Source organism: Pleuronectes platessa, chromosome 21, assembly GCF_947347685.1.
Source record: "Pleuronectes platessa chromosome 21, fPlePla1.1, whole genome shotgun sequence".
Lineage (NCBI taxonomy): Eukaryota > Metazoa > Chordata > Actinopteri > Pleuronectiformes > Pleuronectidae > Pleuronectes > Pleuronectes platessa.
This window is the reverse complement of record NC_070646.1, coordinates 13,352,339-13,423,396: the sequence shown is the minus strand read 5'-3', so window position 1 is coordinate 13,423,396 and position 71,058 is coordinate 13,352,339. Positions and strand designations below refer to the sequence as shown.

At 41.6% G+C, this 71,058-nt stretch overlaps 5 protein-coding genes and 1 non-coding gene across 6 annotated transcripts; all 6 read left to right on the top strand.

The window, feature by feature from the left end:
* Window positions 1–9,315: 9,315 nt before the first annotated feature.
* Window positions 9,316–14,774, top strand: gdf10b (growth differentiation factor 10b). The gene is made up of 3 exons (XM_053414010.1): window positions 9,316–9,769; window positions 11,293–12,200; window positions 13,307–14,774. Exons 1-3 carry the CDS (start codon window positions 9,505–9,507, stop codon window positions 13,496–13,498), a joined length of 1,365 nt encoding a protein of 454 aa, XP_053269985.1. The 5' UTR covers window positions 9,316–9,504; the 3' UTR covers window positions 13,499–14,774.
* Window positions 14,775–17,636: 2,862 nt separating this feature from the next.
* gdf2 (growth differentiation factor 2) lies at window positions 17,637–22,740 on the top strand. Its single transcript, XM_053413696.1, is given in 4 exon segments — window positions 17,637–17,702; window positions 17,704–17,730; window positions 17,808–18,129; window positions 19,566–22,740. Coding segments are annotated over 4 exon segments (1,335 nt in total). The 3' UTR covers window positions 20,486–22,740.
* A 2,346-nt stretch (window positions 22,741–25,086) lies between these two features.
* On the top strand, window positions 25,087–27,822 carry LOC128427297 (retinol-binding protein 3-like). Its single transcript, XM_053414384.1, has 4 exons — window positions 25,087–26,957; window positions 27,084–27,148; window positions 27,338–27,625; window positions 27,812–27,822. Exons 1-4 carry the CDS (start codon window positions 25,087–25,089, stop codon window positions 27,820–27,822), a joined length of 2,235 nt encoding a protein of 744 aa, XP_053270359.1.
* Window positions 27,823–29,307: 1,485 nt separating this feature from the next.
* On the top strand, window positions 29,308–32,730 carry rbp3 (retinol binding protein 3). The gene is made up of 4 exons (XM_053414087.1): window positions 29,308–30,560; window positions 30,799–30,989; window positions 31,220–31,362; window positions 31,907–32,730. The coding sequence occupies exons 1-4, from the start codon at window positions 29,367–29,369 to the stop codon at window positions 32,230–32,232; spliced, it is 1,854 nt and encodes a 617-aa protein (XP_053270062.1). The 5' UTR covers window positions 29,308–29,366; the 3' UTR covers window positions 32,233–32,730.
* A 1,462-nt stretch (window positions 32,731–34,192) lies between these two features.
* On the top strand, window positions 34,193–70,542 carry antxr1c (ANTXR cell adhesion molecule 1c). The gene is made up of 18 exons (XM_053413857.1): window positions 34,193–34,825; window positions 45,593–45,664; window positions 47,248–47,319; window positions 47,571–47,652; window positions 47,776–47,806; window positions 47,901–47,974; window positions 48,249–48,317; window positions 49,071–49,151; window positions 50,044–50,104; window positions 51,301–51,399; window positions 51,695–51,764; window positions 57,234–57,312; window positions 59,534–59,629; window positions 59,805–59,843; window positions 60,322–60,420; window positions 60,560–60,727; window positions 62,258–62,338; window positions 67,189–70,542. Exons 1-18 carry the CDS (start codon window positions 34,665–34,667, stop codon window positions 67,450–67,452), a joined length of 1,698 nt encoding a protein of 565 aa, XP_053269832.1. The 5' UTR covers window positions 34,193–34,664; the 3' UTR covers window positions 67,453–70,542.
* Window positions 38,456–38,528, top strand: trnar-ccu (transfer RNA arginine (anticodon CCU)). Its single transcript has one exon. It is a non-coding gene; the product is annotated as a tRNA-Arg (tRNA).
* Window positions 70,543–71,058: the final 516 nt, after the last annotated feature.

The following is a 71,058-nucleotide window of genomic DNA, read 5'->3' as shown; positions in this document are numbered from 1 at the left end:
GGAGAGTGATCACCATTTACTAATGAAAGCTCTTCTCATGGGAGACGTTCAGACTCATCCGTCACACAGTCACACACTGACACTCGCTTTTGAGGGTTTGTAAGGTTTGGCCCTCAGCTCATGTGCGGGCTCCTAAAGACCTGTTTTCTTACGAATTAGTGGGCCGCAGTGAGTGAGTGAGTCCCTCACGCCCCTCTGTGGAAACCTGCTGTTGGATGGCACTCGTTCAAACTCATTTCTCAAAAAGTGTGTGTTGGTGTTTTCAGTCTGTTTTTGGTTTCTGACTTCAGCACCTATGGCCTCAGTCTTCTCAAATCTGGTTTCTCGCTTTTCTTTTTGTGCAAAGGGATTTCCACAACCCCTCATTCCAACCGTAATGAAACAAAATTTCCTCCTCTTAGTCAATCCATCTTCTGGCCTACAGTACGCTGGACACTAAGACACAACGAGAACCTAGGTTTCTTATGAAAAAGGGAAAAAAACAACCCACAAAAAGTATTTCCTAATTGGGCCGCTTGGGAAAAAGCGTGTCAGTGCTGAAATCCATCACGCTGATTGCCGCCCGTGTCTGTGCGGAGCCGCATGGGGGTAGAGCCGCATGGGGGTGGAGCTGTGAGGGGTTCGCTGGGGTTCTTGTGGTTTTGGATCCTGCACATGCTGGTTGGATCTCAGGAGGGAAGCCCCTCGTATCAGAGAGCAGCTCGTTACCTCGGTCCGTCATCGGCCCCCACTCTCTGCAGAGGGATGATAAATGAGCAGGTCTTCACGTGCGCCCCCTGACGGCCCCCGTGGCACGGGGTCAAGTCGACACCTAGCGAGGCCACATGCAGACGGCAGGGAGCAAGAGGCTACCACACCGGGAGCATCTGGGAGCTCTGTGAGGATTCAAGCACAACTTCTCTGGCATGTATTTTTTTATTCCTGAAGGGTTTTTTTTACGTAAAAACTGAACACTCTGTGACTCATAAGCCGTGTCTCTATTGAGGGGCCGCATCCTTTGAAGGACGCCGTCAAACCGAAATGAGACGGTCTGGTCTTTTTACTGCATCCCCAGCTTGACCTGCCCTTGCAGCTGTCACGTAGCAACAGAGCTATGGATGAGAAAGTTCTTAGATTCAAAAAAACTGAAAAAATCTTGTGATAATTTCTCCTCGTTTGCTGCCTCTTTTAAAAAATGGATCGCAATGAATTCTAGGATATGTTGGGCTGGGAAGGATGTAAGTGTCATAGCCTCATATTCTCGGGGGGACACATCCGTAGACCGCATTTGAAGAAGCTGTGACGCAATCACAGTCTATGTCTGAGGTGAGTGGAGGTTGTGAACTAAGAGTCACGCAGATAACCGCATTATCCCAGTAATTCTCCCCCTGGTTTAACTTCACCGATTTATAAGTGTCCCTAAGAGATCGTCAGGGACATCCCACGTGGTATTACCTCCAGATAAAGTGCTCCCAACATCATCTAAAACCTGCAGTCATACCTCTTTGTAGCAATTTTGTATGTATGTATATTATGTATTAGATATTTTTTATAACCAGTTCACCTATCTGCGTTTACAGTAATCCAATCAGATTTCACCATAATCTCAACCGATCATGTCGTTCCTGTAAAACCCTAAATCTCCTCTCGCTGTCAGATTTCTTTTCAATGATTCTCCTCGGCCCTCCTCCACCACGTTCACCTCCAGCTGAGTCCAGTCATCTTCACATTCAGATCTTCAGCATCACATCCACCACCAGCGTCTGGACCCCACAGCCTCACCCCCCTTCAGTCGTGATGACATCATGCACAAAAAGACTCATTTATATCACTTTCTCTCTCCAGTGTTCCCGACAATAACATTTTGTTAAAGATGTGTCAACGCAGCCGAAACTGCAACTTCCAGTGACCATGTGAACTCGTCTGGATGTGAAAACTGAACCTGGACGATTGGCAACATCAGTGGAATGTGAAATTATCCTCAGATTACTGGTGGTTTATGTCTAAAGGAAAAATTATTTGGTTTCTCCCCTCTTTTCACTCTCAACTCACAATGTGCTCCACCCTAAGTGAATCTGTGTTTGGTTCTGGGCTCCGAAGCCTTCTCATTATCTGAACACACAGTAGCTGGGGAGCGTTGGGGCTGCACATGCTTGTGTGTGTGACATTCAGACACACATACACAAACTTAAGTACAAAAGTATGAATCAATATGTTGTGGGCCCACAGTCATCACCAGACCGATGCATGTGCAAGCTCCCGGTCTGTCCGTCACACTGCACTGGTGACTCACAAACTGAAAGTGGTCTCGTCCTCCTCGTATGTCAGCGGCTGGTTTTTCACCATAAACTCTGGCAAATTGCAGCGATTTGCAGTCATAAATATGTCATGCACAAGTTTCCCCTCTGACTCCAGCAGACATTCGTCTCTCAGCTGGCACTGCAGCGGCCACTCGCAGCGCTAACGCATGAGACAAGCGGATATCTCCCGGAGAGAGCTGGAGGTGTGTGTGTCTGCAAGTGTGTGTGTGTCTGTGTGTGTGTGTGTGTGTGTGTGTGTGTGTGCGTGTGTGTGGACCTGTCACTCTTGTTTGGGTGATGCCGATGTGAACTGAAGTGGCATGACTTTGGCGGTCTATGAGGGAGGTATGGCACAGAAATCAGAATGGAGTGGTGTGTGTGTGTGTGTGTGTGTGTGTGTGTGTGTGTGTGCGTGTGTGTGTGTAGTTTGGCACACATCAGACGAGGGGATGTCATGGCCTTCAGACCTTCTCACACGCACACAAACATCCACATCCAACAGCAGTGAGCATGAATGGTCATTCAGCTGCAGCCAGCAGTATGAAAACAAGTCAAAAGGAGGAAGAGGAGGAGGGGGGGGGGGGGGGTTCTGAGTGGAGATCTGGAGCCAAAAGAAACATGGTGGGCTCGTCTGTCCTCCTCCATGTCCTGACGAGCACCTCAGGCAAATATTCTGTGAATGAGAGCATATTTCGGGGGGCTACGCTTCCATCTCACTTCACGAAAGGGAGGAGGAGGAGGAGGTGCTGGGGAGGTGAGTCACCCATGATGTCATACAAGATGAAAAATTTTAAATGAGAGTCTCAATTTGCGGAGAGAGGACTTGAGTGTTGGGCTGCCCCTCGCTCTGCTACTTCTCTCACTGACTTCCTGTTCCCCTTTAAGCAAAGTGATCACTTGTTGGTTTGTATGTTAAAAAGAAAGAAAAATCCTCCGTAAGCTTTTTTAACAACGTTCAAAACAGCTGCAGTGAGTGAGAGGAGGATTTGTAACAAGATCTTCATTAAACTAAAAAGCTTTTTTGTCCCCTAGTAGCAATTCAGTGTATTTACATTGTGTAATTACCTCTCACTACATGTAGTTTTTTAATGTTGAGTGTATTTTTTACCATCGCAGAGGAGGTTGTGTTTTCGTCTATATGTTTGTAATTATTCTTATTGGTTTGTGAGCATGTTAATGCAACGATCACATCAAATATTGGTGCAGATCTTAACCATTATAACAGCGTTTTTTAAGCCATGTAGTTGATTTCACTGGGAATAGATAGGTATAGATGAAAAAATCCAGTGAACCTAAATGTAGCCTGTTGGACTTTGGCAGATGAATAGTTTAGACTGTGGTTTCCCCTGTTAGTTCATGCACATGATTCAAATTGCCTATCTCCACACAATTCATTGACATCTGCCTCACTGTTTACTTGAGGCAAATGTGTTCATTGGTGAGTTTTAAACATGATACAGCTTCTTTTTTTTATTTGGATGGAGCCAGATGTTTATGCTAAGTTAAAGCACATCAAAGACAACAGGAGTAAACAGCACACAGTTCCAATAATTCCATTCAAAGGGAAACTATGAGGCGAGTTTACATGAAGCGATTTAGTGAATTGTACCGATTTTTCAAAAATCAGGCGATGATAAACTGGTCTTTTTACGTCAGAAAAAAGAAAAAAGAAAAACTACTTAAGGTTATATTTCAGGATTTCAGACAGGCAGTTTGAAAAACTCATGCAATGGCTACCACCATCTTTGAAGAAGCACAGGAGAAAGCTGACTGATGTCTAAGGTAAGATAATGGTTTTCTCCTGGGTATTTATTTTGAGGAAGGTTCCACTTGTTTGTAAACAATCCAAGCTGTGTGCATACTGATTGGTTAGATGTGCACATGGAAAATCGTCCTTGTTCCGAACATTAAAAAGCCGCAATATTCTGCTGCTAATGTGAAAGCTTGCATTGACAATAATAATTTAATAATTTAATGTCGCATTAATGCATCTATAGTGCGAAAGATTATAAATTAACCGACTGATGCTGAAGCTGAACATGATGATCGGAGAACAGGATTAGAGAACATGATGAGCTGGGATGTTTGTATCATACATGTAAGAGGACATTTAATTTCACTGGTTTAGAGTAAGTTAAAAACTGCTCATGTAACACAAAGCCTCTTGTTTTAATTCATGTGCTATTCTGGTTAGGCATCAAACTCATTTAGTGGCTTTACAATCAATTAATGCTCATTGGATAGACCTGATTTCAAACTAACAAATACTGAACTGTGTCCTACTGACGCTCTGACATTTCCACATCTTCTCATATGGCAGGCAAGCCGTTAAGTGAGGTGGGGTCTTGATGATGTTTGCTGTGGGCGGGACACATACTCCTAAAGGTTTAAATTACCTTTGAAGCTGCGGTTAATCACCATGCTGAAGTGGTTTTGGCTCAGTGGCTACAGCCGGTCACCCGGAGGAGTCGCAGCTGGGGCCATTTTCGGGTGACAGATTTCCATGTGTTGAAATGTGGACGCTAAATGTTCCTGTGAGGAGACGAGCAGGGGGCTTCGCTCTGGAACCAGAACACAGTGAATATCTCAATATTTTACGCTCGGCAGAGTTGGGATATTTGTTGCATTGACATAAGTAAAGTGTGACGCAAACCGAAGCGTACGCTCCACTGGAGAGACTGTAAATGGAAGCAGACAAAAACATGGATATGATTGGAGCAACGAGGAGTTTATGCCTCCAGGTTCTGTCCGAAGCTCCTGCTACCAACTGTCTGCATTTCTTCTTATTTGTGTAAAACCTGTGTTACAAACCCACCTTGTGATTACAGGTGAGGACTGAACTTGTTTCATTAAAGCTGCTCTCAGACATGAACTGAAGTCCCGACGTTTTCCAAGATTTCCCACCGGCCCCCTGGTCAAATGTTCAACTGGGAGAATACGCCATGAAAATGTCCAGAAGCCACTGGAGCGAACTGGAGTTTAGACGATGTTTCAATCATGTGACAGACATGAAACTGGTAGAATACAAATATAATACAAACATGTATATCAGGAGAGCACAGACACAAGCCAGGTCTCAATTCAGGCGCTGCATCCTTCAAAGGACAAGGTCTACACGGCCAACGAAGACCATTTCCTTCCTAGACTGTGAAGGCAGAACCAAACTAAGGCAGTCTGGTCTACAGGGAATTTCTGTGATCGGCATCAGAAGCTCGTCCAAACCCTAACAGAGCTGAAGATGTGTGTAACTAGAAAGTGTTATTGCCCCTCTGTTTGTTAACATGTCTACTAGGGATGGGCGTTAAATTAAATTGTCTTCGTCGATCGTCGGGAGAGTTAATGACGAATTTTCGATTAATCATTAATATTTTGAAGTTCAAAAATTCACTATTTATAAGCTACATTAAAATGCAGTGAAAAACAAAGCGTGTTTCCTCATTGAGATCTTTATTACAAGATGAACAAAATATGCGCTGCCGTAATCTTAAGCAGCGGAGTCGACAGCTAGAAGCCGGTGCTACTAAACACAACTGACCCTCGTTTTTTTTTTCCTCCAAAATAAAATAATAATATTATAAAAAAACATAATGTTAAACAACCACTACAAATATATAATACTTAGGTCTGACAGGTTTTGCCAAATGTAACTCAAAACTATCAAACAAGGTACCGAGTCGAGAAAGCTTCATAAAAATAACCAGTAACTCACATACAACTTCAGCACCAGCCTACGGATTTGTGTTGAGACAGATGAGCATGTTCAACTGCTCTGGGGTCAGACGCGAACGCAGCCTGGTGACCGTCAGTCCAGCCGCCGAAAAACTCGCTCTGAGGGGACTGACGTCGCCGTGATACACAGGTAGCTCCTTGCTAACTTGGCTAGCCTGGCCGCGGCTCCGGTGTTTGCGCTCCCCTCGTCCGTGTCAGACAACGCAGGCTCCTCGTCTCCCCCAGTCTCTGGGATAGCTTCGCAGTGTTGGCAGTGAACCAAGTCATTTTTTAACTCAAAATGGTCCCATGCAACACTTCGCCGTGACCTCTTCATGTTTACTTTGGAAATGGAACTACAAGGTAACTCGCAGCCAGTCGCAGGTAACTGAGTAGGACTGTGGCGTTTTTTTTCAAACACTGCCCCCCGTGGTCAACGTCAGGCTAGGTGTAATTAGCGAATTTCTCGATGAAAAAATGATTTCATCGACGAAATTCTAATGATCAATTAATCGATCGTCGATTAATTATGCCCATCCCTAATGTCTACCATTAGCAATTTGCTTGAGTTGAAGCCTGATAATCAAGCATTAGATGTCTCATCGCCGCTTGTTAGCACCATTGCCTAGCCTGACGTTGTCAGACTCACAATTCTAGTCAGAATGTGAGTCTGAGACCGCTCCATTGGGCTGTGATTATGGGGCGTGTTTCAACTGACCAGGAAGTAAAATTCTTCTTCGCTCAATTGGATAGACCTACAACCAATCAGAGCAACGTAGTATGTGACGTATGCTAAGCAACGCATTGTGAGTTATTTACTAACGCCGGGTTCACACCGGATGCTTCAGCGCAGCGCCAAGCCTTAAATAACAGCTGGCTCCCATCCACTCCCATGTTAAAACTTTGTGCCGGTCACACCGGAGGCTGAAGCACCGCGAGGCAGCCTTGGCGCAGCGTGGTGCTTCAGCCTCCGGTGTGACCGGCACAAAGCCGTGCAGCGATCTACTGGATCAACGGGTGATATTATTAGCGCTGCCCGGCGGTTCAGCGTCGCTTCAGTGTACGTTGTGAACAGCCAAGCGCCGGGGCGATAGGGATTAGCGCGGTGCTTTGGCGTCGCCTCCACGTTCTGTGTTCCTCTTTCAAAATGAATGCGCTGTCGATGTCTTCTAAAACAGACTCAATGGCAGCATCTACACATCTCAGCTCGCCAGCGGCAGGCATGTTTGTTGAAAACGAATTCAACCCAAGGGCACTTTGATGACGTGGTTGATTACGTTACCGTTGATCATCTGTCAATCATCGTATAAAGCCCGCCCTGACAATCTGATTGGCCCGGTCGGGCATAATTTTTTCCCAACGGAGCGACTCCAGACCGAACTGCCCGACCAAAAATGTTGTGGGCGGGGCTAAGTTCGTCTGGCATCCAGGCTAACCATTACCTCTTGGAAAACGGGTTTGGCCATGGAGCCCAATGAATCCTTGGATGGGTTAGACTGAGAAGGATCCACACATTGGAGCCTCTGTTTCTCTAGGATGGAAGGACTCATTTGTCTGTCATATTTGAAGGAGCCTTTAAAATGGGACTTAGTCGCACTGTTGTGAGTCAATCGTTTTTTAAGGATATTTTCCTGAGTTTATGTCTGAAAACAACTCAACTGAATTTTGTTGCCAGTATAATATTAATTTCAGTCTGACTCACTCTTATAAATGGAATTTATCTGCAATTGCAAAACGTTACATAGACGAGCCCTTTGGCACACTATGCTCTCCTTCAGAAAAAGAAGAATCTTTATTAGCATGACAAGAAAAGTGGGCACAAAAACAAGACAGCGTCAAAAGGAAGTGCACAGGGGCAGCATTCGTTTCTCTAACTCCCCTCGAAAACCAAACAGACAGCCCCCCCGCTGATAACAGCGTTAGATTGCACCCTGCGAAGAGACAGATCCTATCTTCTTTAAAGCAGCATGACCTTAAAACACACCGGTGACTAACTGATGGGGATCCCTGGTGTAGGACATGGCGGTGTCAAAGAGCCCCTTGTGATCAACCTGAGGACCAGTATAGGAGATATTTTAATAGCTGTCTGACCCAGGGGGGCTCTGGTCTGCTGCCATCTCTCCCACAGAGACACTATTATGCTGCATCAGAAACTCAGAGAGCAAAGGAGACCCTTCAAAAGACGTCAGGCGTTTCTTTTCCTTCTGGTGGTTGTTTAGTTCGATGAATGACGCTGTAATGACGCTGTAATGACACAGTTTCACCTAGAGACTCCCTGACAGCTCCCTGACCACACCAGCCGGGAGATACATGCGTCTTAAAGTAACATAGACGGCATTGTTGTTACGTTGTCGGTATTGTGCAGTCACCTTATCCCACATCCTGCCCACATACCTTTTGGAATGGTGGCACTAGGGCAGTTTGTTTCTGTTTACCAGATCTGAGCCACAAGAAAGCCATAGCAATACCGCAGGTCAAACAACAGTGGCCCGAATTGTTTAGGGCAATTAGGGCCCAGGTCACCATTTACCAGATGGGCCACTTCAGGTTCACATCCAGATTGCACCTTGCCTACAGCACCGTATGTTTGCTATATTTGTTTTGGGATATTTGGGCCACATTTGCTATTTTACAAATGTAAAATATAACATTCCATTTTGTTCGGGCCACTAGAAAACCAGAAGTGCTGCATCCGTTTGCTATCTGGGTTCGAGCTATCATGTTGGTATAGAAATAACTTACACAATGAAAGAAATATTTTCCTTTAGACTACTGATCGAGTGCCATTTTAGTTTCAATTGTAAAGTGTAGTGTAGTGAAACTAGCATAGCATGTATTAAGCAGTTAATCCTTTACACATAATTGCTCTACAACCGCACATTTTCTCCAACCACAGTTGATCTGTTTCTAAATCATTGTGTTTCAGGGGACAGTTTCAAGATGATTTGTGTATAAACACAACATGTTAAAGCAGGATATCGATCATGATGATAATATCACGTGTTTATTGTATTTTCTTTACAGATTTGCAGTTTTCCAGCTGTGGAAGTGGAAGTGCACCATGAACCCCCTCACATGTCTCCCTCTCAATGATGCGGTTGATCGATGCTGCACAGGCCTGTAGTACTTTTACTGCAAATATATTCACAGTGCAGATAATCAGTCTCATGGGAGGATCCCCTGCTTCCAGACTTCGCGTCTAATCAATGAAACAGTTAATCTGAGAAGCTGCGCGGCTCTCGTTGGCTGCGCGCTCCTCGGCGTCATCCAGCAGCAGCGCTTCATGCGTCCGTCCCTCCGCCATCTCCTCCCACTGTGGGAACAGCTGTTGACCGTGAACCGTGGAGTGCGGCTCTGACACGAATTACCTGGACACAGACTGGTGAGACTGGGTGGGCATCAACCAAGGAGACGTAGAAAGGAATCGCTTTTTGATTTCTTTTATTTTTTAAACAAAACGCACGTTAAAGTTTCACCACGTTTCTTTTGAATGGGACAGTTTCCTTGAACATCAGCCATGGCGAGCCTGCTTTTCCACTTGCTGCATTTGCTCCTGGTTCTGGAGTCCGGCTGGGGCAAACTCGTGTCCGAGGATCTTGGAGTAGACGCGCGTCAAGGTGAAGAGGTGGAGGCACCGGCTGCGGACCGGCGCGTCTTTGCGCACGAGAGCACGAACCGGGACATGGTCTCCATCAACATGTTCAAAGTGTACGAGAGGTACAGCGAAGAGCCGCAGAGCCACAGGGACGCAAACACCGTGAGAAGTTTGAAAGCTGTCCCGAGTGAGTGACCTGCACCACGTGTTATGACACTGAGCAAATACTATGTGATGCATGCACTGTAATGTTTCAAAACTTGCTTTTATATAAAATAAGTTTGTAATATATAAAATAACTAATTTTGTATTGACTAACGGATAGTGAGTAGGTATTTTGTAAAAGTTTAAAAGACCATCATTTATCACTTCTTCAAACGCATATTTGTTTTTGTAAGCAGAAAACTTTCGTTGCTTTTCCTTTTTAAAACATCAAAAGAAATAAAAAATAAATTTCGTTGAATACTGGTATCTGGAAAATAATTCGAAACGAATCTGATTAATAAACCTATTTTAAATAGTACAATTGTGACTTTTTAAAACAATATGAATATATATATATGTGTATATATATATATATATATATATATATATATATATATAGATAGATATATGTTTTTGAAGCCTGAGGTCAACTGATATATTGTTTTATTCTTTTTAAAACTTCCTAAGAAATATAAAATGTATTTAAGTCAATTTCTTATGTCGAGAAGCAAATAACAAACAACGTAAAAATAACTATAACTTTTTGAGGTCGATTCATGACACCGACACTTAGATACATTTCTATATTCATGTAATCTTTGTGTGCATTCTCTGCAATGTCCCATTTTGTTGCATAGTTCATGAAATTTACAAACGAAAGTTAATTCTGGCAGATAAATATTTCAACTTTAGGAGTCAGTTTGTGTGTCAGTATAACATCTGTGGGACCCCCTGAATGCAGGTGTTTTGTCAGTCACACAGCAACGCTCTCTATCACCTTTGGGCAAAAACATCTTCCCCCACCATGCTCTGTCGGTGCTGTGATTTACTGATTCTCAGGGACTTTAATTGTCGAGCACTGTTAGTTCCCCGGTAGCAGTAACAGCCTAGGTGTTAGACAAGAGCCTATTATCACACCCAGACACCGGCTGCACAGCGAAAAGCCTCAGAGGAGCTCCCTCTCCTATAAGCATTTCCATATGCCGGCTCCAGACCTACTGGACCGATCCAATGTTTGTCTTTCAGGCTGCGGTGGAAGTGTGGGAGACGAGGTTCAACTTCAAAAGTAGCGCCAGGATGAGGTTTTTGGTCATGCGTGAGGCCGGCACTTTGCCGTGCTGCGCTTTTAATATTTCCCATGCTGCCGCTCGTGTCAGTCAGATGTGTTGAGAAACGTTTTGCAGACGACCCATTGGAGGCTGGTTTTCATGTCAGCCGAACGCACCAGAGTGAAACGACAAAGGGGGGGGAAAGAATAAAGGGGAGAAGGTTCAAGGTTCAGTCGTCTTTAGTCTTAATTTCAGAGCGATGTTCCTCCATAGCTTCAACATCTGTTTAGCAAAACATCTGTGTGTCATATCATGTTGCTGAATCTTTTTCAAAGCCATTAGACACGAGCGAAGCCATAGAAGACAGGATGAAAATAAGCTTATTTTATTTTATTGACGAACTTGTTTTACTCGTCATCCTTTTCATTCTTCTCATCTTGTTTTTTTAATCCCTCAGGAGTCTCGCACGGCAAAGAAGTGTTCGAGTTCAACCTGTCCTCCATCCAAGACTCCGAACTCATCCTCTTTGCATCCTTCCACTTCCTCTACAAGCGGCAGCGCCACCACCAGCAACAGTGGCGTTTCCGAAGGCCTCGCCACCAGTCCGGCGGCCTCCAGCGTTCCCATCCTTCCTCCCCCCTGCTCCTCTTCAGTGGATCATCCCCAAACTCGGGTTTTGCAACGCCACTGGGAAACATAACTCTGGCTCCTTTCAAGAAAGGCTCTTGGCAATCGAGGGATGTTACGGCGGTGCTGAAACACGCCAGGGACGTCAAAGAGCTTGTGTTGACGGTGGAGTTTGATATGGAGTTTGGGGCGGCTCGCACGCAGCAGAGGAACCCTCACGGCAAGGAGCGCCTCACTCCAGCCAATCTGCCGTATATTCTGGTATACGCTGACGATCGAGCTATAGACGAGCCAAACAGTGTGGCTATGTCGCTGCAGCGGTACGGGCCCTTCCCAGTAGGAGACGACTTGTCCTCCACAGCCTCAGCCTCGAGAATCCGGAGGGAGCTCCATCTCCAGATGCAGACAAACGACATCCCAGAGGTCCAGTTCAATCCCTTGAAGAATCACGAACTTTGGCAGAACACGTACTTTCCAGCTAAAGCCAAAGCAGCGGTCAAGCCGGGGAGGAAACCGGGTCAGGAGAATAACGAGGGCCTAAGTAAGCCACAGGTGCTGAGCTTCGACGAGAGGACGATGAAAAAGGCAAGGAGGCGGCAGTGGAGCGAGCCCAGGGTTTGCTCCCGGAGGTACCTCAGGGTCGACTTCGCTGACATCGGCTGGAGCGAGTGGGTTTTGGCGCCAAAGTCCTTTGACGCCTACTTCTGCGCCGGGACCTGCGGGTTCCCCATCCCTAAAGTGAGCCAGATAACGTGTTGGCCATTAACCTATGCTGCTGTAAACTTTAGAGATCAGGGTTGAATTTAGATGAAAAACCTGCAGCTAATTGTTTTCAGACTCCGTGTCTCACATCAGGATTTGAATTGACTGGGACTGCTGCAGATACAGCTGCGTAATGAAATGTGAGGCCACAGTAGTAGATACTTTCTGGCTCGAGTTGCCCTTTTCTGAGCTGATGTAAACAATTTTTGCAGTATTTTATTGTGTCTTTAGGAGAAACCTTTACTTTTAAGGCTTTTGCACATTGTGTCTGTATTTTTCGGAATGCATCTGATGCATTTTATTATTCTATTCGTAGAAAATTCGCAATAGGAGACATTGAGTCTGTCCAATCCGTCCGGAACAAGGAGAGTTTCCACCTCTATTTCAGGATGTCAGTGGTCCAGTTCGATACGCTGCTAGCAGCACCGGGACCGCAGTCACCGCACGTTTAATACTTCTTTGTGCTCTGAAATGAGATGTATCCGCTTCTCAGGCATTTGCAAGTACAGTTCCTCCCAGTACTCTGGGAGGAGTACAACTCTCTGGAACGCCTTTAGCAGATGCCAAAAAAGGCAGCAAATAGAAACTGATCCGAAAACTTTAATGACGGATGAAAGTTTTGTCGTCGGTGTGTAAATGTGACTGACACCACCAACACAATTGCGACCATTTAAGAGCAAAGAGTGCAAAGACCTTTAGATTGTGAGTTTTAAGAGGGAACTGCAATTCACTCATACGCACAGACAGATGACCAAGATGCTGGCCTTAGCATCAGGAGCTATAGCGGGAATTCACAGGAAATGCTCGGAAGCAAACTCACAAAGAGAAAATGTAGAGAAACAAAAAGTCTTGTGAATTTCATCTGTGAATAAAAAACTCTTGAACCAAAAGAAGCAGTGACCACCACAGAAAATGCGGCATGATAGACCAGGTTCAAGGTTTTTACTCTTCCAGCTCATAATGACATTTATCATGTATTTATTCCTGTTTTAAGATTTCCTGCTTGTATTTTAAGTGTCCTCTCAGAGAGTGTTTTGTTGCTCTAATAAAAGCGAACCTTTTGCTGTATCCTATCTCCTCAGGTGGTGCGGCCTTCCAATCACGCCACCATCCAGAGCATCGTCAGGGCTGTGGGCATCATCCCCGGCATCCCCGAGCCGTGCTGCGTGCCGGAGAAGATGAGTCCCCTCAGCGTGCTCTTCCTCGACCCGAGCCGGAATCTGGTTCTCAAGGTTTACCCCGGCATGTCTGTGGACACCTGCGCCTGTCGGTAGGGCCGGAAGCGAAGGAAGATACTGTATATGTGGGACACGACAGGCAGGGAGACGCTTTCCAGATCGGTGGACAGTTGTGGTGAGACACGCGGAGGACAAACTGAGGGAGACTGGAACTGAAGTGACAGGACTGGAGCAGCTGTCGTTCCAGAGTCGCTGTCTGTTTTTCTGAGCTCTCCGGACATATTTGGTGTCCACCCTGGTTTGAGTTTTGCCTCCTTATGCACCGAATTCTCTTGTTTCCATTTGGCCCATTTATTTGTCTCCCTCTTTGAAAGACGAGCACTTAGAAACCTGTTTATAAATCTTTGTATTGAGTTTCATACGGAGCTCCTGCACGTACATTTCTATTGATTCTTAACAAGCTTTTCCAGCCCGTTTTTGCTCCTGTTTTACATTTGGAAAAGATTTATTAAGGCATATTTGATCTTGGAGTGGATTCAATTTGCTCTCATCTCAGTCTGGACTCCTCTGGACCTGCTTTTGGAATTACTTCACCTGACTCCAGGCTTGCGTGAGAAACACACACCGCTCGTTTTTGAGCCCAGTGGAAGATGATCTGGGTCTCAAACACTGAAGCCTTCAGACATGTCCTTCCGATTCAGGACAGACGTTTGGACAAATCAACGAACTGCACAATGACTTAGGAGGTTGAAACACATTAACCAGCTGTTGACGTGTAAATACTGCAGCTACTAACACAAACTAAATGGTACCTGTTTCCGTGACACTGAGATGTTGTTGAACGCCCCTAAATATAAGCAAGAGTTGTTATTCATGCATGAGAGGTAATATCATCTTTGTAATATACTTACATGTATCTTGTATATAATGAGTTTTTTTTGTCACTGAGACTTTTAATAATGCAACCGTTGTGTTGCATGTTTCTGATACAGTGAAGATAAGGGAAGAAAATGGTGCATTGCTTCCCCCTGCTGTGCATTTTGGGAAAAGGAAGGTTACGCAGTTTCAATTCCAACGTTGAAATTCTTCCTGTGACTATGCAATATTTCCACTTATCTGTTGTTCTAATATTATAATAAATGTACAGTTTGTATTATGTACAGTAATTATCAATGATTTCCATAGAAACTAAAAAGGGATAAATGTAAAAACCCTAACTGTATTAAAAGCGTATTGGGGTAGTTTGAAACCACAGATGTAAGGTGTGTTTGATATGGAAATAAACTGAATTATACATAGAGCCAAGTGGCATTATTATGTTTTATTGGAAAAAATGTTTATAAAGCATAGACATATATGTGTACAGTTGTTTACATTACAGCATACATCTTACCTGCTGTATATCAATATAAGATACATTAATATCATAATATCAACCATACACAAAAGGCTAAGATCCTGGTTTATCAATATCTTGTGCTACTATTTTTTTCTATTAAATAATAACAGGTTTTGGACAGCTACACGTGTTGAGTGCCATGATGTTGATATTTATAAATTGCTGTTTCAAAGCCTTGTTTCAAAATGATATGAGAGATATTCTTGGGCACGTCTGAATTCCTGACCTTAAAACTGAATGATAATGAAGAAAGAGACAAAGGTATGTTGGCTACTGCTGTGCTCCAAAAAAAACTGTACCAGAATACATCCATTCTACTATGTTTTTCGTCTGAAAAGAAATCAACGCTGCTACAGACACGCCTGCCATCCACAATACTACAGAGTTTTAGAGTCTCTCAAACAAAGACTGGAAACACTGGGGCTGTGTTTCGTCTGAACAATGACATAAACACTTACAACTGCTTGCTGATTGGGTCCTTTCGGTCCCGACATAGCCTTCGCTGATTCGTCCAGGTCCTATCATATGACCCCCTTCCGTAATAAAACAATAGGCATGTAATCTTCCTGTTTACATTGGCACGTGCATGCCCAGTGAACAGTATTTTACAGGTTTTCAGGCATGTTAGATGTTAGGGCACGGTCACACATACACGTATGTTTCAGTGGCCTGCCATTCACTTGCAATCTGTGCGAAAAGAGGCGAATAAAACATTCGGTTCCTGTGGCGAATTTTCGCTTCACATTTGTGCATGTGCTAGTGTGAGCGGGCCCTTTGTATGGACTGAGATTCAAACTCATTCGGAGCCAAAACACTTCTGTGGAAGGCGATTGCTTTAGTCACCAAACATCCCAGGGTCAAACCATAATGAATTAAATAGGTTTTTACTACATTTTTCCTTATCCAGTAATGAGCGCACCAGTTTCACAACAGAACTTCCCTCATCCACTTTCAATCTGCTTGTTCTCACACGGCATTGCTACATTAAAGGCTGAATCCATGCCAATAAATATTTGTCATCGCCTCTCGTCACTGACTGACTCCATGAAAGCATTATTATGAAATGTTGTATGAACCAAGGACTGACGGACTGCATTGTTGAATAACAGCAATTCCAAGAAAGGCCGGGTTCAAGCCAACGTCCCCAGACACGTTGGCTTGTTGTTCGGACTTATGACCCCTGACAGAACCCAAGGGTTGAGTCCCGCTACCCTGTCATCCTTGTAGTGGTGAAGGTCACCACCTTTGGATAGAACTTAGTCAGCCCTAGCAGATTTGATAGACTTCCTCAATCAGCAAGAGCACAATAGACCCCAACTATCTCCATCTCTTGAGGCACAGAAATAAACTTTGCATTTCGGCACCCATTTTTCCTTTCCTTAAATTATTCTTATTTCCATGAATAACTGACATAATGTAGATGACATCTCATCACAGCTGAACTTTACACCACACTTACACTTCACAGCTCCCAAATCTCTTTTATGCACAGCAGTGCTTCATAGGGATTTCTTCCCTGGACAGCGGCATAGTTGTGCAAGCGGGTTATTTGTTAGCATTTCTCTGAGCTCATTCCTCAGCTTATCTGCTGGGTTAAGGTCTCGACAGTGAACACCCAGACCAGAATAGTCTGTGAGCAACACATCATCAAAGTCTGATTATCTCACTAACACTAGTTATCAAAACTCAAAGCTACATCGCTAATCATTGTTTATTTTGAGTCATAACTGGCTCTATTCACCTGTTTGATTAGATATATTGTGTGATGATAGCAGCAGACTGGGTTCTACAGGTAGGATGTGCCCTTTACCACATATGAGGTCAGAGAGGCCCTGCTGCAATAATGTGAAGCTAAATATGCTAAGTTTATATGCTAAACTTGCTATGCGACCTGCTGGGACTAGCAGCTTTCAGCAGACAGGCACACCTGCTTGATGGCGTACTGCATGCATGTGCACCCCCCATCATGACCTCATTAGTTTTCAAGTGTTGGCTATTGCCCCTTCCTGGTACTACACATTAAAGAACGTTGTTCCTGGGTTGTTGACTCTCTGAAAGCACCTTACAGTGAAAAAATAAAAAAGGTTTGGTATTGCTTGTGGCAGCTTTTACCACTCCTGAACTCCCTGTGATATCGTAGCATTCCTTAAAAGCAGCAGCTACAATGCTAATGTTGCTGAAAGTAGATCACTGTGTGTGGTCAGTTTGTTGTTGTACAGTTTTGTAAACTGCCTTCTCTCGCCGCCATTTTTCAGTTCAAGCGGTGGTCAGCACAGTGCTTGGCTGCACTCACGACTTAACAGCCCTGTTTGGGTCAGAGTTCAACAAATGTGAAGTTTCAGTGTAAGTCCACTCTACTCAGGATGCAATGTAGACATACTGGTCTGTGTAACTGGTGTCACAGTGATGCCGTTGGGAGAACAATGAAAAGTCCACATTCTGACGACTACCTGGGTCTGTCAAAGTAATTATCTGCCCTATCTGTTCTATTAAAAGTGTGTGGTCTACATGTGGTTGAATGCAAAAAAAACTGTGTGGATGAATAATGGTGGTAAGGAATGCAATGATCAGTTTCTTTTTAGCAATGTTGTTTCCGGTGGCCTCATAGCTTTAACCCTCAAGCTGGGAAAAGGCATTTTATGGAAATGTCTGCTTGTTAGTAACCTCACAGTTTCCATTGCCTCCCTCGTTATCACTTGTAAGTGTTTACAGTGTCTTCATTAGCAGCCAGCCCTCTAATGATAACAAGGTTTAAAAGAAGGCATCAATGACAGTGATAAGCATGGCCAAGCTACTATTTTGGTTGACACAAGTCCCCCTGTTTACACTGGGAGCATGGGAGCGGACATCAGGACGGTGGTCCTTGCATGGGGGATCTCCATTTTCAGACCTTGCCACAGAGAAAGTCTGTTTTCAAGCTGGGAAGAAGGTAAAGTTTGTGACAGCTCAGTGGCTCGGAAAGGATAGAATTTCAATATGCTGAGCACCAGGGCATTTCTGTTGCAGTTGTGTTTGAGTCTGGTGGTCTCTAGTGGCTCCTGTACCTGCAAACCTCTCAATAATGACATCCAAAGCGACAACCCTGAGGAACTGTACTCTCAGCTGTCAGAGGAGGACCTTCTGGAAGAAGAGGCAGCTGACTTGAAGATGGAGAACCTCCTCGGAACCATGAAGGAGGGCTTTTTGAGGAAACTCAACCTGTCGGACGTTCCTCAGGAGCACAGCAAGATCGACCCTCCTCAGTTCATGATGGAGCTGTACAATAAGTACGCCTCGGACAGCTCGGCTATCCCTCAGTCTGATGTCATACGAAGTTGCACTGTCCAGGGTATGTGATCAGCGTTTAACTTGTAAAGAAAAAAGTACAACCCTTTTCTGTCTAATTGATGGGAGAGAGTAATCAATGGTTCCATACCTTTGAGGATTGTGATTGTTTTCCTCATTATATTTTTAGGGTCTAAAGGTCTTCATCTAAATAAAAAGAAAGTGCTTAAATCTATTTTACGGAGAAAATAGTTTCAGTTTCCTCTCCTGTTATTCAGCAGACTTTTAGATGTATCCCAACCTCTAACTACTGCTCTGAATTATCCTAGATCATTTATTTCATTGAATTGTCACTCCTTACAGCCCTTTTACTGCTTGAGAAATTGATTAGTGAATACTTAGGTGATTCACTCCTACCATGTTCAAGTTGATCCAAGTGTAACTTAGTGGTGAATTTGTAGTATAATAATATAAATAGTTTTTTCCGAGTTTTCAGAGGTTACAATTTTAAGTTAGTTTCATTCTGTGAGATTTCTTAGTTGTTGTATTATGAATTTATCAGCAGGCAGGTATAGTTCCAGTGTACTGCTCATAGTTTATCTGATGTTACAAATTGTAGTCAGAAGGTGGCAGTGTTGTGTAACAGGATGGCTACACTTCAACAAGTGCATCTTGGTCTATTCTTCTCTTTACATTTGGGCTTGGCTGGAGATGCAGGCCAGCATTTATGGAGGGAGCCATTGGTCGCCATTTTCTGAATGCGTATTGTGCGCTCCAGAGTTTCCTATGTGGAGTCTTAGGAACTGCATGGAAGTCCAGAGCCCACTGACGTTCTTATATTTTTGTATTGTTCAGTTGTATTTCTCTGTGGTATTTTATGCAATATATTATATAATTATATAATATATTTTTCTATCTCAGTTTTATTTGTTTATTTTTTGTTGTTGTGGTAAAATAACAATAGAGTTGGTTTATAGAGATAAAGGAATCTTATCCACTGGTAAAATATGTCCTTCACAGATTCTGTATTCCACCAGAAAAAAAGAAGCTAGTAAGCTAGGCTAACTCACTTCAATGTTGTTTCTCTGCTTGGCAGTTGTCATTCTGTGTTGTTTTAGTCCTTCAAAATAAAAAGGAGGTATAAGCTAGTGATATCTGAGTAAAGGCATCAGGAACAAATGCATAGTCACTAGCAACGTATTTTGTGTTCAAATAAGAGGTTAAACAGTAAAGAGGTCTTAACCCCCAAACAATTTGAAATCACTATCGTGGGAGAAGATTAACAAAAAAGGAAAAGTTCAACATTTTACCAGTTTTGACCTCATAAAGAAAGGAGGATGTATAGCCAAAACAAACACCAAGGGTACTGTATATACTGATTTATATAACTGATAATAAAAGTTCAGTTCGATTTAAATTAATGTAACCTCATGATAAACAGGTTAAATGTCCACAGCTTTTTGAGATAAACCCTGTAACCCCTTTGTATTTCTCCAACAGATATCACACTCTCTTCGACAAATGGCACAAAGTCGAAATACAGGCTGCAGTTCAATGACACCATACCCAACCACGAAAAGATCACCAATGCTGAACTTCACCTCTTCTTCTACCCGGAGGCCAGGTCAAGGTTGACCTCCCACAGCTTTCAGGCCACTGTCAAAGTCTATGAAGTGGATGAAAAAGATTTTACATCCACGACCCATCTACTGGTTGGTAAAGAGGTAACAGGACCACAGAGTACTTGGACGACGTTTGATGTGACAGCAGCAATTCAGAGCTGGATCAAGTCAGGCAATGGAGCAACTGTTATTGATGTGGTGGTGGATAGGAAGAACTGTGGGGCTTCTGGCATTGGCGAGGCAGGAGCAGGCTGTTTAAATATGAGCATGTCCGTTGGCGATAACACTTCAGCAGCTTTGATCGTTTTCTCAGATGACCTGGGTAGCAGGAGGAGGGAGAATAAGAAGGAGATTAAGGAGATGATCCTCCATGAAGAAGAAACCATTTTACACTCGGGCGCCGACTGGAATAGAGGGGAGCAACTTCCAAACACGATCTTAGAAGTTCAGCGTCCACGGAGAAACAAGAGAAAGGCCGAGAGGGAATACTGCCGACGGACCTCACTCAAGGTCAACTTTAAAGACATTGGCTGGGATAGTTGGATTGTGGCGCCTCCAGGATATGACGCCTTCGAATGTAGAGGGCTGTGCTACCACCCACTAACGGACGAATCAACCCCATCCAAACATGCCCTTATCCAGACATTGATCAACATTAGGGACCCAAAGAGGGCCAACATGGCGTGCTGTGTCCCCATCAAACTGGACCCCATTACGGTCATGTATCAGGAGAATGGACGCCTTACTATAAGATACCTGTATGAAGAGATGAAGGTGGCAGAGTGTGGCTGCAGGTAGTTGGAGAGGGTTGGTTGTTTGCTTTGGTGGTATCACAGGTGATTGTAATAGTTGTATAACTGCGTTCCATTCAAGTAAGTCTGATGTTCACAGATGAGAAGTTGTGTAACAATCACCATGGCCCACATTGGTCAACTTGCGAGAGCTAAGACCAGATCTAAGAATACAAATTAACACCTCTCACAACTTTCCTATTTATCCCAATGCAGCAGCATCAGTGATATTCTTAAAAAAAATGAATACCAATCCAATCATACTGGTCCAAATTGCACACCCAATCTGAAATAGAATTCCCCTAAATGAGCAATTTTTCATCAAGATCTGTGAATTACTGCCTGGGAAATTGATGAAATTGTCGAAAACACAATGTTAAAGAAAGTGGGGAAAGAATCCGGGATCTGTGCCTATGTCCAGATCCCCAATGATATGGAATGGGTTCTTCCTTGGCCCATGTCCCAACCTTCCACCAGATTCAGTCGAAGTTTGTTCTGTCATTTTGCTTAATCCTGCTGACAATCAACAAAAATTCCAATCAACTAACATGACAAAACCTCCTTTGCGGTGGGTACGGCCTAGGTCATACAAATTCATCCATTGAGGATCATAAATGTAGTAAGAACAACAGTTAGGTAAGAAACTACTGTACCGCCTCTCTGCCAATCTGTGAACACAATGGATGCAGAGAGAGGTGTGCTTCTCCCTGACAGGGCTGTACTGATGATTCTCTTCTATGGAGAGTGGTTAAGGTTTGTCGCTAGATTTGTTGCAGTTTTTTTTAAAGACATTTTTTAAACGGATGATATAATAGACTATTTGTGCCAATTGTAATTAAAAAAGCAACAGTCAACTCCCAACGCTCATCTGGCTGACCAATGATGCAATAAGAGGACAACTCCATCCCTCACTTAGTCATATCTGGAAATGTGGAGCTGGAACTTGGATGGTCCAACCAAATAGAATTGAGGTCTCGTGTTGGAATTAAATAAACAGTATTTACAGCGGGATTATATTATTTTACATTGTAGCTATGAAACTATATAATGAAGCGTTTACAGTTTATGCTTTTCCTTTAAATGTATCGTTGGCGAGAAATTGAAAACTAGTGAAATGTCATGAATGCAACGTAACAGGAGAACACCCAACAGGTCAGTTACACTTGCTCTTTTTGTTTCCTGTGTGTATTCCTGTGCTGAAATGGATCATATTCAGAACCTTCAACCTTTGCTCAAATTACTGTATCTCTTTTATAAGTTTCACTTGGTTATACAACCTGGCAGCGAACCAAAGGAAGCAGACATATTTATAGGTTATTGTATATTTAATACTTATTGTATGTATATATAAAGATTGTCCTTGCAATATCTTGTATTTCTATTTGTATTTTTTATATAAGAAATAATTTAGCGAAATGCTCATCTTTTTATTTTATTAATGGGAAGATATTTTTAGGTGCGCTGACATGTATGTAAATCTGTATATTATCATTGAAAGTGTAATTTTTCGTATTAACTGTATATATAATAATTTTACATTTTTTCAGAAGTCTACAAAATACTGCCAGCAAACTTGTACGGAAAGTACAGCCTATACAATGGTCAGCTGACATATGCATGCAGTTTCCTATTGCTTATGTGGGCTATGGTAATCACACAAGCGTAAAATGTCAATCCTGAATTTGATAAGACAATAGTTCAACAAAGAGGTTTCTGCCACATCTACGATTAAAAACCTGCCTCCATCTGAGTGTTAGAGCTGCTGACTCTAAATAACTCAATCCATTTGGCTTACAGGCTTCACTGTACGGTTTGTCTGTTGACATCTGCAATTTGTTGTAGGATTTACAACCATTAAATTAATAAATATAAATCTCGGATGAAATTATTTGTCACTATACAGCTCATCGTGAATTTACTGAATTGTATAATATTTGGGACATGAATTGATGTCCTTTTCCGTCAAATTCTTTACCCTTTAATGTCCTGTAATAACTATACAGGTTGTGTACCCAGAGACATGAAAGTCCATCCAATAAGAACATTGCAGCAAACACGCACAGCAAATAAAGAAGATTTTCTTGGCCCCATTTGACCCGAAACACAATTGCATCTCCATTGCATCTTTTTGCTGCATCTAAGTGTTTATACAGGATCGAGGCTAAATGTTTCTGGCGAAATTACCTGTCTAAACTATCATCACATCAGCCTGGAATTGTCTAATATATCAACTGTGCAAATAAAGACAGATGTGCAAGTTAACACCAGTGCGTTTTTTTGGTTATTGTTATGTTTCTCCATGACAAACCTTTGTATTTATGCTATGTATAAATTATTGAGACCTTGGATTGGTGTGAACATCTTGATCTGTGTGCTATCTCAATTGCACATGGTGAAAATCACAGGGTAACTCACGATACGATACCTGGTCCAGGATTACGATAATACCATGATACAGCGATTCTGCGATAAATAATATATTGCAAGACAATCTTATAACGATACATCACAATCACTGTCTAACTTAAGAAGAACAAAAAATGCCCATAAAGACTATAAGTGAAGGATTTGTGTATTCATGAACTGCAATCAGTTTCAAGGAAATAATCTGATCTTGTCAATTCCCACATCATTGTGGCATCATTCCAATGTAAAACAAATAACCATAAACTAGCAAAAGTCCAAACTATAATAATATATATATATATATCCTTGATTAAATAAGTAAATAATGATATTTGGCAACGGCATATCGATAATCCTAAGTCATGTCAACAATATATGGCCATATTAATATTTTTCCCCACCCTGAATAAACAATAACAAAATAAGTTTAAGAAGAAGAAGACAAACTTTCTGGAAGTATGAAGTCTCACAGTCGTCTCACTCGTTTCTCAAAGTGACTCAGGAACAGGTGAGTCACTCAAACAGGAAGGCCCTCCACTTCCGGGTTTGTGTTGTCACCCTCTATTTGCGCTGGTGCGCCCATCCATAGACATCTGTGCGCCCATCTATGGGTGCGCCCCTAAAACTGGGGATACACAAAAGGCCACAGTGTCACCTAGTGGCTTTAGTATGAACAACATATGTTCCACTCTATAAATGTAAATCCAATATTAAATCATGTTAAAGGTCTGTTTTACATCCTCATCATGGCAAAATATTTGTCTCCAGCTGCTAAATGCTCCATTTAGGTGGTTCCTTACTGTCTCTGTTTGCCATTTAGTGCTATGCAGGTGGGGTACAGGACATTTCTCAGGGTTTAGGTAATCCACACGGACTAATTAGTAGATAGTTACCATAGCTGTACTTTGACTATGTTTACACAATTGTATGGCAACTAATGATATTCTTTTAAGTCTCTTTTAAGTCTTTTTGCAACTGTATTTAACCCAAGTTTGCATTCAGGGGATTCCTAGCTGCTCTTATATTTGACACCTGAGGACAAATGGACACAGGGTTCAGTGTTGCAAATGTCTTGATTCCTGGGAATTGCAGGAAAAAGGATTGTATTTTGCAATATATGAGGCGGTATTAAAAGTTAAGACGCTAAGATAAGCTGAGCACCGTCTAGCATTCAGAAGGTGCATAAGTCTGAGCTGCAAAAATGTGTAGATCAGGGTCCTGCATCACGTTCAAGCTTGATGTGCAGACCTACTTCTTCAATAAACTGAGTTTGAATTGTATGATAGGACAGCACTTTTCTGACCTTTCCCTTCTCACTCTGTTCACCTATATGTCACTTTTGAAAAAACAATACTGTAGCGCAAGGCAGTTGAAAGTAAGCAAGTCATTCAGTCCAGATAAAACCTTTACAATTAACCTTTTGTACCTATATTCATAATATAGGCATGATTTCCCCCTATTCTGATCCTGCATGTGATTTAAGAAGGCTTTGCCACGTGTCAAGCGTCCCAAACTGTAATCATGTCATCTTGGAATGACCCAGACACGACCCACAAAGCTACCAGTGGCACCGAAATACACCACCATAAGCTTTTATAACAGAGAAGGGAGAGAGAGTGAGAGGGAGGGGGGAAAGTGCGAGAGATTTAGTAAATGCTTTGCACCCATCTGCCCACACTCATATTTCAAACCAGTTAAATGCCCACGTTTTTTCATAAACATAAATTTGAGCTAGTATAAAACAATTGGGAATTTAGAAAATTATACAGAATGTAATCCAAACACAAAGGAGACCACACTGTAGTTTGGACAAAGTCAAAGCAAATGCATGATATTGTGTTTGTGTGGGAGAGGAAAGACACTGTATCTCCTCTGCATCAATTTCTATCGTGTCTGTGATTGTCTGCTGGCTGATGCACCACAGATAATACGATTAAAGGTTTATTTGGAACAAAAGCCTCTTATGATGATGTGGTTGTTGTCCAAAAAACAGCCTACCATAATGACAATGTTCCCTCCTCCAAAAACCACCATCCTTCGACACAGACAAATGAGCTAACACACCCACCTGAAAGCAAAGGCAGAGAAGTTCTCTTTCCATGAGTAATGATGAAGACTCAACACACACCACCACTGGTATTGATGCTTCTCCTATGTACCCTCTCTGCCATCTCATCATTCCAGCCCGCACTGGTGTTAGAAATGGCCAAGATTCTGCTGGAAAACTATTGCTTCCCAGAGAACCTGGCTGGGATGCAGGAGGCCATCCAACAAGCAATCAACAGCGGAGAAATCCTGCGGATTTCTGATAGGAAGACCCTTGCAGCTGTACTCACCGTCGGAGTACAAGGGGCACTGAACGACCCACGGCTGACTGTGTCTTACGAACCCAATTTCGTCCCAGTGATCCTGCCCTCTCTCCCCAGAGAACAGCTGATCCGGCTGGTGAGGAACTCTGTCAAGGTGGATATCTTGGAAAACAACATTGGCTATTTGCGGATAGATCGGATCATTGGGGAGGAGACAGTAACGAAGCTTGGTTCCCTGCTGAAGGATAACATCTGGGACAAAGTTGCTCGCACATCCTCTCTGATTTTTGATTTGAGGTATAGCACAGCTGGACAGCTGTCTGGAGTTCCCTTTATAATCTCCTATTTCTCCGACCCTGAGCCCATCTTTCATATAGACACTGTGTATGATAGGCCCTCAAATACCACCAGGGAGCTGTGGACCATGCCATCAATTAAGGGAGAGAGGTATGGAAAGAAGAAAGACGTGATTATTTTGACTAGCAAACGTACCATGGGGGCTGCTGAGGCAGTGGCATACACATTAAAAAACCTAAAGAGGGCTATAATCGTTGGAGAGCGATCGGCTGGTGGGTCAGTGAAAGTCAGAAAGATAAGGATTGGAGGATCTGAGTTCTACATAACAGTTCCTGTGGCAAGATCTGTCAGTCCAATCACAGGCCAGAGCTGGGAGGTCAGTGGCATTCCCCCAACAGTCAACGTCGTGTCAAAGGAAGCTGTCCCAAAAGCAAAGTCCCTTCTGGCTGTGAGGAGTGCCATTCCACAGGTTGTTCAGAGCATCTCCAACAAAATCAGGAGGTGGTATGCTTTCACTGACCGAGTCCCACCTCTTCTTCAACAACTGCAAACTATGGACTTGTTCTCTGTCATATCCGAGGAAGATCTGGCAATCAGGCTCAACCAAGACCTCCAGACTGTGTCAGACGATCCACGACTGATCATCAAATACATGCAAGACAATGCTGCCATTGAAGAGGAGGACCCTGAGCTTTACAAAGTCCCTGATGATTCAAAATTATTGAGAACAATGATTGAAACAACGTTTAAAATTGAAATTCTCCAGGGCAACACTGGTTATCTCCGCTTTGACAAGTTTGTTGAGTTTTCTCCACTGATTAAATTAGAGGAGGTATTCGCTAAAACGGTGTGGGAGCCCTTAAAAGACACCAGTAACCTGATTATTGACCTTCGCTATAATACTGGTGGATACTCTGCCTCTCTAGCTCTTATTCTGTCATATCTGTATGACACTTCTCATAAGCATCACTTTTTCACAATATATGACCGCATTCAGAACACAACAACAGCACATGACTCCTACCCACAAATTACAGGCCCGAGCTATGGATCCAAACGTGGGGTTTATGTGTTGACCAGCTACTACACAGCAAGTGTTGGTGAAGAGTTTGCTTACCTAATACAATCCCTACATCGTGGCACAGTCATTGGGGAAATTACATCTGGTAACCTTATGCACTCAAGGATGTTTCAAATCGAAGGGACAGGTCTTGCCATCACTGTCCCCGTCATTAACTTTATTGACAACAATGGCGAATGCTGGCTGGGAGGTGGTTTGGTCCCTGATGCCATCGTGCTGGCTGAGGAAGCTGTAGATCACTTTCATGAGATCGCAGATTTTCACAAGGGCCTCAGGTCCTTAATGGAGGTAATTGGGGAACTGCTAGAAAAACACTATGCCATTCATGAGGTCGCCCTACAGGTCAGTAAGGTGCTGCTGAGCAAATGGGCTGAGGGACATTACTGGTCAGTGGTGGATTTTGAATCTTTGGCATCTCAATTGACGTCAGACCTCCAAGAGGCTTCAGGTGATCACCGTCTCCATGTCTTCCATTGTGATGTTGAGCCTGAGACTATTCATGACCCCGGAAGGATCCCCACAGCGGAGGAAGTGGGATACATAATTGATGCTTTGTTTAAAACTGAGCTTCTGCCAGGTAACGTTGGCTATCTAAGATTTGACATGATGGCAGATATAGAGGTGTTAAAAGCCATTGGCACACAGCTAATAAACTTAGTGTGGAGTAATATAATAAACACAGATGCTCTAATAATTGACATGCGATACAACACTGGTGGTTTTTCAGCTACGATTCCCCTTCTGTGCACCTATTTCTTTGACGTAGAACCTCTGCGGCATCTTTACACCATCTTCGATCGCACCACGACCACAATGACAGAGGTCATGACATTGCCTCATGTCAGGGGTCAAAGGTATGGATCCTCCAAGGATGTCTACATCCTCACCAGTCATATGACTGGGTCCGCAGCTGAAGTGTTCACCCGCACAATGAAGGACCTAAACAGGGCCACAATTATTGGAGAGCCAACCATTGGAGGGTCTCTATCGAGTGGAACCTATCAGATAGGGGACAGCACCCTGTACGCTTCCACCCCGAACCAGGCTGTTTTGAGTGCCACCACTGGGAAGATGTGGAGTGTTTCAGGGGTTGAGCCACATGTTTTTGCCCAGGCAAGAAACGCTCTTCATGTAGCACAGAAACTAATAGAAGCAAAGCCATTGAAGACAGAAAACAGTCAATAGATTGTTTCATTCTAATTCCTTAACATATAATTACTCAATTTGTCTTTGTGTTTAGCCACCACTTAAACCCAAAACAGGCGACTTGTTAAGAGCTGCATGTGTGACTGGCCTTCTTGTTTTCCACATAAAAATCAAACATGTAATCCACTGACCATAGTCACAGTACACAAAACAGTCTTGTTCTGTATAATCTATCCCTGAGCTGCTTTTCCTGAAATCTAACTGGAGATTGAGGTCTCCTTGTTATACCAGAAGAGTTAAATATTTGTGCTTTTTAGAGGTTTACGGTCACAGGCTGAGCACTGTTTCAGATGCCTTTTCACAGGGATATCATCATGGGAAAAATTTCTTATAAGATTTGTTTAACCATTTGTAGATGTAATATAAAATGTTGGTTCTTCACAAGCTGTATCTGCATTTATGTTATTTCCCCAAACTCCAGACCTGGCAGCTGTATGTATCCAAATGTATTGCATAAGTGTTTATCTCATTGGAGGAAGGAAGTTACCAAACCTTAATCTATTTATCTACCGTTGTATTTTTCCCACCATCAATTTCTTCATAAAGTAAATTCTATTGCACTTTGTTAATTATATGACGGCTGTATGAACCCATATCTATATATTTTATTCATTAAGGTTGCCTTTGTCTCTTCTATTTTTTTATTTTCTGTGTCCTTTCGTTGCATATTAAATGCTTTATATTAGAAGGTGAATGTTCAGTTCTGTATTCAGGAAAAATGATTTCAACATTATATAAATTAATGTCAAAATGCTTTACGTAGTGACTCTTTATTGTAGTTACATTATTTGTCATTCAACTGTCATTATTTTCTCTTTCTCTTTGCAATTTGTGTTTCAGTCTATTTAAATCCATATCTGTGCTTTTCTCTTCTTTAACCAAAAAACCAGCAGAGGGAGCAAGCATCAAACAATCCAAAACTGAATCTTTTTCTTATTCATGCCACTTTTAGAAGTAAACAACCAACAACTGCAATGAACTGTAAACCACTTAAGAAAAAAAAAGAATCAAGTTGAATTTAAATATACTTTTAGTGAAGGTTCCCTGTGTTGAAGAGCAAATTGAGCAGCTCTTGTTGAGTTGTATGGCAGTAGCTTGGTTAGATATTTTAAATTTTCTGGTGCTTTCATTCACAAGAATTACACACTACACACACATTATACTGATATAATATTAATGCGTAAATGTACTGACACCAAGGGGCTCAATAAGCAAACAGTGATTTACTGTAAAAGGATGAATACTTTCACCATCCTTAACTCCTTTCTTTATAATTGTAATTTATAGAGATGGCCTAATTTGACAAACAAAGCTTTAAAGAGGTGTATGTAATGTAAATGTAAGTCTCTTAACTTTTGCAACACTCTTTTGTTACTAAATCTTCCTGGCTAAGTTGTTATTGCCTTGCAGAAGCACTCAGGATAATACGATTAGAGGTTTATTATGGGCTAAATCCTCTTATGAGTGTGTTAACAGAAACCTTGCAGCCCAAATAGTGCCATTTGACAAAGCACCTCTTCGAGGAAGGAGGTCTGGGTCTTCGGCAGCCATTCCCATTTACCGAATTCAACTAAACTAAACTGACAACAATGGCTAGGGCCATCGTTTTGGTAGCATCTCTTTTAATTATAGGAAATGTTTTATTTACCCATGCCACATTTTCCCCCACCCTCATTGTTGATATGGCAAAGATCATCATGGACAATTACTGCTCGCCAGAGAAGCTGGTAGGGATGAAGGAGGCAATCGACGCAGCCAAAGGCAACACAGAGGTTCTCAACATCCCAGATGCCGAAACCTTGGCAAACGTCCTCAGCTCTGGAGTCCAAACCACAGTCAGTGACCCACGTCTGAAGGTCTCCTACGAGCAGAACTATGTCCCTGCCGTTCCCCTGAAGATGCCTCCCTTGCCTCCCGATCAGCTCATTGCCGTCCTCCAGACATCCATCAAGCTCGACATCCTGGAGGGCAACACGGGCTACTTGAGGATTGACCACATCCTTGGGGAGGAGGTCGCTGACAAAATTGGCCCTTTGCTCCTAGATCTGGTCTGGAATAAAATCCTGCCAACTTCAAGTCTCATCTTCGACTTACGCTACACTGGCAGCGGAGACGTCTCTGGAATCCCCTACATTGTGTCTTACTTCACCAAAGCCGAGCCGGTGATCCACATTGACAGTGTATATGACCGTCCGTCAAACACCACCACAAAGCTGTTCACTATGTCCACACTGTTGGGAGACAGATACGGTGTCACCAAACCCCTCATTGTCCTCACCAGCAAAAACACCAAGGGCGTAGCCGAGGATGTAGCCTACTGCCTCAAGAGCCTGAAGAGGGCCACCATTGTGGGCGAGAAGACCTCAGGGGGCTCCTTAAAAGTCGACAAATTCAAAGTGGGTGACACTGACTTCTACGTTACCGTGCCATCTGCAAAGTCCATCAATCCCATCACTGGCTCCACTTGGGAGGTTGTAGGTGTGACCCCTGATGTCGAGGTAAATGCTGAAGACGCCCTCGCTACCGCAATCAAAATCGTCAACCTCCGAGGTCGGGTTCCAGCCATCATTGAGGGATCAGCATCCCTGATTGCGGCCAACTATGCCTTCGAGGCTATTGGGGATAGTGTTGCAGAAAAGTTAAAGGGGCTCCTGGCAAACGGAGAGTACGGCATGGTTGTTTCCAAGGACGGTCTGGAGACCAAGCTGTCTGCTGACCTCAAGACCCTGTCTGGGGACAAGAGCCTGAAAACCACTAGCAATACCCCACCTCTTCCACCCATGGTAGGACCCTTGTTAATGAGATACAAGATATTTTTGGTCCAGAAATGGATAATTATTGTCCATTAAACAAATACAAGTTTTAAATTTTAATTGCTGCGTTAGGATAGATATATTTTCCCTTATTGAGCTTGCAAGAAAGTGCAGAAATACCATCTCAATTTACTTTGAATAAAGTATATATTAGACAACAATATGCTTCAGATCTTAGCTCTATTTTCTGCTTGTCTTTTTTTGCCAGGATTATTCACCAGAGATGTTTATTGAGCTGATCAAAGTCTCCTTCCACACCGACATATTTGAGAACAACATCGGCTACCTGCGTTTTGACATGTTTGGAGACTTTGAGGAGGTCAAAGCTATCGCCCAAATTATCGTTGAGCATGTGTGGAACAAAGTTGTCAACACTAATGCCATGATCATCGACCTGAGGTTTGTTGTTCTGCTCACAGAGATTCTGATTAGAATTGTACATGTTTATTTTGGAATACAAATCATCCTCTAAACCTGTTAAGGCTAATCAGCCCATGAAAAAATTTAGGTTTTACTTATAAGTTACTTAACTTTATTAGTGCCTACATAAATGAAAGGTTTACAGAGGTTAATTTTAATGTTATTAGGAATCTAGGCTCCCTATGACTGTTCTGTAACTGTACTTGCAGGAACAACCTTGGTGGCCCAACAACAGCCATTTCTGGTTTCTGCTCTTACTTCTTTGATGCCGACAAGCAGATTGTGCTGGACAAGCTGTACGACAGAGCTTCCGGCAATACCACAGAGCTCCTCTCCTTGTCTGAGCTCACTGGTAATTCTTTTTTAAGTCATTGTATTGTACATGATGATTCCTGTTAGCAACAGGCTATTTAAATTATTAAATGGTTTAAGAACCAGTTAAATCAATAAGGAAATTACTTAGACCGATAACAAAGCTAAAAAGGGTTATATTATTATTTGGGCCTTAAACTCAACAGGTGTTCAGAAGCACAGCTCTAAGAAAAAGTTTGCCTTTTACCTGCTGGCTGTGTATAATAGCAAATGTTTGCTAAGCAGTTGGCGTAAGTGTTGATAGAATATTTCAGCTGCACTCAAATGACCAAAAATGACAGACCATAGAAGCATCTGCATTTTGTATTTGTGTTTTGGAATCATCCCACCGTTGTACAGTCATGCTGTACCCTATTCTTCAGTTAATTAACTTCCATATTCATAGCTACACTGTCAATTATAATGCCCTGCCATTTCTTCTCTTCTATTCAATTAAAACCTTCTCACAACCCACAAATCATTTCTCTACTTCATCAACCTCACATTGTAACCTCGCCCTGCCTCCTCCTCATCCACTACCTTAGGCGAAAGGTACGGCTCAAAGAAGAGCCTGATCATCCTGACCAGTGCAGCGACTGCCAACGCCGCTGAGGAGTTTGTCTACATCATGAAGAGGCTTGGCCGTGCTATGATTGTTGGAGAGACCACCGCCGGTGGCTCCCACCCACCAAAGACCTTCCCTGTTGGTGAGACTGGCATCTTCCTCAGCATCCCCACTATCCACTCTGACACTACCGCTGGGCCAGCATGGGAGGGAGTTGGCATCGCACCTCACATACCCGTCTCAGCTGACGCTGCCCTTGAGGTCGCCAAGGGCATCTTCAACAAGCACTTTGCAGGCCAGAAGTAAACCAGGCCCTTGAAATGGGGTTTAAACAGTCACTTTTGCTTTGGCAGCCAAATGGTTAAAAGATTTAGACTCTAGATTTGTCTAAGAAGTAAAGAATGTAGACTAAGTACAATGAATGTGTCATTTTCCCATAAGCCTTGTTAGCTTAGTTTGAAAAGTAGCACAAAGGTTGAACAGTTTTTATTTCTTTTAAATTTTAATCTGGCCCCTGAGGTTTTCAGGATGGATGGTGGTGAAAAGTTTCAATATGAAAACAACTTTCCAAAATGTAATTTTTTTTAATTCTTGCAAAAGAGAAGAAGTTTAGTAAACACTTAAAATTGTTTTAAAACAAGTTTGCCAGATATTAGGAAATTCAGAACTCTTAAGAAGCCCACTTGATACTCTGGTGATAAAAAACATCATGTGATGTCCTCACTGCATATGCTGTAAATGCTGTACATCTATAATGCAGTAAAGATCATGCCATGTGGAATGTGATTGTATCAGATCCAGTGTTGAGACACAATAAAAAAATTATATTAAAATACACAAAAGTGTGTGTTTGTCATGTTTTACAGACTATGAATGTACAATAAATCTCACTTACAGTGACGTGACGGCAGCTCCTACCATGAGCCAACAGCTGAAATGTGAGAATGAAACATTTGTCTTCATGATGCTGCTAAATGATAACATCAGTTCACTCCGGATGGAGTAAAAACAAATACATCTCCAGCTGTACCACAGTAAACAAGGTCACGGCACCAACAGAAAACCCACACAGGATTTTTATCGAGATTGAAAGTGAAGTGCAGCACATGCACAATCTGCTTCAAGGGTTGTGACACAGTTTCTCAATCCTTGTCTTTGGTGGCTCCATGTGGATCAGACCAAAAGATCTGCTCTGAATAATTGTATTTACATAAGTAATAAAGTAAATATTTTGATGCAGGCCTTGTATATGAGGTGATACCTGATATGCTGTCAACCTCTGACAACATCAAGAGTATTTACAAGTTTAAAAGAAGGTTGTTCGGAAGAACGAGCAGTGCACTCATCCAATCAGAGGCAATCCCTGTTAACAGCGGGTACGGCCCATTTACGTTAGAAGCTGATGTTGTTGTGTTTTATTGATATGTTGCTGGGTTTTTATTTTATTTAGATTTTGTTATTGTGTTTTGTTTATTTGCTTTTTTCGTTTACAATTGGGTTTTTGATTTGTTTTGTTTTTTTGATTTGTTGTTGTGTGTTCTGATTGGCAGTGGTTTTTGAATTGTTGACGTTTTATGTTTTGGTGTTGTGTATTCAAAATTAATATTGCGTTTTCTGACTTTGCCTTATTGTTTTCTAATTTGCTGTTGTGTTTTTGATTTGCTGCTGCTGTGTTTTTCGATCGTGATCTGCTGTTGTGTCATTTGATTCGTTATTGTGTTTTCTGAATCGTCGTTGTTCTGATTCGCTGTGGTTTTCTGATTCGATGTTGTGTTTAATTGCTTTGTTGTGTATTTTGTTTCGCTGTTGTACCCTTTAATTGATGTTGTTATGTTATGTGTTTTCTGACTTGTCTTGTGTTTTCTTATACGTATTGTATGTTCTGTTATTGTGTTCTCTTATTTGCCATTGTTTCTTTTATATTGTTTGATCTGTTGTGTTACCTCACTTGTGTCTTCCTTTCTGATCACCCATTTTTATTCTATTCATTTATGTGTTGTTGTATTTCACATTTATGGTTGTGGTTTGCACTGTAGGGCCTCTGTGCCTGCTGCTGTAAGACACACGTCTAAAACTGCAGATAAACACATAGCCTCCCAGTGTTTAAAGTGAAAAGGCAGCTGTATCGAAGCCCAGCAGTGTTAAACAGGGACAGGGATGTATTCCTCCCAAACTTCTCCAGTGTGCCACGTGAGGGCGGCGCATGGAGGGGATGTTGACCCATTTTCTCCTCTTTCTCTCTCTCTCTCTTTTCTCCCCTTCCTCCTCAGGATGAAACATGAAACCTGGTCCACTTGAGCCAAGTCTGTCCCCGCGGGCTCCCAGCTCCTCCAGCTCCGCTCTCGCACACTTTCGCTTGGCTTTTTCTCACACTCAAAAACAGCGTTGACACTTTGTCAGGGACACACACAGAGTCCGCATCGTTTTCTCCTTTGTTTTCTCTCTCTCTCTCTGTCTTCTGATGTGTTTGTGCGAGCTGTGGATGTGAAACTCTGAATCTGTTTCTCATGGCTCCTTTCTTCGGCGGCTGTGATGCGGGGTCACCGGTGATGGCTGCAAACTGAGCGCAGAAACACAAAGAGACGCAGCGCCTGCATCTTTTGTCCCTGTCACATCTTCTCTCTGTCTCTGGGATGTAAGAACTCACTAGAAAAAAAACGTCTTTTTTAAATTTTTCTTTCTTTTGTTTTACACAAAGGAACTAACTTTTTTTGTTCACCCGCACCCAAGGAGAAACTATGGCGAGACTCGTGTCGAATATGCGTCTTGTTGTGTTTTTGTTGGGATTATTTTTGCTGGGTTCTCCATCGGGAGGTGAGCCGGAGCCGCAGGAGGTGGAGGAGGAGGAGGAGGAGAGCTCCTGTCAGGGAGCATTTGACCTCTATTTTGTCCTGGATAAGTAAGTGGACACCATTTAATGTTCATGATAATGTAGAACTCGGACACCACCGGGTTTACAGAGGCTTCCCCTGTGAAAGAAGCTGGTTAAACACCCGAACAATTAAGCTAGCAACTCCAATTTCTTCGCAAATTAAAGTTAACACTCTTGATTCGGGTCTTTATATGAGTTCGGGGGGACAAAATGCCTGGTTCATCCAACACATATGAGTTTTTTTTCCTTTAGCTTCTGACGTGAATGTTTAAATAAAGTTAGAGTTGATTAGCATCTGTGCAGATGTGGTGACGTCATCAAGGAAGCTGACTCGCAGAGCACACTTTGCTGAATAAGCAAAAAACGAGGAGCCACTGGTTGGATGCAAGTAGCTGATAGAACAATCTTAATAATGATCGCAAATTGATTTTCATTCATAACAATACAACACAGGTTCACTTTGTATCAATATATTATTGTGCAATCGATCTACCTCGCTTTGCTTTGCTGTTAATCAAGTCTTTGTCGTTGTCTGCACATGAAGAGTTGGATTGTAGGGCTGGTAAAAAAAAGCAATATCAATAATCATTGCAACATAAGTCTCATCAATCAAAAGCTCCATTATTTATAGATATAATGCTTATGAATTATGCAAGCACCATGAGGAGGTGGAAAATATCATTGATCGACCTCAGATTCATTAAAATGTTCTGCTTTGACAAGATAACATGTGAGAGTATCAAATAGAATACTAAAATATAAAATAAAACATAAAACTGACAATCTACAGACAATCTGAGACCTAAATATAATTTGTAGACTTTACATGTATTCAAGTAAAGTGCAGTGGCACAAGGTGAGTATAGGAGGATGAATACTGTATATGTGCATCATGTATATATATCAGTTCAAAACCGATCCATCTTTTTTTCAAAAATCGAAACCCCATCGTTCTCTTTTCTCATCCTCTACAAAAGAAAGACATTCAGTTTTTCCACAGAAATGGGACTTCTTCACTGGAGGGACTTTTTTTCTTTCCTGCTCTTTACTTAGTGACCGCTCACCGTTCGCTCGCTCCTTTCCACTTCCTGTACGCCCACATTGGAAAAATGTTGTGGTTATGTGACATCTTAGTGCTGCACTTCAGCAGCTGGGCTCAGGCTGCCAGGGGGGAAGATAAAATGTAAGAGAAACTTCTGCAGGGCCTGTTATTTTCCCAGTGAATTTACAGTAAAGCTTATAGGCTCTGAGGTACAGTAACATTCTGTTGCTCCACAGAACTTGTCCTCTGTGCTATATGGTGAGTCAAAATGCACCAAAACTCATACCCTGAATCAATGTGTGCCTATCATCGCTGTAACCAAACAAAGCACCATCACTGTAAAACACAGGGGCAGCTTTGAAGGAGGACCTGCTTTTTTTCTTTTGTTAATCACACTTCTTGTTTTTCAAATTTAAGTATTTTGTTTGTATCAGCTCCTCGCACTCCTCCTCCTGCACTTTTGGAACAATGCTAGGAGTGGGAGGTGGAACAAGAAAGGACAGGAAGCAACAGCATTTATGGAAAATGTGGTCTTAATTTGGCGGGGATACAAATGTTGCGCACAGCACCTTTTAAAGTTTGGTGGCCTGAGGAGATGTTTCATGCAGATGAGAAGAATGAGTGACTTCTATAACAGCTTTAAAGTTATTGTTTGTCGGGCCAAAGGGTTTACATCGTTTACACTGGTGGGCCCTCAATTAGGATTCCAAATGACATGTTAAAGAGCCGAGTGCAACTATGACATCAAGCCATCATGTTGATTTTGCTAAAAGTGCTATGAAAACACCAATAGGATATCATAATGCAATTAAGATGTTTACACGTCTACATGTTATGATGTATCGGATGTAAACATAGTCCCTGTAAGATTGTTGCTGTACCCACTTAACTTAAACAGAACCTGTGAAATGTTTCCTAGAAAAGGACTCAAACATGGTGGGACTGCCGCCCAGATGTGAAAGGCTGCTTTTGGCTTGTGCTCATCTGGTAAACACTGACACATGCTGCAAATAAGGAAACTGTCTATTTTTTTCAGTGTAAGAAGCTATTGTTAACTCTCCTGCGTGCTCTGGTGCCCACTCTGAGGGTGGCTTACAAGGTTCCGATATTAGTTGTGGACTTCAATTAGAAGGACGCTCAATAGAGACCTACTCCAGCCGACCCTCTACCCCACACCTCAGGCCTGAGCCGCTTTTATGAGACACATTCTGAACTCTATTGATCCATATGAAAGGCGTAAAGATCAGTGTGAGGAGGTTGTAGCAGGCGGAGAAGCAGAGGACGCACGATACTAAAATGTTGAAAGGCTTTTACCAGCCTTTCGTGTCCATAAAGAACTACTTTTGGGGATTTTTGAACCTTGACCCACGGGACTACTTCTCGTTTGCCATAGAGGATTTTGGAGCCAATCTCTCATCAGTCTGTAGAGCTAACTGTAAGGCCATACTAACACATCCTTCAGATTGTACTAAGGCAGCGCTTAGAGCTAAATGCTAACAACAGCAGGCCAGACAATGCTAATATATTTAACTTTAATATATATTTAAATATATTTAACTTGTCTTGATTGCCCCCTTGTGCCTGGCTACTCTGTAGCCAGGCACAAGGGGGCAATCAAGACTATTCTGCTTCACTTTTGGGGGGCTGTAATGTCATCCATCTTTATTAGCAGCCATTATGCTCCAGTGCCCACTATTGGAATCAGATGCCATTGCCGATAACATATGCTTTGAGTTGATCAGTTTTATGATGCTGTTATTATTCTTTCTTGAATTTTTTTTTTATTCTATTTTTCATTAAACCTGTATTTATTTTGATTTATAGAATTTTTTTGCCTTGCCTCAGAATGAGCTTAGCATGTGCTTTGGGCACTGTGAAGATGGTCTTGAAGTTTACAGTTAGGAGGAGAGTTCACTGCTGAGTTGGCTCATAAACTTGACTCCAGAGACATTTAATGCAAACTCAGGCAGATGATGTCACGTCATGACTCAAGCATGTTGGACAGTCCTCTCTGAGACGTACAGGCGGCTGCAGTCTGAAGCATATAGAAGGTCAAGACTGCAGGTTGCCAGGTTAAATCTGGGACCGCTGTTACTGAGCTTGGGATTTGGGGATTTTGCAAGACATTATCCTTAACTGCAAAGTGGTGCGAGTAAATTAAATTGTATGTTATATATATATATAATGGAAAGCAGGGTTTTTCCATTACAAGCTAGCCGTTGTAGGCAGTGATATGTCAACAATGATGTGACAGAAGTAAACTGTTGAAACCAGCTAAGGCGAACAGGAGATTGATAAAACTTCTGGTTGTGTAAAACAGGGTCAAAGTGAAAAAACACAATATATCAAATGCAACCTTGCAAGTTTGTAGATTTTAGTAAAAAGCATGAAAACAAAAGTTTCAATATAATGTGTTAATTAAATAAAATGCATCAACATATGGACCAAAGCCACACCTTGCCACCAGCTGTTCACAACATGACAACTTATTCTTGTGTTGTGCTTTAGAGTATATGGCTTTAATTAGATGCACAGAGAAATTAACTAGACTCAACAGCCATAAGTTGCACCCCAGAAGAGATGTTTTGTTGGCAAATGTGACTTTAGCATCATATGCCCCAGTGGCCTAATGGATAAGGCACTGGCCTCCTAAGCCAGGGATTGTGGGTTCGAGTCCCATCTGGGGTGTTTACAAGCAGAGTGGCGCAGCGGAAGCGTGCTGGGCCCATAACCCAGAGGTCGATAGATCGAAACTATCCTCTGCTATTTTGTCTGGAATGGGATCAATAGAAGTACGTCTTACATACTCCATGTGATTAAATGTAGTGGTCAATATACACAAACTCTAACAGCCACTTTTCCGCTTGGACTACACACATATAGTGTATAGTGAAATCATAACCCTAAAATAGTTTCCCCTATTTTGTTATTTGTGTGCATACCAGGATGTTTTCATATGCTAATTCACAGCAGGCGGGCAACATTTTGCTTTAAAAATGTGGAACAAGGCACAAGAGGAATGGTTTTGGTTGTGTTTATATGGTAGATAAAGGGCAAAAATGTTAAATTGTGGAGGAACTGATGTTTTTGCTTTTGAAATCAATTACTTATACAGATATGAAGTCAGAATAGAGGTCAATATATATATTTTTTTGCCATTCTTTCCTACATTACCCTACTTGTAGTTAACGCAGTTTCTAAATGGTGAAATACACTGTTCTCACACAAAAGTATTGTGCTGCTATTAATAACAATAATCTTTACGTCTAATCGCTATGATTTCTGTCTTGTCTTTACTTTCCAGATCATGTTTTTATTGTTGTGGTATAGTCACAAGCTAGGACTCTGGTTGGGCACTCGGCCACGATGCCTGAAATCCAGACAAGTCAGCGGAAAAACCTAAACTGCAGCTGCAGTCCATAAATACTAAGATACGTCTGGCTGTGGGATGACAGAGTGTTTTGTAAATTGACTTTTCACAGGGTGATGCTTTGGTGTATTCAGCAGGAAGTAGCGTCTTGTTGAATTATATCAGTCCTTCAGGGAAGTCATTCTAGCTGTAATCCAAGCCTTCTAGTAATATTTGATATATGACTGCCTCAATCAACAGAAAAAAGTGCATTATCAATGACATATTGAGATGATCAGAGAAAGTTATAGAAAAATCTGTGTCCTTTGACACACATCTCAAATGCCTCTGCACCATTTAGTAATTCAGTATATTTACGACGAACAATTCCTCTCGGTTTTAGAATGGACGTTCAGCATTAGCTCAGAAATCATTCAATAAAGACTTTGGCTGTAAAAGTAGTTTAGTGGTTTTAAACAAACAAATCCTTGTGCCCAGTCAGTTAAATTGGAGCACCATCATTGGATACTGGCCGTGCTGGTTGGGATAGGCCCAGCTGTAATGGTAGACAACGTCTTGCCTCCTGAGCAGAGTTTAGATACCCCCCCCCCCCCCCCCCCCTTCCTTCGACACTTTGAACCGTGAGAACGAAGCTGGGAGCAGCTAAATCCTTAGGCCAACTGAGCTTTTTCCCACATGCCGTCATCCCAGTGCCCTCGGGGACGGAAGTGTCTGTTGGGTGTCTTGAGAGTGGATGAAGAAACTAAACAGTTACTTCTTGATAATAATCTAAAAAGGCTTAGGATAATATATGTTTTAGCTGTAAATTCCTTTGCGAGAGTTACAGAATTGCAAGTATAATCAACGTTAAAATGGCTGCTTTAGGGCCCTAAGTTTGAGACGTCAAATTAAGGATCCTTAACGATATTAAAGACTGAGCCAATGTTGTGGGCTGTAAAACAGAAACAACAGCTGAAAGAAGCTGAAACAAATGGTCATCCACTGTTTATTTAAAATATTGAAAAGTGCAGCTTTATAGTTGCAGATGGTTTTACCATAATTACTTTTAACAAAGCACTGATGCCAAGGGAACTGGTGTCTAAAGGGGCACACCCTTATGTTTATATGTCTTGGAAATCACTTCCTTGCATCACAGTTATCAACTTTCCTAACCTAGCTGGTCTGATTTAATACACAACAGTGTTTTCTACTATTTAAAGCCGTCAGTGGTTCATTATTCTAATAAATTGATACTTTTAATTAAGCAGCATGACCGTATGGATGGCAATGTCTGTCAGTCAGTCAGCTGGTCACAAAGCTTCACATATTAGCAATGTAGCACGCTAAACATGCATGTTGACATTAGCAGTAAATCCTGACAGAGCTGCTTCAGTGTGTCTGTAAACTTTGTGTCTTGTTCTATGTAGTGAAAATCTTTGTACAGTGCAATCAGACATTTAAAATAAATCGTCTCTTATGTTACATTCATATAATCGAGAAAATCATGAAATCCCTCTTGGAGTTCATCGATACTGAACATCAATATGTGATGTACAAGTTTCCTCTACTTGATTTAAACATACACTGTGTGGAAACATGTCTAACCAAGTGGACAACTGGAAAGTTAGACAAACTTCAGAATTAATGTAAAGTCCACATTACTCAAGGTTTAATACCTCAAACATGGAAACACACTGATATGATCCTGGTAGGAAAGTACTGTACTTCATTGGTGTATGTTTCCATGCAGTATGATACTTTAATACTTTAGCCGTTTTTTCCAGAAGTGTAATTTTCTCCCCCTCTCTTTCATGCACTCTCCAGCTGACTCTTTTATTCTGCAGTCTGACCCTGTCAGCAAAAAAACACATGATCACAAAAGACTGGGGATGTTTTTATTCTTTAGGTCTTTGTCCCATGTGAGGGAACCAAGTAAATTCCTCTCTCCTCTTTACACAGTCTGTTTAAAAGGCAGTTATGATCCAAAATACATCTCTTCATGCCCACAGCTTTTTGGAAACAGTAGATCTGAGCTGAGCATCAGCAGAGGAAATTACAACACATTATAAACAGGACGACATATCTCTTAACTAATTTTCAGGTGCTGGTAGAGACAGTATGTTGTTCTGCAGCTCATTTCAGAGAGGACTCATAACCTCTACTCAGTCAATTTCAAGTTCTTTTGGTATTTATTGTGGGAAATTTTTTGTGCCTTTTATTTGTGAGTCAACACTAACTTGGTAACAGGACACGTGTGTGGGGGGGGGGGGGGGGGGGGGGGGGGATTAGGGATGACACATAGCAAAGATCCCCAGCATGACTTTACCTGGGGACGTTAAACCCCCAAAGTCACAAAGACACCACAGCTTTTAAGTTATGAAATACAGTGTTCATCTGTGAGCTTAGTGCTTCTGATCATGGACAACAAACTGAAGCCCACAGTCCGTTGACATGGAGACATTTGAGCTGAAAAATACATTCCATGATGCTTGAAGTATTGATATAGCATCTCCCCAACTCAGAGTTTCACAATTAAGAATATTGTTCCCAGGGAGGAACTTTGTTGGAAATAAATTCATATTAGAGATCTCTCATTATGAGAAGTGCCAAAAATGTTTTGGATCATGATGACATTTTAAGATGGCGGGCTGCCACTAGATTATTATAGGAAAACAATAGGAAACACTGCAGAGCATCCTCAGAGCAAACTTCTAGTTTCTTGTCTTTGGTTTGGTCCTTTTCCTTTTGCTTAGATTTTAAATGGCTTATAATGTTTTTGTTTTTTTTAAATTGGCAAATTCAAAGTATAGCAAACAGCTGTTATCCCTGGCACATTAACAGTTATGCTGATCAATGCCGTGGACCCAGTTAAAGACAGCTAAATAACCGCAGATTGATTTCAGCAGTAGTGCACTTCTTGTTTTGGACGTCAGCTGGTGTTGGTGCGTCAGGGAGGATGTTTTGACCTGACTGCCAGTTGTGTTGGCTGAAGCAAGCTGAAGCGGGTCAAAGAGACATTTGGACAGTTTTTCGTCCAATCATCGCCGTGTTTCCTCTGGCGGACAGAACAGAAAGTAAAGCCAACAGATTTTTCACATTATCTCACTCCTACTCAGCTGCATTTACGATCATCTCAACGATAAGGCACTTTGTCTTTCACTTGCTCCTTCCCTCCTTCGCTTCTCTTTTGTTTCTCCTCGAGCCCAAGTGGCAGAGAGCCAGACACATGCTTTACATCTTGCTCTGAGAGTCTGTCAATTGAGAAAACACTGTCGCCCGGCTTTGACAAGTTGCAGTGACATAAATTCAAACTGCTGTCGGGTGCAATCACATCGCCTGCGTCCCATAACAACCTTCACCTCTCACAACCTTTACTCTTTGTGTCCAGAGCGCAGACATCACAGCTCAGCTCAGTGTAATAAAATTAGATCAAACAATTGAGGAGGGAAAAAAGGGCAAACGCATAAAATAGTTTCATCAAGAATAATGAATAAAATGACCCACTTCCTCTCCCAGTTGTGTTTGAACAGGTGAGTGAAACTGCAAGCTAGGTCTCAGTCTCACGACTGGACCCACCTCAGACAACCCTTAGTTTTCCAAGGCAAACAAAAGCTGTGGTGGTTCAGAAACAAAGATAAGCAGCTGAAAACCAAAGGTGGGAGTCCTCAGATTCACCCTGATGTTAAATAAATAGTCGAAAATGATCCCCACACCTCCACATGACTGTTCGCTGCAGTTAAGTTTTACCAGACGTAATGTTTCCCCCCCCCTCCACTGTTGCTGTATTGGAACAATCTACACAAGAAACTGGCTCGTGCGATTCCATCAGGTCAGAGGCTGTTTCTCTGTGTCTGCCTGTGCAATCCTCGTGTGACCATTTCTGTTGATGCTGCACATTCAAAGCTAAACTCCCCTCCAGCCCTTCACCTCAAGCTTTTTTATTTTCATTTTGGGAGTTTTTTTTGTTTAGCTTGTAAGGTCTTGTCCTTTTAATGTGCTCCGTCAGCCTCACAGGAATGCGAAAGCCTTGATGTGGAAGATCAAGTCGTGTCATCAGAACAATAACTCAGGGAAAAAATCAGGCATAAGAAGTTAAGTTGACCAACATTTGTATCCCTCCAAGGTAGATGGGGGGGGGGGATTGAAGCTTATATAACATGTATGTGTTATTGTGGATGCTTTGCTGTAATTGGGGTGGATATTCCAGCATGGGTGGCCCATGGGAATCCAAACCTGAACCTCAAGCTTTGGCAGTTTTGGTGCAATGGTCTAATTATTTCTACAACATGCCTACTTCCTTTGTACCAGCTCGCCTTCAGCTTGTGCAATCAATGTGTTTGCTTTCTTTGGATGTTCTGTTGCTGAAGTTTGACAAGGTGCTACTACTTTTTTTTTTTAACCTAAGCCAGTCAGCAACTGTTGCTCATTTATGCAGATTTCCCCCGAAAAGTCAGACATCTCATCATCTGCTTAAGAAATCCTGAACTAACATATTGTTGTCTTTAAGATAATATAATAGATCTTGTTGTCTTTTTAAAACTGGGTCTACAAGGATACAAAACAAACTCCATTCAGTCTACCAAACACATTTAATACAGACCCAGAGTTCAGTTTGGCAGGATCAAAAGCCTTGAATGACTAAGATGGGAAATTCCCTCATATTTCCTTGGCTTTGTCTAAACCCCATCCCAGTGTGGCCATAAAATGACCCCCCCTCCACTGCCTGGGCAATAACACAAAAGCCCCACAGGATATCTGACACTGAATAGTAGATACATGCCATTCGTTAAAATTCATTTTGCTTTCATGTTTGGGCCATGTAGCTGGTGCTGTTTACCAGCTACATGGCCTGTACCTTAAAAATATTCAAATTATCAAAATAAATTGTGCTGAAAATAATGATTGCTACGTTAGTTGTAATCTCATCAAATGAACACATTTTTTCTTATCACCTCAGCTCAAGGTGTGGGAAGCTCCCATGTGAGAAATGGTTCCCTCTGTTTATTTTGTTTAGACCAAAATTCTCAGACTGATTATTTTAGTTTGCTGGGAATTGAGGAACTTACTTCAAGGTAAGCTAGTATAACAGAGTCACATGGTTGCCATTTATTTTCTAAAACAGAAGCGTGACCAAATGGGTGTATTACTAAAAATACATTATTTGCCTTGTAACATCATAAGTTGAAGTCATTTGTAGTTTATTTACTTTTGAGTATTACTAATTAAAGTGCTTTCGTCTTGCAGTCACAATGAAGGTAAAGGCACTCATCACATTGGGTTTGTGCAGAAACAAAGACTCAGTGGACTGAATTATACTAAATTTAAGTTGATCAATAAATCCAATTGCTCAATCCCTTTGGTTAAAAGAATGGTATTGACCATCTGCACCACACAAGGAAACAGCGACACATCCATGTTTGCCAGTTAGAGCTTCTCTAATGCCATTACATCAGTTAGTCAGCACCTAGAATAACATTTAGTCAGCCTAGATCATTATTCTATGTCAGCTTCGACCTCGAAACAGGCCTCTAGTTTTACCAAAGTGAGTTAGCTCATTTCCCATGTGTCATCTCTCTGGGTCACTCGTTAGCTAATGGAGTGACCTGCTGACTGGTCATATCATGAAAGCCCTCTGCCTTAATGATCACGCATAATAAAATTGCTACAACCACACACACACACATACACACATGCCCTGCCCAGAGGAAATAAGGCTAGCTCCACAGGGAGTTTTTTTTCTGTACTACTCCAGTTTTATGGAGGTTCCCCTGGGGAGACTGGGGCCTGTTTCCTCCTTCAGGGAATCATTCTGGATCCAGGGAGGATGCTAAATTACACACCACGCCGTGCTACCAGTCTCTTTTATCTCACCAGCGCATTACAGACCCCTTTTGTGCAGTGCAGACAAACTGTCTCGAGTTATCCCCCCAGGTTATTTTTGTGATATATACAGGAAGGTCCATTTGACTGATAAAATGTAACTTTAATATCCCTTCAACAGATAAATAGTATTTTTCTGATTTGAATACTTTTCCATATAATTCAATAAAGCCTTGGTATTTTGTTTGAGTTCTCGCCGAACAAATAAATCGTTTGAAACCCAAAAAATGCATAAAATATATTTTACAACTGCTGTCTCATGTTATCCAAGTTTTCCAACTAATAAGGACCATAAATCGAGTTTACCTGCTGTTATGCAAACGATATCATTAAAAGCACTGAACACCTCTGGGATATTTCTTCCTCCTCTTCCTCTCATGTGCTTTGAATAAAACGTACATGTGCATTTCAAAACGGTTTTAAACAACTTGTTTGAAGTTGTTTCAGAGATGATTAACTTCACACATTCTTGCTTCGACAGCTGTTAGTTTATCTTAATGCTTTCCCCTTGTCCTTTTCTTAGGTCTGGCAGTGTGAATAAACACTGGAGCGAAATCTACGACTTTGTGGAGAATTTAGCTGAGAAATTCAAAAGGTAAGAGGATTTAAAACATGTATTGTGAGTGCATAGGAGAATTTTCTGCAGTGTAACATGGGAAAGGTCTCACAACTGGATTGCTCATCTAAACCAATGAAACGGCCCCTTATTGCCTCAACTCGACTTCCTGGAGCCCCGAGATGTAGATGTCTAAAGAGAAACCCACACAAACCAGTCACTCTGGTAAAGTAAAATAAAACCTGTCCCTTCAGCTACAACTGGCCATATGCTAGGTCATTTATCATCTATGGAGCCGCTTCACTCTGTCTCTGCAGTATAGCCTGCCGGGGGTTACCAGCAGGGACTACAGGCTGGGGTCTCTTTGTAGTATGTGACCAGTCTTGGTTTTACAGTTTCTTTAGATTGATTCTTGTAGACACCTCACAGCAAGAAGGTTCTTCGTTTGGATTTCAGTTCGGCCGGGGTCTGTCTGTGCGGTGTCTGCACGTGGGGGCTAGGTTCATTGGAGACTCTAAAGGTGACCGAATTTGAGTGGAAAAAGTTGTTTACCTCTATCTTTTGGACGTGCAATATGCTGGCGACCTGTCCAGGATGTACACCTCCTCTCACCCAATGTCACCAGGGATTGGCTCCAGCCCACTCCACCCCCCCGTGGCCCATAAATTATAAGAATCATAGATAATTCACGGATGGATAGACAAGGTGTTATAAATGCTGTGCAATGGGATGGACACTTTCAAATGGACAGGGCTAACAAAACTGCTGCAACACTGTAGCTAAACTGTCCCTAACTTATCTTATTTTCATATTAGAGCAAATCAGCTCTATAAATCCCGTAAAACGTATTTGCCATTTGGTACGACGTTGAATAAAATGCAATATTTCAACAAATCTGTCCTTCATCTCTTGGGTGGTTTTGTTTTGCGCCCGTATTGCCATGGCAACACTTGGAGCCTTTCGGTTCAACCAACACAAACAATCCACTCTCTTCAAAGTTTCAGTTTGAAACAAACATGAGAAAGTTGTAAACATCGCAAACCTGCAATAACTTAATCCGTCTCAGAAACATCACTTTACACATCAGATAGTTGTGTGTGTTTACATGCATACAGTTTTCAACAAACCAAAAATACAAAATATTTTCACATCTGAGGATTCTGGCAAAGTTTGAGTGTCAACAACTGAGTCAAGGTCACTAACAGGGTGCAAAATCCTGCTGGCTGGTACCATGCATGGTGTCACTTTGGGTGGGAGAGCGTGGGGCTTAGCTTCAAAACATCTAAATAATCAGACTGTGATGTAATTTATCGTCACTTACATAATATTTGCCAGTTATTTTATTGGGAAAACAAAATACCGCTTTCTTCTTCCTTCAGCTGAGTATTGACGTAATTGAAATAATGAATATCAGACGTTGTAGAAATGTTGGTTTTATGTGTACTCCATGTTGTGCAAGGTGGCGTTTTGCCTTTAGCAGTTGCTATCATTCTTTGGTACATCTGATCTGAAACCAGTAAATCTGTGTATATGTGTTTTATGCTCTCTTGGTAAAATTGTGGGCGGCTGAATACTGGGTATGCTGACATTTTTGTTGTTCCACCCCTTTTTGTCTTTTCTAGTCCAATGCTGAGGATGTCCTTCATAACTTTCTCCTCCAGAGCTTCTACCATCATGAAACTAACAGAAAACAGGTAAATTAAGTTATGGCTCATACAGGCTGTTGATATAATTAACTTACTTTAACTAACAAATCTATGCTCTAAAACATTTTATTCTCGCATTATGAAAAAATGTCTCTTTTTAAACTGACATTAAATCTCTTTTATCACGTTTTCTTAATGCAAAACAACATCAAGTACACATGTAGTACCTCAGAATCTGTCAAATACGACAAAACTGCAAATTAAATGTATCTTCATCCCAATCTGCTCTGCTTCCGCAGAATGGAAATCAAAAAGGGCCTGAATGCTCTAAACAGGGAGATTCCAGGTGGAGACACATTCATGCACCTTGGATTGCAGAGGGTAAGCCATTTTTTTTGTTTTTGTTTTTGTTTAGCTAAAGCAAAAGTCATTGAACTGTTCTTTAAATCTGAAGTTTCTGTATCTCCTTTAAATCTGAACATGATAAATTTTTCTTGTTCAAAGGCAAATGAGCAGATTTACCATGAGAACTTTGGTGAGCATCAAACCACACATTTTTATGAATTCTCACTTTTGGCTTAATTTAATTTTTGCTGAAATTGCAACACAGCTCATATTTTTTTTTGCAGGCACGGCCAGTGTGATTATTGCACTGACAGATGGAGAGCTGCAGGAGCATCAGCTCATCGATGCACAACAAGAGGTAACAACTTCATACAGAGGCTGATTCAACTATCTGCAGCAGTTTGATATATAATGTAAAAAATAGGGTGACCCCTGGCCATCAAACCTTTGAATAGTTTGTCTTTAAAGTTAACTTATTTACTTTGCCTTTTTCTTACCTGTTTATATTGATATTTGTATTTTAAACATGTTCGACAGGGACAGGGTAGCTCTGGATGCAGGGACACTCCCATCACTTAAATATCAGTTTTTTGAAAAACAAATATTAAATGTATTCCTTTTTCCAAAAACAGGCAGAGAGAGCCAGGTCTCTTGGAGCTATCGTGTACTGCGTTGGTGTCAAAGACTTCAATGAGACACAGGTAATACCCATTCCAAACGCAACAAATGTGCATTTGATTATAGCTTCATCGTTATTATCTACATGCCAGCTACAATTCACCATGTATGTACTGAATTACGTGTTTTCAGGGCTGTGGAAATATCCAAAATGTAAGTGAGCTGTAGTCTGGTGGCCTCAGTGCAATTTGGCCAACCTATAATTTAGAATTTCCTGAAAAGCATTCTGGGTGCTTTTTGGTTTGTTTTACCTCTGTGCTGGTTCTCAGTTCTGCTGCAGACACCAACAAACACGAATAGACATAGAGATATGTGTGTGTCGTTAGCTTCAACACAATGCAGACGGTGATTCAGGTATTTCCATGATAGCTGAGAGCTTCAGGATTGTTCTGGTTGACCTTCAGTAATCAGACACAGTTGGCTTCAACCAGCTCCCTCAAGTGGAGTTCAAATACCATTTGAATGATGATAAATTGACTCCTTACCTGATTGTGAATAACGTGTGATTATTAATGTAACATAGTACAGTTCCTCCACCTGTATGTTTAAGGCCAATTTGGGCCTGTTGTTAAAAAACATCTAATAGCAGCCAGAAGGTTCGGTACTATTTACCATAGTTTCAGAACAACAATCCTGACAATGGGGGAGTATTTTCATTTTCCATAATTTACTCATTCCCATGTAATGGATTTATTTATTTGTTCTATTTTAATTACTGTATTCTTCTCCCCTTCTTTCCCTTCATCACCACCCCTGTGTTCTTTATCTCTGTGAAGCTTGCCACCATTGCAGACACCATCGAGCATGTGTTTCCTGTCCTGGGTGGCTTCCATTCCCTCCGGGGAGTCATTGATTCGGTAAATTAATACTTCTCTGTGCACAACCCAGGCAGTCTGCAGATGACCACATTCAAGTATTTAACCCATTAAGACCTAAGGCACTAAATAAAAATGCTCCATAAAACCTAAGTGTTGTTTGAAAACGACCACCCAAAACCAGAGCCTTTTCTGAAGAGCTTACAGAAGTGTCAAAGGTTACACAAATTGTATCCTCAGCCTTTTAAAGTTTATCTAGACATGGAATGAAAAACATTTGCCTTTTATTGTAATGATTGCGTTTTCCCTAAACATAGTGAACAATTAAAAAAAAAAAATTTAGCCGGCAAACTTTTAAGATGTTTTTTAGGAGTATTTAGGAAAATCATATTGTATTTCATCGATCATATGTCTCAGATGTCTATGACCTCATATAATACTTCCACATGCCTCATATGGCTCTATACTATAGAGTCCTATGGAGGCTTCTCCCTACAGACTCTATGGGGAGAAGCCTGCATATGTTGCATCCGGTCTAACTGTCTAACTTGTATGTGCTGTGTCAGTGAGCATCTTTTTTACTTTTCTTGTGGAAATTAAATATCTGACTTCAGGAAAATATACATAATGTACATAAACATTACTTACCCACTGATATATGTAGGAAGTTATATCCAGTGGTACAGCTCAACAACCAGTCGTTCCCATCTTTATTTTTTACTTTGCTGATGATACATGTTTTCAATCTCAACATTACAACAGCTTTAATGCATCAGACTGTTTGGCGAAGATTTGCTTTTCGAGCAACAGCTGGTTAGGTTTGTTGGAGCCAAGAAAGATCTTGGAGCAGAAAAACCCACTATTTTATCAATAATTGACCCTTAGACTAAGTGTTTTTGGTTTACTCTTTCTCAACTCATATTCTTTGCTGCAGATCATCAAGAAATCATGTATCGAAATTCTGGCAGCTGAGCCGTCCAGTGTGTGTGCAGGAGGTGAGAAAATAGAAACACACACTTTCAAACTCACACATACAAAAGCTGAGCTTGGTCCCTTTGTTGTCAGATGATAGCCACTGGGCGCTAATACAGTGTTTACATGTTCCAACTAATGACCTCATTTTGAATAAGACAACATTTAGATTATGATGTTAACATGTGTTGCTAATCGATTTCCTGTCATATTCGCGTTTACATGTTATGATTATGACTGCTTATGACCCAGAACTTGTTAACACTCATCCCTGGGCATACGTGGTCAAGCAGTTGGTAACTGTTATACATTTCAATGTCGCAAAAGGCTATAAAAATGCCAACTGGATGTTTTAAGGTCAATAAGACGTTTACTTGTCTGCATAATGTAACAAAGGGCGGTCTTAATTAAAAATCATGGATTTTTCCAAGTATGAGCTCATTCCAGTTAATAAGAAAATGCTGTTAACATGTCAGTGTTTTATTCATCGTTTCTCCAAGCCTCGCCATTTTGTTAATGGTCACCTCATCACTCCTGCCCTCACTTAAGTAAATGACATTTCCAGACTGAAAAGTGACCATGTATGTACATCCAGGTCACCCACAGGAAACCCACTGGGACAGAGTCCTGCAGTGGGAATAATGTCAGACTGTGTCATTAAAAGAATGTTTGAGAGTAGCAGTGGTTAGACTAGACAACATCCTTCATTGTCCGGCCAACAGAAAGATTAGGACTTAACAAGCTACATTAAAAGGCACAAATGAACAGATAAAAGTTGATTAAACATATTTGGCATAGGCAGAAGGAATTTGACTGTTTTTCACATCTGCTTTTGCATTTTATTAAGCAGTGAATTACTTTTACCATTTAAGGGGCAAAGTTGCATCAGGCGCTGTACCCTTCAGTTCAATCCTGCAGGTTTATAAACATGTTGACATATACGCTTTTTTGTCATAATCCATTTTTTTGTCTTTGCGTAATCCTGTTTACAAACAAACCAACCAACCAGGTCATGAAAAAGTTAGTTATTTTATTTTATTAGTTTTCTCCTGCTGTATTGTCACTTTCTATTGATACTATGTTATGTTTTCCCTCCTAATGATCCACACAGTTTAAGACAGGCCTCCTAGCCCCGCTGGGTGCAGAATGAAAATGATATATGTACCAGTACCACAAAGTGTTTGAAATGTAATAATGTTGATGTGTGTTGTGTAACCAGAGTCCTTCCAAGTGGTGGTGAGAGGAAACGGGTTTCTTCACGCCAGAAACATCGACCAGGTGCTCTGCAGCTTCAAAATCAATGACACCATAACAGTCAGTGAGTAGAGCAACTTTCTTATACTTTATGAACTTGTGTATTCCTCATGTAAACATATGGGACAACTAAATAACCTTTGGAGAAAACATAACACATTTGCAATGAGACTCGTAAAAGACATCTTATTGTATGGCTCACACGTAAATGCACACACAGCGTTTATACAAAATATCAGCTTTTTGTCGCTGTCTAAAGTCCATATTGATCGATCTCTAGCTATTGCCTGTTTATATAGTGTCTGTAGTTTACAGTAATTATTCAGTACATCTATCAACACGCTGTCTTTCCCTCCCAGATGAGAAGCCGGCTGCAGTAGAAGACACATTCTTACTGTGTCCAGCTCCTGTCATCGATGAAGTCGGAAAGTAAGTTCCTCTTTTTTTACGACTTCATCCTCTAAGCAGGACACGCTAATATTTTACACTGCAACCACATGCATCTCAGATCACGTTCTTTGCCTCAAATACAGAGAAACACATGTATGTATACATGTACACACGTGTCTGTATGTGCAGACCGTAAGGAGCCTGCCGTACATTAACTCTTTTTATGATCCCTGTCCATGGCTGCATTCCTCTTTTCTACATCCCAGCATAGCTCAGCAAAATATATGGTGAGCTCTGTAGGAGCACCAGCACATGAAGCGGTGAACCCCTCACGCATTTGTCCTGCTTCCGTCCTGAATTAGAACTGAGCAGTGAAAAAGACAGTAGCTTTCCTGCAAACTAAGCAAAACGAAACATACAAGTCTAATGTGACTCAGCTGATAAAATTGCACTTGCTTACTGTGAGAAAACCCACAGAGAACAGTTCTCCACAGCTCTATGAACTGCTCACAGCAGCGTTTTAACACACGGTGTTAAAACTGACCAGCAGCTGCGAGCTGTATCTCCCCGAGGAGTAAGGTGGAAACCAAAACAGAGCTAAAAATATAAGTCTGTATTGAACTTGGTGGTTGGAGAGAGATTCCAAATGAATTCTGCTGTCTTCTGGAAGGGTAAATAAGCAACTGACTAAGCAACCACAGGAGCATTAAGGCTCAAATATGGTCATCTTTGATATTTAAACGGAAATGGACAGAGCTGTCTGTCCAAACTCTGCATTCATGTTGTGGGCAGTGACATATGTAGGCAGTGACGTTTACATCTAAAACTGACATAAACAGCGTAGATACAAAAATACAAGTAAACAGTCCCTGTGATTTTAGGATCCATACAAAATAACCTGAGTCACGCTGACAAAAAACTTTAATCCTTGCTTCGTCAAGAGTATAAACATTTTTGTTACTTCTCCCAATGATGTTTTAATCTAGGTCTGTGTTTGTAAGTTAGCAGATTTACGCAAAAACTACAGGACGTGACTTGGAGTTCCCCTTTAGTTCTAATGACAAACTCATTGTTGTGCTTCTTTGTTTGTCTTTGAGAACACACCAGTTTGGACCTCAGTTGTAATAATGTTGGCTTCAGACTGAGATAAATTAGAAAATAGGGATTGTGTTTGTTGGTTCAAAGGTGCAAAGATATAGTTTTTTCATGATCAAATCAATGTTTTTTGGCTCCCTGATGAAAAGGATGAAGAAGAGCGGTTGTGAGAACCACTGAGGTTCATTAACTGGAACGTTCACGGACACACCGTTTTCTGGTCTAGTGGCTGGAATTGCCAGTCATCGGCTGACCGTACTCTCCTTTAAGGGCCCAACCTGGTTCCAACATAAACAACCCGCTAAACCTCTCTGACCTAAAGTCTTTACGGGACCAAAAGTACAGCAGACCACAGAATATATAGTTCAGCTGACGGTGGTTAAAGACTTTAAACACAACGAGAGACAGAGGGGCGGAGGGTACCGGTCTTTCATTGCACACTTTCTTGACCTTTAAAAGGCTCCTGTTATAATAACAGTACAAATTCCTTCATTTTATTCTGCCTCAGATGTAATAAATCACATGTACAGTTAATAGTTGCTGTGGTGTGAGAAGGAAGGATTGGATTTTAACAAGCTGGAATGACGACTCTGACACTGAAGCTTTAATCGATACCATGGAAGAGAGAGAGTGAAACCGAGCGTACTGTACATTGTGTGCCTCTGCTTCTCTTAGAGTCAGTTCAGTTCTGCTTTTGTATATTTTCTTTTCTGCCTTAAACTTTCCATCACTTCATGCATGAACACTTAACCTCCTGACTCCAATCCCACAGTCATCCCTCCCACCCTTTCTCTCTCTGCCTCCATCTATACTTTTGGTGCCACGGTGGCTCTATTCACCGACTCGCTGGTTGTTCCCCCTCCTCACTCCTTCCCCCCGTCTGCCCGTCTGCCCGTCTGCCCTCCTGCACATATTCTCTCTGTATCTGTCATTTATTTATCTCCCTCTTTCATCCCCTGTCGGTCCTCCGCTCCCCTTCGGCTTCCTCCATGTCCAGTCGTGGCTGATCAAAGCTGTGCAACAGTCGGGCCCCGGTCTTTCAAGTGTGTGGCCATGTGTGTTTGCATGCAGCCTATCTTCCACAGCAGAGTGGAAAATCCTTTCAGAGAGTGTTTCAATGGCTCCACTGAAACCCAGACAAATTAAGGAGGGCTTCGTATGATAAAGCGATGATTTATATCTCGTAGCAAAGATGAGATTTATGTTGTCAATGTTAATATGTTGTTGCTACGTCACACTAGCTACAATTTCTGATCAGGTTCAGGCATAGAATTATTTCATGCTGGTGCAAAATATGAGGTTAAGAAAGAAGACTTGATGTTGTAGCTAATTTTAATCGAATAGTTTCCCTACGTTTAAAAAAAATGTCCGTCCACCTTCGTTAACTGTGACATCATTGTTTCCGAAACACTTTGGTTACATGTACACACGGATACACAGAAAACCAGTGTTGGAAAATCTCAACTTTGGAAGGCGTTTGTTAAAATCTCAGTGTTATTGACTAAAATCACCATTTGTGTTTGAGAGGCTCAAACAAAAAGGAAAAAGTTAATCTTGTAAAATGTCCGCCTCTTTGTGGACAGGGCATTAGACTGCCTAAATATATCCAGCTGGAAACATCTGGATGTGACATAATGTTGTTGTGTTTTGCCGGTCGTATACAAGAAGAAGACCACCACTGTGAATAATGCAGGCTATGGCAGGGCCCATGTTTAAGTGCTTTAACATAGACTTCTCTTTTAAGTCAGGGTGACCCACTCCGACTAATGAATGGCAGATGAATATGTGTGTGCACCGTCTCTTTCAAGTGTGAGTGTGTGTGTGTGTGTGTGTGTGTGTGTGTGTGTGTGTGTGTGTGCATCAGTTCATGCTTGAGCCATCTGCCTTGTCTGTTTCAATTCCCTCCTCAAGAGCTGTCAGACACTGTGCTCTACAACCAACATTTCCTCCCCTCTACTTTCTCCTCCTCCTCAAATTCACACTGGTCTTTTTTCAACTAACATCTCTCTTTGTCTTCTTATATCCTCAATACAAATCAAAGTGGAAAACCAAGGGGATTAGAGGAAGAAAAGAAGAAGAAGAAAAAGTCGAGGAACAACTGAACTGTAAAGATAAAGACTTTAACTTAATCAAAATGTTACTCGAACCAAACGTGAAAAAGACTAAACTAAAAGCTATTTCCTTAAAAAAGCCACTTAAACAAATATAGACACTAAATTAGTGTCATGTGCTAGCATCCTTTCTCTTCTGAGACATACCCTATAAAAGATAAAATTATAAGGTTTGTAAAGTTTTTATATTTCCATTATCAAAAAGAGAAAAACCAACAATGGATTCATTCTAGTGTTGCCGGTTAAGTTAAACCCTATTTAAGTTTATTGTTCCATTGTTGCCCAATATGGACTCTGTAATTTGTTTCCCACTTTAAGCTGCCGTAAACGCTCAATACAGAACCAGCTGTGTCAGTCCGCCATTGAAACTAGTCCCCAACGAATACTACAAATACTTCTGCCTTTGCAATTTTTGCTAAAAACTACAGTGCCCAGATGTGTGAGGACATCGGTAAAAGCCAAACTGTACACAAGTGGTCCATACATTTGTGTCTTTCAAAAGTTCTAAGTTCAAAAGTATGGAGAAAAACAAATAACCTAAGTAATAAAACGAATCAATATGTAGAAATACAGAAATTGCCCATTTCGTTAAAAAAAGCATTTATTTTTCCTTTTTGTCCTTCAAAAAAAAGAAGGAAGATCCTCACAAAATTGATTCAAGATATACTTTTCATTGGCCTCATCCCTACCACGCACAATCGGCCATGTTGGGATGTTGGAGGAGATTTATTCCATTTATAAAAAACTGTCTGTTTTCTTAACCTAAACCGGCTTTATTCGATTTTAGTGCTTTTTATTTTTTATTCTTTAGCTCTTGAAGTCTCTGTCTTTTGGTTGCCAGCTGTTTATAGTCAGCGAGCTGCGCGTGCCATCGATAATGATTACCCACGAACCCAACTCTTGTCTCCCTCCTTGCTCCTTTTTTTGGACCCGGCCAGCTCTTAGAGTCAGAGTAAAGACAGGTTTATCGGTCACATGCTCTGCCTTCCATCTGCCAGACCTCATTCACGTCCACCTGGTCCTCGACCAAAAAAGAGCGATGGGGGAGGGAAAGAATTCCTTTCATCCACATGTTTTTAAGAAGTGAACAACAACAGGACGTCATACGAAATTCTCAGAATTGTTTTTCCACCACTCGAAGGAGAAAAGGATTCAGACCATCAAGCAAAACTCTTGCCATTCCAAAAGCCTCAGGTGGCTCCAATCCAGAGAGTATTTTGTCATACATTGTGCAACTCAGTGTCACTAAAGGACATTTTGCAGCAGCTGTGGGAGATTGTTCTCAATCCTTAGATGCAGTTAATATGGTGTCATGTCAAAAAAAAAACACACAACCTGGCTACAGCCACAAAATCGACTAAGGCAGGTCATGTATTTTTCTTGTCATTCCCAGTTGGTTCATATGCACCTCTCCTCCTTTGACCTCTGCAGTGTTGCTCAATGAGTCACAAGATCACACCTGCAAAATAAATTCTCTCTGTGTTTTTAGCCACATTGAAAAACTTGTGTATTTGGTTCATTTGGGGTGAAACTGGACTAAAGTAAACAAAGATCTCAAGACTTACGTTACTGAGTAGTTTTTTGAGTCTTGGTGACACCTCAGGTCAGGTTAGAGATTTGACAGATGCAAAGAGTCCTAACTAATCAGATTCCAGTTTCTGAAACACAAGAAGAAACCATGGCAGAGCCCGTTCTAAACCCGACTGTTTGGAATGAGCTGTTTGCTTGGTCTGTGCCTGTGGTGAAGCTGGTTGCAGTTTTTCTTTCGGAAACTGAACCAGTGACCACCAGTAACGTGAAAACCAGCTGCTGGAACTGTGAAGCTGTGCCACCACTGCTGCACAAAGAACTGTTTACCTGTTTATTCAAATTTCAGTGAAGCTCGACTCAATACACAGAACCCTGAACTGAGGAGAATCACTTGTCGTTGTCGTGATGGTGCTGTTGTCACCGTCAATGTCTTTTACTAAGTTTATTCATATTGAATGTATCACGTTTCCACATCGCACCAATTTCAACATGGGAATTATTACACAGATTAGACAGATAACTGAATATGAGCATCAGCCTAAAATAATTTAGTTTTCAGCATGATATTAATCCTGTATGTTTTGGTGGGTTTATTGTTCTGATTATTTCAAATGCTTTTCCAATATTTAACCACCTCACATCTGCTGGTGGTTCTGTGACATTATTTCACATGTTCTAACAGAAGAGGCAACGCCTAAATGAACTGAGCTTAACAAATCTAGTGTGAACTGACAATGTTACATCTGTTACAGAGTGTCTTGTTTTGTTTCAGGGTGATTTATCTCCAAGTGAGCATGAACGACGGTCTGTCCTTCATCAGCAGCGATGTGCACGTCACCACCACAGAGTGTGTAAGTGAGAACTTATTATTATACCATCTTTGATAAATGTATTCAATCTGCCGGCATTTAATCTTCACACCCTGGACAGGTCCCCAGCGTATAGTAGCAGCAACATAAACCTGTGTTTGCTATTATCCCCACATCCTCTCTTGACATTTTCGTCAGTGTCTTCTACGTGTATGACCCATACCATACGATATTTGTTTTCTTTTTCTTTTTATTATTTTGTGTAATTCTAAAACTGACCAGACTCATGAAAAGTTCACTAAGGAGATGCAGCGAAAAGCAGCATTAAAAATACCAGGAAAACCAAAGAAATGGCTGGACTTTGTACCTGGGTAGTTTTTTATATTAAATTCAAAAGATTTTTAAGAAGATAATATTTGGGGTTTACTCTTGAGATTTCACGTGGACTCCAGTCTTCTATTTCACGTGGACTCCAGTCTTTTTTTACCCTCTGCAACCTCCATCTCTTACCCACTGTTCTTCGAAGCCTGGTGTTTTGCTCTCTGCAGCTCTGCAGGGAGATTCTTCACCTCATTCACCTCTTTCTCCTTTCCTTTCTAAATTGTCTTATTTTCCTCCTTCTTGGAAGCCAAACCACAGGGGGTTTGTAGAAGTGATCCATCCCCAAAAAAAGAACAATCCGAACAACCCTCAGGGTTGCAGGACTCTCGAGGTTAGAGAAACAGGTTCAGGACTCTGATGCATATCCTGTAACAGTCATCACTGCTAGATCGGCTCAGTGACTCGTAAAGGTCCCAGGTGGGTGGCTGTATATAACTGGATCAGCATGAAGCAGGGTGGAGCTTCCCTGCGCCAAAAACAAATTAAACAAAATGCAATTTAAGACCATTTAAAGCAATTCAACGAAAAAGAACTCGGATGTTGGGACATATGGGCCAGGCCAGAGGAAAGATTCCCACCCTGACAAAAAGAAATATACTCTTTGAAGCTGCCTCCCCCTCAGTCTATCTGACATCATATACAAGAAAACTCTGAATTCACACTGCTCTGCTGTGGTTAGTGATGTACAGGGCTCAATTAGACATACCATTGCAATTAGCCGCTTCTCACCACTAAACGAAACCATTTAGGGTGAAGTCACACGAGGCTCGGGATGGCACGACAAGCCGCCGACTGGAGATGGGTCGGCCTGGTGCAATAAACAACATGTAAAGTATAAATCAAGGATTAAGAAAAGCCTCTGCGACATCGAGGGGTTTCAGTATTTGTAGTTTGCCCATAAAACATGTCCATTTCATTCGGGGGGAGGAACACACACTTCATACAGTCTGTCCTTCATACAGTCTGTCCTTCATCAGCAGCGATGTGCACGTCACCAGCAAAAGCAGCAGAACATAAATGTGGCCGCTGCTCAAATTGTCTGAATCTTTTCCAAGAAACCATTACCTCACAAGATTTGGTTCCGGTGATGTGCATGGCCCCCCCACTGGTGAGCTCATATAAACCGTCCCCCTCAAGTGTTTGCCACCAGATAGATAAAGGAAAGTTTAACCACACGTGATCATCATCTGTGGTCTGTAATGGGAACCATGTTTGGACGGATGCCTGCAAATCACATGAACCACTGTCATCGAGAAAAAACATGTCGGAAAGAAAGTCAGTCTGCAGGCTTCATATCAATACTGTTACATTGTCACCACCACGTGCTACATCTACTGCTACTAAATTGTTACATTTCTTTTTTGAACCTGTTAAAGTGACCTTTAGTAAGTTAGCCTCAGCAAGTTAAGAGCTGCTGCAGGATTCAGTCCCCAGAACCCTGAAGCTGCAACACCGCTCCTCCACAAAGAGCTGTTTACGTGTTTATTTAAAGTTAAGCTCAAATCAGCACGTTGTTGTTGCTGTTGTGAACGTCACTTGCGTTGATGAGTCCCAGCCGCTGCTGCTACAGAGCGCTGGTTGTCTGTTTATTCAACGTTTAGCAATATTGAACATATCCTTGGTTCAAATTGCACCAAATTCTACTCCATACACATGTCTGGTGTGAATCTGATAAGATAAGCAGTTCTCGATATATGCGTTCCACATCCAGATATATGTGGAGTTAGTGGATATATGTGAGCAAACACCTTACAACTCATGAACTCATGCTGCTAAGGTTGTTTAAAACCAATTTTTGTTTGCCGTTGAAATCTCTGTCTATCTGTGTCAGCCCTGGTGCTGTTATAGTAATGTACAACCTCCATGTTCCTCTTCTCACCAGTTCGATGGCACTATTCTCCTCATCACCCTGCTGGTGCTGTTCCTTCTGCTGGCCATGCTCTTCATGTGGTGGTTCTGGCCTCTCTGCTGCACTTTGGTAAGAAACAAAAAGTACATGCAGGAAGTCGGCAGTATTAAATTATCACGAGCTTCAAAGGGTTTTGGCTGGACGCCCAGAGGCTTATAAGCTCTGCAGGGGGTCAGGACAAAAAAGTTCCTTTGAGAGGTGCCAGTGTTAAGGAGAAGTGAACATGTGTCTTATTCTTCCACAGGTAATCAAAGAACCTCTTCCTCCACCTCCTCCTGAGCCTGTGAGTCAACACACACACATACACACACACACACACACTCTCAGAAGATTTTCCCGTCAAACCCCTAGTAAAAAACCATGTAAGAACACAGCAGGAGATCATCTGAAGGATTCACTGTGAGTGAATGGGCACATTGATGACGTTTCTAACACGAGACAGACACAAAACAAAAAGAATATAAATATCTCAGGATGAAATGATATAATAGGGATTTAAAACCACAAAATTACTTGATAAGTAAAATACATGATTTCATATAGAAGTCACGGACGAGGGGGGAGAAGTCCTCCTTTCAGCTTGCCTTTCTCAGAGATGGAAATCTTGTGTTCTCACTTTTCATGTGAAAGAGACTGACGTGGATGTAGAGCACAAAAATAAAGGCTCAATTTAAACGCGAGGGCTCAAGTAGCCCACGACTTGTTTCACTGAATACCATTATAAAGGTCAGCAAATATAAATGTCCTTGTTTTTTATTTAGGAGTCCGAAGATGAAGATGGTCTGCCTAAGAAGAAGTGGCCCACTGTGGATGCCTCATATTATGGGGGAAGAGGAATTGGAGGGATCAAGAGGATGGAGGTGACAGACTGACATGCATGATGCTAATAGGCGATCTTTGAATGCACGACTCAAAAAAAGCAGATGGAAATTAGACTAGTTTAGGAAACACTCACTTCTGTATCCTGTGCTGTATTCATGTGTTGCCTGTTGTCTGTAGGTGCGTTGGGGAGGAAAGGGTTCGACCGAGGAGGGAGCTAAACTGGAAAAGCCGAAGAACGCTGTGGTGAAAATGCCGGATCAGGAGTATGAACCCTTCGAGCCCAAACCCAAGAAAGCTCACAACAAGAAGCCCACTCAGAACCGGAAGTGGTACACGCCCATCCGGGTAAACACTGCCTCAGTTTCCCTCGGGACCAGCAGACAATGTGGCCCAGGGTTGTTAAAAATACAGAACACAGACATATAGATACAGTACATTTAAGCACATCCATCACTCCTGAAACAAAATAGCAGCTTTTCAGCAACTCTGGGAAAAAAATCTGCCTCATTTAAAGTTTGACCACTTTGCATTCTTGACCTCATGCCCACATGAGTTTCAAATAACTGAGGGTGGCAAACTCTTCTCAGCCCACTGCAGAGCCTGAAATCCTTGGGCTGAAATTGAAGCATGAAATGCACCGCAAGTGGAGCTGCAAAGATTTCACAAGCCAGCAGGGAGGGATAAAGCCTGTTCAGCTCATGTCTTTGTATAATTTGTGGCATAAGGACAAAACTCCACAGCTATCAGTGTGCATACGTAGCTAGTACTGTAACATATCGTGCAGACAGGCGGACATTATTGGACTTGGCGTCAGGGCTGTTTGTGCTTCAATCGTACACTACAATACAGCTCTGTGCTGTCAGCGCTGGCCTTTTTATACAGTAGCAGCACTGTTATCTGTACATACTGCGACCTTATAGCTTAGAGGGCTGCATTTTAATATGCCACAGCCCCACAGACTGCACTGCAGTGATTCATATTGACATTTCACACTATCCATACATCACAGTCATTGTAGGAAAAGGATTCATACACTGACTCGTCTCTGTGGGTTTGGCTGTGCTCGGCTCCTTTGCAGCCGTGTATTTCTACGGCTTAAAACATATTTTAGTTTAAGATTTCACATGAGTTGAGGAGCAAGACGCATCTCCTCATTCCTTTTATATAAGAAGCAAATCCCCACCTTTATCATTTCACTCCAGCAGATTTTGGCTGAAATGACGTTTAGTATCATACTAATGCAGGTCTCATTGAAATACATGTGCTCTGAATTATTGTTTCTGTTACTGCTGGGATCGTCATTTCTCTCTTGTGTATTTAAAGTAAGCTCCTGCTCACTTTTTTTACGCCTACTCGCCGGCAACAGCCAGTGGCTGGAGGCATGATGACGGGTGTCTGTCAGTTCATACGCCGCAAATATTAATTGGTTAGATTTCAGTGGTCAAAGGTAGCAGTGTGACCTCATGAGTCTGGAAAATAAATTATGCTGTACTGGTGGGTGGAGAAATACAACAGGAAGGCGGTACTTCTATTTAAGGTTGTATGATTGGCCCATTTCAGAAAAAGAAACTGCTTCATTTATGGTAAGAGACACTTATTTGTAGGGAGTTAGAGGCTCATGCGTTTGTGTAATAGATTCATAAGTGCTGTATACATTTTTTTCTTTTTACAGAAGTCATGAATTTATCTGTAGTGAATAATAAGTATCTAAAACACTAACCCGCACAATCAGCTGCCACAATATTTGTCTGACTAAGAACCGCTGAACAGTAGAACCAGTGTTAATAGGATTTTGTTAAGTTATGGATTGTGTTGTGGAAGTTTGGTGTCCAGATGTGGTCAGCTGTTAATCCTCTCCCTTTGCTCCGTCCCCAGGGTAAACTGGATGCTATCTGGGCTCTGTTCCGCCGTGGGTACGACCAGGTCTCTCTGATGAGACCCCAGCCCGGGGATCATGTGAGTACCTAAGCCGTATACATGACATATATAGTATGTGCTCTTCCTACAGTCCCATGTCACATCACTTTAACATGACAGTTGCTCACACACTTAGATTAATGTTGAATCAAGTAACAGAGGGTGCATTTCTTCCGTTGTGCAGTCAAGTGTGTAACATTTTGTCTGAAGGACACAAAAAAGACTCAGAAACCCGTTACCCTGCGCCAGCGTGGCTCAGTTATAAAACTGCCCTGGTTTCAGACATCTGTACAGATTACTCATCCAGTCCTCCCTCCTACTGTCTCGCCGTTTCATTCACTCCTGGTGTTCCTGCGCTGGCTAACATCGTCTCCATCCCGTTCAGCCCGTCTCACACCTGCTTCACATTAAGTGCTATAAATCGCATAGAAAGTGAAACTACAGCTAGCACTCAGAAACATGCTGGAGTTGTCTGATTTGTTTTTGTGTGTGTGTGTGTAAGCCGCTTAAGAGTCTTCTTTTTGGGATCAGCCACATGGTTTAGTTGTAATGCCCTTTGCATCAAACAGCCCTAGATGTGTCAGATGTGGAGAGATGATGGAAGTTCACTGAGATAAGAAGCTCTCGAGGGATGTTTTAAATCTCCCCGACACATTTTGCAAATGTTTTATTGTTAAAATATGTTTGGGTAATTACTTTCATTAGCCCTAATGGGAACTGGGAAATGTTGTGGTACATGGTAAAGATAAATTGTGGTATTCCTTTGTGGCATTTTTAAAGCAATTCACATGCCAACATCTTCTCAGTTCTTCCTCCTCTCCACCACCAACTCTCCTGCTGATCAGTTCCCGTCCTAAGCTCCTGTAAAAACCCATGCCTTATTAGCAGAAAATTTTCCAATGATCTTTTTTAACGGGAATTCCACATTTAAGAGTGTTTTTCCTGGCAAGCAGGTATACAGACAGGATTTGCCACCAGATAAGTTTTCAGCTTTACCGAAGACACATGAGACGAAAACCTGCCGTCAGTACTGTATGACTACATCTTTACCAAAGCAAAGTGGCAGTAAGATCATTTTAAAAAAAAGGGTTTTGGATTTGATTTCTTTTGTCGACAAATTTCCCTCTACCCAAAGCTTTTAGCAACGACAGCATGACGCAATTCATTTTTTCCCAGAAGAACTCATCTGTCTCTTTCCACTCTAATGATTTCGCCCCCTCAAGTCATTTGCTGTTGGTAACGAAGCGGCAGAAACTTCTTTCAGGCCAGCAGGCCGGCCTCATTTCTAAAAGAGTAGGCCTTTTTTCAATGGCCTCAACAACAGCTAAATGCTTTGCTTTAATCTTTCCTGTACAGCACAGTCATGAGTTTTTAGCCTCAGTGTTTGTTTAAGTGCACAGTGAACTCTTACAGTGAAAACCACATTTACCCTGAACTCAAACTGCTTTGTATCTTGCATTTCACACTGGTGGTTTGTTTGCCGTGGTCACAGGAGGTTAACTGCCAACCTTATTTAAATATTTGTATTGGAGAAAATAAATGTCATTAATTTTAATGTCACTTTAGTATCTTTGCGTGGTATTATGACTCGTAAAACCAACATCAGCTGCATGTCCGAATGTGCAAAACAACAACGTCCTCGTCACGTTATATTATCCAAAGCCGAAGACTGCAAGCAATCCTGTGAGCCTTGGCAAGTCTGTAATTTCTTCTAATGTTTATTGATGTTTAAACCTCCTGCAATTTGTATAATTGTTCCAGTTTGATCCAGACTGTGACCACATCATTCGATCACCTAACTTTTAGTGTGTTCATCTGGACCATGGACCTAAGCTCCTTTCACACCTGTTACTTTGGTTCAGACTAAACAAAAAAAAGAATCCAAAAGTTTGGGCCAAACACGGTCGGCTTGTAAGCGCCCTAAGACACATTTATTTGAAAGTAACAGATAAAACTGTGTAACTGCATTCAATATATCTGGGATTGTGCAATACACAGACTGTTACTGAAGTACATAAAGAAAGGTTTATGACACAAAACAAAAAGTTTTTGAACTTAATGTGGGACTTGAGATTTGCAGGTCACAGGACTAATAGTGAACTTCACTGCATGCAGTATATTCACTTATTCATTAAGTAACTATCACCATCATGTGTAACTGTGGTTTAGTGAGCATGCAAATAGCGTTCAGGAACTGGGATAATAACTAGTGAAGCTTGTTCATGCAAAGTAAATCAGCTTCAATATTACAAGATGGATCTCTTCTCCTGTAGTGTTAATATACTTTGTAGACTGCGCACATGCACACACACCAGACACACGTACACAGACACACACACTCTTGCACAAGTTTAGTATGCGTTTGCTCACTATGCTGACATGGCCTCCGAGAGTATCATTATAGAGCTCAGACTCATGGTTTGGCAATATATCAGTGTATGTGTGTATTTCTGCATTTTGTGTGTGTGTGTTCATTAACAGACTTTTCTAGTCATATAAACCACTCAAAGTGCTTTCGAGCACAAGCTACATTTACCCAAATATTCATACAGCCTTAGTATTTGCTGCACTTCTTCTATCACACACTGATACAGGCGTCATGGCTAATTTGGGGGTTCAGTTTCTTGCCCAAGGACACTGCGGGCTGGAGGAGTCCGGGATCGAAAGACCGTTCTTCTAGGTTAGTGGACGACCCGCTAGACCCCCCTTATATTGTATACAACATAACCAAAGAGCTGACTAGAGATAGACTAGAGTTAAACCCACTAGGATATAGTCATCTAAATTTTTAAGGAAAAGCATTAGCCATTATTAGTGCGTCACCAAACCCTCACCCTGACGTCAGGGAGTACAGTATGAGGTAGAGCGAGCTAGTCCTCACTCAACAGTCTCTCTCTCTCTCTCATTCACATAAACACAAGCCTCCCCAGGGGAGCATTTAGCTGGCTAAAGGACATGAGGTAATACCTAAGGCAGACGACTGCCAAGGCTGTCTCCATTAACCAACTACCCATGTGTCCTACACACACACAAACACATACACACACACACACACACATACACACACACACAAATACTTTGCCTAGACCATTTTATGACCTTGGTGAGACTGCAGACATTGTGGGAGATCAGCGAGAAAGAATGAGAGAGCAAGGCTTTTTATTTTTTTATTTTTTCAATTCAGGAAAATATGCAGAGCTCCCGACCACAGCTGGGTGCTAACAGAACAATGCACTTAAAGCGAAGCACATAACTATTGGTTTCAACTAGTTAAACCCAAAGTAGGTTCAATCTTTAACAGCTGAAAAAGAAGTCATCTTTCGTTTGTCTCTCCTTAAATCCTGTCTGGAGCGGATCCAAGCTCAGAGAATTCATTTGTGTTAAAAAAAAAAGGTAGACGCACATCTCCCCCCCACGGGTGTTTCCATGAAGCCAGAAAACAGTTTTAAGGAATCTGACTTGATCCTCACACGGACGTCTTGGAACACCAGACTGGATAAGTGGCGACAGACCAGAATCTGGAGGTCACTGCCACATTCTCATCCTCTTCCCCCCTATGTTTATTCAACTTGTGTGTCTGCTCTCAGCAGCTAATTTAGCCGTGGGGATAACTGGTATGTGTCCTCTGTGACCGCATTCAATAAATTTCTGCCAAACATGGCCTCTCGGTGACTATATACTGTGTTAGAGACGGACACTTTGCAAATTCTCGATGGTCTCTGGAAGCTTTAGCGAAAAGGAAAAGTCTGAAACAAGGTTCATGTCTTTGTGTCATTGTTTACATTTGGTCTTGTTAGTTTTGGTTTCACTTTATAATTAAAATAGCACATTATTGGACTCCATTAACATGTAAATACAGCTTGTAAATGTAAAGATAAAATTGTAAAACTGATATAAAATCAAGCAATGTGTACCTAGTTTAAATAAAAAGCAAGAGTAGTCATCATATCTTTCATACTTTTATTACAGTTGCTTCACTCCACGTCAGGTGCAAATCATATGGAACTTAACAGCAGCTAGGGCTACTATTGTAACAGCGATCTCTATGAAAGTTGTGGTTGCTGTAACGTTTAACGAGTTATGACCAGACAAATTCATTTGTTTTACAAGCCGATACGTTTTTTTTATAAGGTTCTAGATAAACTGTTCCATTTTACCCCCCAGCCCCCTGACCGGTCACGACCCACCACCCTCAAACTCACACACCAGTCTCAGCATCTAATCCCATCCTTCCCCATTTGTGTTAAAAATCTGGTCCCATCATGAGGAGGAGGACTTTGATAAGAGAGTCGCGGTTTTCGCGACAGAACATCAGACTAACCGGGATCATTTGGAATGGGTCGTCGAAGTGGGGATTTAAATGTAATCTGGAACACCAGCTGGCCGCACATACACAAACACACACACACACACACACACACACACACACACACACACACACACACAGAATTGGGCACAGAGACACATACAAAGTACAATGACCGTACAACGACCTTCTGGTCGAATGACGTCACTGTCTTCTTAGCCCCTACCTGTTTGTTTGTGCCCATGCGTTGTCACTAGATTGTATCTTTTGCATTTTCTAACTGATTCTACATTAATATAACTTAAATGTTACACTGTTATTCATTCATTCGGGCCGCAGTGTCTGCAGGTCAAACAAACCATGAGAATGTAAGATATAATATTACTGTCACTATCTTTACTGGATAGGTAACAAAATTGACCCAATGATGTCCGTACATGAAAAGTCATGGAATCACCACTACGATTCATCCTCTGGGAACAATGAATCTGCACCAAATTTCAGTGCAGTTCATCCAGCTGTGAAAAATAATTGAATTGCTTGTACATTTTTAGCTCAAATATGTGTCCTTTCTCTGCTTCAGGGTCGCTGCATCAACTTCACAAGAGTAAAGGAGGAGTCAGCAGCAGCCAAGGCCCCACCTCGCACTCCCATCCACACGCCCTCGCCGCCGCCACCGGACTACCAACCCGTGACCCGCACCGCCTCCTCGTCTCCCACCTCCAGCAGCCCTCCTGCCAGATCGCCCCCATCAGGCCCGGTACCCCCAGGTCTGCCGCCGACCCGCACGCCCCCTGGGCTTCCATGTCCGCCACCATCGCGCCCCCCGCCCAGCCTCCAACCCTGAATCTCATAGACAAAGCCCCTCCCCAAACCCCCCTGCTTTGATAAACAGACTTACAGCTCTGTTGACCAGTTCTTTCAGTTTGAAGGCCGTCGCCCTTCTACCCGGGCCAAAGCTACTCCTGCTATAAGCCAAAGATTTTGAATCCCAGTCCCTCTGTTGTTCTTCTCGTATGGGAGAGGGTGTCAAGTTAAACAGTTGATTCGTTTCACACATGCTACCACAAAGCGTGGTTTTAATACCAAAGACAGTTGCGATAAAGAAATATTACTAACCATGATGTCCAAGATACAGTTTTGTGTGCTAAAGTGAAATCATTGCAAAAGCTAATTTCCTACAGAGCACCAGCCTGTTTGACCTCACATTTCATTCCATACAGAATGAACAAGAAACACTTTAACTTTGGTTTGGGAGGATTGTTGCTGGACAGCAAAGCATGTTGGGACAGGGAAGTCCACAGAGGAGTATTACAATGGATGAAACTTGTTTAATTTTAATCAACTACTGAGTTGTGCCATTGTTGTTGAGAATGAATTTGAAAAGCAGGTTGTAAATGGAAAGTAACCAGGTTAAACTCCATTTCTCCATTGGAGCGAGGTTTTGAGGAATTTGATGTCCAAGCAAATTCAATCAGTCGTGGCGTTAAAAGTAAAAGAAAAGAAAACATGAAATTTGTTTAGAAATGTTTAGGTTTTTATCCACCTTTTTGTTTTGTTTCTCCGACAACATGCGAACCCAACAGATTCCAGCTCTCAAAAAAAGAGATGACAGTTACAGTGTCAGGGAAGTGTACAGATGTTAAATGGAGGTTTTTTACAAAATGTTTTTCAATACTATGTCTTTGAGGCCTTGGATTTTGTCCTTAACCAACTTTTCATGTAGTTTCATTAAGATTACAGCTTTTATATTTTTGTTATTTTGTTTTTTTTTACTTTTGTATCTGCGCACATAGACTGCTGGGCAACTACAGTATGTATTTGTTTGTTATAAGCATCAGAACATTGAAACATATATGAAATCAAGCAACCAGGTTAAACATCTTCGCTCACATTGTTAGTTTTTTTTTACTTTGATACCATTATGTGTTTTTTATATCTTCAGTTTTATCATTGCCGGTCACATTGCAGGTCACATTGCAACTGCAGGGCAGTTCAAAGAGCATCTAATTTATTTTACTCCCCCGAGAGGACTATAGGAGAGTACTTGAATATCGACAAGGTGTCCAACCACCAAGACGGACACTGTGCGCAGACTTTAGAAACACAACACATAGCCAGTTAAAAGTCATATAAGGCTTACCAGCATTTCTCAACCCCTCAACTACTCTGAAAAAACTACGACGGAGGTTTAGGGCCATGTTGAAGAAAAAATACTTAGAAGATTATGAGAAGAAACTCAATAATAAAAGAATAAAGTCGTAATACCCAGTTTTGCAGGAGTTTGATTTGATTTGCGGAACATCGCCGTAGTAATCTGCCATAAAAAAAAAACTTTGCTGAAACTGAACATAACCCTTTTACAATCAGTAATGTGTGAACTGGGAAAAATAAAAAGACGATTGTGTGAATGTTGGCATGTGTCTGAAGCTCTTTTCTAAAGCAGCTGAAAAGACATCACTAGTGTCTACAGGTCATATCAGGAGAAACATTATTCCTCTAAAACTGAATAATAAAGTAGTACGAGCTTAAATCTGTTGAAAAATGCTGGTATTTCTTCTATATCCAGTGCCTTATGGAATTTTCTCCTTTGGCTTATCTTTTTTTTTATACTTTTAGACGTACGTCGTTCAGCTATGTACTGCATTGTGTCACCTCATGCATTTGTAATCAGTTGCAGTGTCTTAAAAATATAGTCTCCACTGCTGAGAGAAAGGTCCTGAAGTAAATTTTTCACAAATTAGTATCGCAAAACTTTTTTTGCTGAAAATGCATTTAAAATTTCGAATTGGCCTGCTGGAGTTGAATCAACTCATTATAGTGGGTGTGATGAACAACAGTTAAATTAATTGGGCAGGGACAATATAGCTAAAACATTTCAGGCATCGAAGTTAACTGCATTCCCACAACCCTCAGCTTATTTCTTCATTACAATTTTCATTTTATGAGACTTAATCATTTTCCAACAGTTGGTAGTATCATAAAGAAAATGGACCTGACATTCAGTTGGTATGGGTCCAACTAGAATGGCACTCAGTACAGTTAAGACCTCCTCCAAAGCCTCCTTATGAAACCACATTTAAATTCGTCAGATCCTGATTTTTATTTGGATCTGCTCTAAATTTCACACTTATAAATATCAGTCCCCGTAACATGTCAGATTTTTAACATGAAGGTCCATAAATGAATCTCTGACAAATCAAGAGACATGTAGGATAATAGTCCAGCCTATCTCGCGATGTTAAAGAAAGTGGAAAAAGTTCCTGGATCCACACTCAAATTTAACGGACTCTTACCTGACCCACACCACATCCTCCCAACACGATTTGTGGAGATCTGTCTGGTAGTTTTTGTGTAATCTTGTTCACAAACAAACAAAACCAACCAGCAAAGAAATGGACAGGCGTGAGAGCCTCGTTGGCAGCAAAACCAAAACGGAACAGATCAGAATCTGGGCGGTCTCACGGTTTGTTAAGTTACACAATTCTGTTGCGTTACATTGTGTTATCTGCAACATCAAACTGCACCTATGTGAGACTTCACCCTTTAACTCCCGTCAGGTTGCACAGTGATCGAAGCTCTAAACCAACGCAGGTCTCATCTCCTTCACTGACGATACACAACATGTATAATCATATGTGAAATGAAGATTCCTCGGTTTCGTTACCTTGGTCCCAGCAATGCATCTTTTCTAATTTGCTCTAATAATAACAACAACTTTAGTCACAGCCAAGAACAATTACAGTATAAATGCAGCATCAGTGTTTGAAAGGGAGGATCTGCAGTTGTTATCACTGTCAGATGAGTAGAGATGCATTATGTTAACCAGTGTATTAAACAGCAGTACTGAAGCAAATATGAAAGACGTATATGATTTTCTTCGTTGGTTGACATGACTTTTTTGAACAATATCAATAAAGGTTGACTTCCAAGCTTCCACCACAGTTTGTGTGTGTGATTTTTGTGTGTTTCTCGACTGACTGACTTCCATTTTGCGGATTCATCCCGAGAGTTCTGACAATTGATAATAATAAGCATTAAAATTACCTCTATACCCCACCCCCACATGTTATATTATTAATCATAGACACATGCATGACATCGACATTCATCAAAAATTACTTCCTGTTTTGGGAATTTGTCTTCAAAGTAAAAACACAAAATCAATGTTGTTGCAGCAACAATTAATACCGAGCTGAATTATAGAGCTTTTATTTTGAAAATGTGTGAATTTGGGACTGAAGTTGAACCACACACTCGATTAGTATTAAATCACATTCAGTTTCGTGACTATAAAATCTTTATTTCAGATAAACCAGGTAGAATGAGCACAAATTTTTCGAAATTAACTATGCACCATATATATATATATATATATATATATATATATTGTAGAACTGTTTGAGGAGGACTCACTCATAAACAATAATTTTGAAGTAGCTCCGCAGAATAA

What these genes read in the sequence shown, in the direction of transcription:
- gdf10b (XM_053414010.1), top strand. Translation starts at nt 9,505, where the DNA reads ATGGCGAGCCTGCTTTTCCACTTGCTGCATTTGCTCCTGGTTCTGGAG. An exon ending in AAGTTTGAAAGCTGTCCCGA is followed by an intron (nt 9,770 to 11,292) that starts GTGAGTGACCTG and finishes TTAATCCCTCAG; the next exon opens with GAGTCTCGCACGGCAAAGAA. An exon ending in GCGGGTTCCCCATCCCTAAA is followed by an intron (nt 12,201 to 13,306) that starts GTGAGCCAGATA and finishes CTATCTCCTCAG; the next exon opens with GTGGTGCGGCCTTCCAATCA.
- LOC128427297 (XM_053414384.1), top strand. Translation starts at nt 25,087, where the DNA reads ATGGCCAAGATTCTGCTGGAAAACTATTGCTTCCCAGAGAACCTGGCT. An exon ending in TGGGCTGAGGGACATTACTG is followed by an intron (nt 26,958 to 27,083) that starts GTCAGTGGTGGA and finishes TGACCCCGGAAG; the next exon opens with GATCCCCACAGCGGAGGAAG. An exon ending in TAAAACTGAGCTTCTGCCAG is followed by an intron (nt 27,149 to 27,337) that starts GTAACGTTGGCT and finishes TCTTTGACGTAG; the next exon opens with AACCTCTGCGGCATCTTTAC.
- rbp3 (XM_053414087.1), top strand. Translation starts at nt 29,367, where the DNA reads ATGGCTAGGGCCATCGTTTTGGTAGCATCTCTTTTAATTATAGGAAAT. An exon ending in CCCCACCTCTTCCACCCATG is followed by an intron (nt 30,561 to 30,798) that starts GTAGGACCCTTG and finishes TTTTTTTGCCAG; the next exon opens with GATTATTCACCAGAGATGTT. An exon ending in CTCCTTGTCTGAGCTCACTG is followed by an intron (nt 31,363 to 31,906) that starts GTAATTCTTTTT and finishes CCACTACCTTAG; the next exon opens with GCGAAAGGTACGGCTCAAAG.
- antxr1c (XM_053413857.1), top strand. Translation starts at nt 34,665, where the DNA reads ATGGCGAGACTCGTGTCGAATATGCGTCTTGTTGTGTTTTTGTTGGGA. An exon ending in TCATCGATGCACAACAAGAG is followed by an intron (nt 47,975 to 48,248) that starts GTAACAACTTCA and finishes TTCCAAAAACAG; the next exon opens with GCAGAGAGAGCCAGGTCTCT. An exon ending in AGTGGTACACGCCCATCCGG is followed by an intron (nt 60,728 to 62,257) that starts GTAAACACTGCC and finishes CTCCGTCCCCAG; the next exon opens with GGTAAACTGGATGCTATCTG.